This window comes from Bombina bombina, chromosome 6 (genome assembly GCF_027579735.1).
Source record: "Bombina bombina isolate aBomBom1 chromosome 6, aBomBom1.pri, whole genome shotgun sequence".
Taxonomy (NCBI): domain Eukaryota; kingdom Metazoa; phylum Chordata; class Amphibia; order Anura; family Bombinatoridae; genus Bombina; species Bombina bombina.
The window spans coordinates 599517911-599589999 of record NC_069504.1 but is presented as its reverse complement, the minus strand read 5'-3'; the positions used below and the strand labels follow the sequence as shown (position 1 = coordinate 599589999).

The window sequence follows — 72089 nt, the reverse complement described above, 5'->3', positions numbered from 1 at the left end:
TTAGGAGGGAAAATATTGTATAATGTTTAATTTTATGAACATGGACCCTATACTTCAAAGGTTTAAGGTGTGATGGGACTAATACTTACTTTTAAATGAGAGTTAATGTCGATGTTGAGTTATGAAGTTATTGTCGTTTGTGTACTGTTGAATTACTTTAATATGTTGAATTTAAATTTATTCTTGTACGTGGATATTGCTGTGACAACAATAGAACAGCAATTCTGAATTGTCTATCTGAGCCCAGATGAAACTGGGCATCTTTGACCCTAATTATACTAGATTTTTCTTTACTAAGTAGTTTGGATGTGGGGATACTGACCCCACATATTATTACCTGACACTTTACTTTGCCCTTAGCTGACCTGTCAGGTAAACTTACCCGTTAGGGTATTTCTAGTCTTTTTTCATCCCTTACTTATTACATACCAGAGGACACACAATTTTCTGAACTAAACTATAGATAAGTACTCCACGAGGTGTATTTAATCTTTCTATTGACTTTAGGTCCTTGTACTCCTTTTAATCTAAACTTCTTCTTCACTCTCTCTCTCTTATCTTCTATTTCCTTCCTCAATTTTTTCTTTGTTTTTTTTTTTTTCCCCCCAACTCACCCTCCCTAACCCTCACCACCAACATGCCTCCTCACGTGACACATAACCTGTCAATTCTGACGCTTAACACAAAGGGACTGAACATCCCAGAAAAAAGATCACATCTAATGAGAGATGCTCAAAGACTGAAATGTGATATACTATTCTTGCAGGAAACCCACTTTAAGCGAGGTAGAGAGCCGAGATGGCATTGCCCTAAATTCCCCACTACCTTTTTTGCCTCAGGTAACCAAAAAAAGAATGGAGTAGGGATAATGATTAAACACTCTTCCCCATGGGTTACTATTCACGAAGAGAGGGATCCGGAGGGCAGATTTTTAATTCTAATAGGCAGGCTATACAACAGAATGGTAACCTTGGTCAACGTGTACTCGCCAAACCTACATCAAAACAAATTTCTGAAGGCCCTTACCAATACCAATTTTGGAGATAAGTAAAGGAGCTCTAATAATAGCAGGAGACCTCAACATACCATTAGACCCCCAGTTAGACACGTCACAGACTACAATTTCTATCCCTAAGAGAGTGATTAAACAGTGTAGCAACCGGTTAGAAGGTCTGGCAGTACACGATGTGTGGCGAGTTTTACATCCCATGAAACAAGACTTCACTTTTTTTTCCCACCCCCATAACCTCTTTACAAGAATAGATTACATATTTACAGACCAAACCACGCTGGCACTAGTCACAGACGTACAGATACTCCCAATGACATGGTCAGACCATGCACCGGTAATTTGCAAATTAAACTGGCCCACGATACCTACACAGCCATACATATGGAGATTTGACTATTTTATGCTCAGTAACCAGGTCATTAAATCACAAATAGACAACACACTGAGAGAATACTTCCAGCACAACTCAACACCAGATCTGCAGACTAGCACTATTTGGGAAGCGCATAAGTGCGTTCTCAGAGGAGAGCTCATGAAACAAAAATCTCAACTGGCCAAACAAGCCAGAATAAAAACATAATTTATGCTTACCTGATAAATTCCTTTCTTCTGTAGTGTGATCAGTCCACGGGTCATCATTACTTGTGGGATATTAACTGCTCCCCTACAGGAAGTGCAAGAGGATTCACCCAGCAGAGTTGCTATATAGCTCCTCCCCTCTACGTCACCTCCAGTCATTCGACCAAGGACCAACGAGAAAGGAGAAGCCAAGGGTGTAGTGGTGACTGGAGTATAATTTAAAAAATATTTACCTGCCTTAAAAAACAGGGCGGGCCGTGGACTGATCACACTACAGAAGAAAGGAATTTATCAGGTAAGCATAAATTATGTTTTCTTCTGTTAAGTGTGATCAGTCCACGGGTCATCATTACTTGTGGGATACCAATACCAAAGCAAAAGTACACGGATGACGGGAGGGATAGGCAGGCTCTTTATACAGAAGGAACCACTGCCTGAAGAACCTTTCTCCCAAAAATAGCCTCCGAGGAAGCAAAAGTGTCAAATTTGTAAAATTTGGAAAAAGTATGAAGCGAAGACCAAGTTGCAGCCTTGCAAATCTGTTCAACAGAGGCCTCATTCTTAAAGGCCCAAGTGGAAGCCACAGCTCTAGCGGAATGAGCTGTAATTCTTTCAGGAGGCTGCTGTCCAGCAGTCTCATAAGCTAAACGAATTATGCTACGAAGCCAAAAAGAGAGAGAGGTAGCAGAAGCTTTTTGACCTCTCCTCTGACCAGAGTAAACGACAAACAGGGAAGACGTTTGTCGAAAATCTTTAGTTGCCTGTAAATAAAATTTAAGGGCACGAACTACATCCAGATTGTGCAAAAGACGTTCCTTCCTCGAAGAAGGATTTGGGCACAAGGATGGAACAGCAATCTCCTGATTGATATTCCTGTTAGTGACTACCTTAGGTAAGAACCCAGGTTTAGTACGCAGAACTACCTTATCCGAGTGAAAAATCAAATAAGGAGAATCACAATGTAAGGCTGATAATTCAGAGACTCTTCGAGCCGAGGAAATAGCCATTAAAAATAGAACTTTCCAAGATAACAACTTTATATCAATGGAATGAAGGGGTTCAAACGGAACACCCTGTAAAACGTTAACAAGGTTTAAACTCCATGGTGGAGCCACAGCTTTAAACACAGGTTTAATCCTGGCCAAAACCTGACAAAAAGCCTGAACGTCTGGAACTTCTGACAGACGCTTGTGTAACAGAATGGACAGAGCTGAGATCTGTCCCTTTAAGGAACTAGCGGATAACCCCTTTTCTAAACCTTCTTGTAGAAAAGACAATATCCTAGGAATCCTAACCTTACTCCAAGAGTAACCTTTGGATTCGCACCAATATAGGTAATTACGCCATATTTTATGGTAAATCTTTCTGGTAACAGGCTTCCTAGCCTGTATTAAGGTATCAATAACTGACTCAGAAAAACCACGCTTTGATAAGATCAAGCGTTCAATTTCCAAGCAGTCAGCTTCAGAGAAGTTAGATTTTGATGTTTGAAAGGACCCTGAATCAGAAGGTCCTGTTTCAGAGGTAACGACCAAGGTGGACAGAATGACATGTCCACCAGATCTGCATACCAAGTCCTGCGTGGCCATGCAGGCGCTATTAGAATCACTGATGCTTTCTCCTGTTTGATTCTGGCAATCAATCGAGGAAGCATCGGGAAAGGTGGAAACACATAAGCCATCCTGAAGGTCCATGGTGCTGTCAAGGCATCTATCAGGACCGCTCCCGGATCCCTGGATCTGGACCCGTAGCGCGGAAGCTTGGCGTTCTGTCGAGACGCCATGAGATCTATCTCTGGTTTGCCCCAACGTCGGAGTATTTGGGCAAAGACCTCTGGATGAAGTTCCCACTCCCCCGGATGAAAAGTCTGACGACTTAAGAAATCCGCCTCCCAGTTCTCCACTCCCGGGATGTGGATTGCAGACAGGTGGCAAGAGTGAGACTCTGCCCAGCGAATTATCTTCGATACTTCCATCATTGCTAGGGAGCTTCTTGTCCCTCCCTGATGGTTGATATAAGCTACAGTCGTGATGTTGTCCGACTGGAACCTGATGAACCCCCGAGTTGTTAACTGGGGCCAAGCCAGAAGAGCATTGAGGACTGCTCTCAATTCCAGAATGTTTATTGGAAGAAGACTCTCCTCCTGATTCCATAGTCCCTGAGCCTTCAGAGAATTCCAGACAGCGCCCCAACCTAGTAGGCTGGCGTCTGTTGTTACAATTGACCAGTCTGGCCTGCTGAATGGCATTCCCCTGGACAGATGTGGCCGATAAAGCCACCATAGAAGAGAATTTCTGGTCTCTTGATTCAGATTTAGAGTGGGGGACAAATCTGAGTAATCCCCATTCCACTGACTTAGCATGCCTTTTGAAGTTTTGTTAACCTGTCCTCTGTCAGGTAAATCTTCATTTCTACAGAATCTATCAGAGTCCCCAGGAAGGGAACTCTTGTGAGTGGAAAGAGAGAACTTTTCTCTTCGTTCACTTTCCATCCATGCGACCTTAGAAATGCCAGTACTATCTCTGTATGAGATTTGGCAGTTTGAAAGCTTGAAGCTTGTATCAGTATGTCGTCTAAGTACGGAGCTACTGAAATTCCTCGCGGTCTTAGTACCGCCAGAAGAGTGCCCAGAACCTTTGTGAAGATTCTTGGAGCCGTAGCCAGTCCGAATGGAAGAGCTACAAACTGGTAATGCCTGTCTAAAAAGGCAAACCTTAGATACCGGTAATGACTTCTGTGAATCGTTATGTGAAGGTAAGCATCCTTTAAATCCACTGTGGTCATGTACTGACCCTCTTGGATCATGGGCAAAATTGTTCGAATAGTTTCCATCTTGAACGATGGAACTCTTAGGAATTTGTTTAGGATCTTTAAATCCAAGATTGGCCTGAAGGTTCCCTCTTTTTTGGGAACTACAAACAGATTTGAGTAAAACCCTTGTCCTTGTTCCAACCGCGGAACTGGATGGATCACTCCCATTAATAAAAGATCTTGTACGCAGCGTAGAAACGCTTCCTTCTTTGTTAGGTTTGTTGACAACCTTGACAGATGAAATCTCCCTCTTGGGGGAGAGGATTTGAAGTCCAGAAGGTATCCCTGAGATATGATCTCTAACGCCCAGGGATCCTGAACATCTCTTGCCCAGGCCTGGGCGAAGAGGGAAAGTCTGCCCCCCACTAGATCCGGTCCCGGATCGGGGGCCCTCAATTCATGCTGTCTTAGGGGCAGCAGCAGGTTTTCTGGCCTGTTTGCCCCTGTTCCAGGACTGGTTAGGTTTCCAGCCTTGTCTGTAGCGAGCAACAGCTCCTTCCTGTTTTGGTGCAGAGGAAGTTGATGCTGCTCCTGCTTTGAAATTACGAAAGGAACGAAAATTGGACTGTCTAGCCTTGGCTTTGGCCTTGTCCTGAGGCAGGGCATGACCTTTACCTCCTGTAATGTCAGCAATAATCTCTTTCAAGCCGGGCCCGAATAAGGTCTGCCCTTTGAAAGGAATATTAAGCAATTTAGATTTAGACGTAACATCAGCTGACCAGGATTTCAGCCACAGAGCTCTGCGTGCCTGAATGGCGAATCCTGAATTTTTAGCCGCAAGTTTAGTTAAATGTACTACGGCATCTGAAATAAATGAATTAGCTAACTTAAGGAATTTAAGTTTGTGTGTGATGTCATCTAGTGTGGATGATTGAAGTGTCTCTTCCAGAGACTCAAACCAAAATGCTGCTGCAGCCGTGACAGGCGCAATACATGCAAGAGGTTGCAATATAAACCCTTGTTGAACAAACATTTTCTTAAGGTAACCCTCTAATTTTTTATCCATTGGATCTGAAAAAGCACAGCTATCCTCCACCGGGATAGTGGTACGCTTAGCTAAAGTAGAAACTGCTCCCTCCACCTTAGGGACCATTTGCCATAAGTCCCGTGTGGCGGCGTCTATTGGAAACATTTTTCTGAATATAGGAGGGGGTGAGAAAGGCACACCGGGTCTATCCCACTCCTTAGTAACAATGTCAGTAAGTCTCTTAGGTATAGGAAAAACGTCAGTACTCGTCGGTACCGCAAAATATTTATCCAACCTACACATTTTTTCTGGGATTGCAACTGTGTTACAATCATTCAGAGCCGCTAATACCTCCCCTAGTAACACACGGAGGTTCTCAAGCTTAAATTTAAAATTTGAAATGTCTGAGTCCAGTTTATTTGGATCAGAACCGTCACCCACAGAATGAAGCTCTCAGTCTTCACGTTCTGCAAACTGTGACGCAGTATCAGACATGGCCCTTGCATTATCAGCGCACTCTGTTCTCATCCCAGAGTGATCACGTTTACCTCTTAGTTCTGGTAGTTTAGCCAAAACTTCAGTCATAACAGTAGCCATATCTTGTAATGTGATTTGTAATGGCCGCCCAGATGCACTCGGCGCTACAATATCACGCACCTCCTGAGCGGGAGATGCAGGTACTGACACGTGAGGCGAGTTAGTCGGCATAACTCTCCCCTCGTTGTTTGGTGAAATATGTTCAATTTGTACAGATTGACTGTTTTTTAAAGTAGCATCAATACATTTAGTACATAAATTTCTATTGGGCTCCACTTTGGCATTAACACATATAGCACAGAGATATTCCTCTGAATCAGACATGTTTAACACACTAGCAAATAAACAGCAACTTGGAAATACTTTTCAAAGTAATTTACAAATAATATGAAAACGAACTGTGCCTTTAAGAAGCACAGAAAAATATTATAACAGTTAAAATAATTAAGTTATAGCATCAATCTTTGTCAGAATATACAGTTTTAGCAAAGGATTGTTCCCCTCAGCAAATGATAACTAACCCAGGCAGCAGAAAAAAATACACAAATAAACGTTTTTTATATCACAGTCAATACAATCAGCACAGCTCTGCTGTAATGATTACTTCCCTCAAAAAAGGCTTTGGAGATCCCTGAACTCTGTAGAGATGAACCGGATCATGCAGGAAGAAAATGAACCTCTGACTGAGTTTTTCTGATGCATAGTAAAAGCGCCAAAAATGGCCCCTCCCCCACACACATAACAGTGAGAGGGATCAGTGAACTGCTCTAATTTAAATCAAAACTATTGCCAAGTGGAAAATAGTGCCCAAAACATTATTTCACCCAGTACCTCAGAGAAAAAAAGTTTTTACATGCCAGCAAAAAAACGTTCTACCTCAATAATTAATTGTCATTTAAAACCTATTGCAAGTCCCTGCAAAATAGGTTAAGTCTATGTATACAGTTTAAAAACCAGAGAAGTACCATTTCCCAGAAAACTGAAGTGTAAAATATACATACATGACAGCCTGATATCAGCTACATCTACTGCATTCAAGGCTGAGTTTACATTATAACGGTATGGCAGGATTTTCTCATCAATTCCATGTCAGAAAATAATAAACTGCTACATACCTCTTTGCAGATTAATCTGCCTGCTGTCCCCTGATCTGAAGTTTACCTCTCCTCAGATGGCCGAGAAACAGCAATATGATCTTAACTACTCCGGCTAAAATCATAGAAAAACTCAGGTAGATTCTTCTTCAAATTCTACCAGAGAAGGAATAACACACTCCGGTGCTATTATAAAATAACAAACTTTTGATTGAAGATATAAAAACTAAATATATCACCATAGTCCTCTCACACATCCTATCTAGTCGTTGGGTGCAAGAGAATGACTGGGGGTGACGTAGAGGGGAGGAGCTATATAGCAACTCTGCTGGGTGAATCCTCTTGCACTTCCTGTAGGGGAGCAGTTAATATCCCACAAGTAATGATGACCCGTGGACTGATCACACTTAACAGAAGAAATATAGCTTTCTTTTGACTAAAATACAAGACTTGGAAAAGCACCATAAAAAATCCCCAGCTAATAGCTCCCTTAAAACAGAACTACTTCAAGCTAGGGAAGAGTTGCAAAACTTACATTCTATAGAACACCAAAAGGCTGCTTTAAAACTTCAACAGAGATTTTATGAATTCGGGGATAAACCTGGCAAACTTTTAGCAAGAGCGCTGAAGAGAGGGCAGCTAAAAACACACATACACACCATCCTAGATACAAAAGGGAAACCCTGCACAAACAGCCCTGCAATAGCGGATGTCCTAAAAACATATTACAACCAATTATATAATATACAAAATAAGGGAGAGACCCAGGAGGGCGGGAACAGCAAAGTCGACACACTAGAAATTGACACTTATCTTAACTCGGTCAAGTTACCCTCCCTCACAAGTGAGGAAGCAGGAGACTTGGAGGCACCTATTACCACTGAAGAAGTGGCTAGAACCATAGATGACTTGCCAGCAGGCAAGAGCCCAGGTCCTGACGGGTTTAGTGCTAAGTATTATAAATTGTACAAACACATCCTTGCACCACAACTGACGACCCTGTTCAACGAGATAGGACTGACACAAGAATTCCCACCAACTATGTTATTAGCCCACATCACCACAATCCCAAAACCAGGGAAGCCAGCGAACCGCCCTGAAAACTTTAGACCTATTTCGCTGCTGAACGTGGACTTAAAAATATTTGCTAAAGTTCTTTCCACTAGGTTGAACAGATTTTTACCAAAACTGGTGTCACCGGATCAAGTCGGCTTTGTCCCGGGCCGAGAGGCTAGGGACAACACCATAAAAGCATGTCTTCTAGTGAATTACGCCCAAAACAAAAACATACCATCAATCTTGGTGCCAAGACGCTGAGAAAGCCTTCGACAGGGTGAGCTGGCCTTTTCTTAAGGCCACCCTGTCGAAGATGAATTTTGGGCCCCATTTCATAAGCAAAGTTCTCTCACTTTACACAGTACCCATGGCACAAATTAAAATAAATAATGTATTGTCTGAACCCTTCCATATCAGCAACGGCACCCGACAGGGTTGCCCGTTGTCCCCTCTACCTTTCGCCTTGACAATTGAGGTATTGGCGCAGAAAATTAGGGAAAATCAGAAAATATCAGGGATCAAGATAGGTCAAAAGGACCATAAATTATCACTATATGCAGACAATGTTTTATTATCATTGTCCAATCCAATTATGTCCCTCCCAGAAACCCTACGGGAATTTGTGGAATACGGTAAGGTGTCCAACTTTCAGTTAAACCAAAGCAAATCAGAAATCTTAAACATAAATCTAACACAGATAGAGTTGCGCCATCTTACAGACAAATGCCCATTAAGGTTACAAACCAGAACACTTAAATATCTGGGAATTAATATCACAGCATTACCAGAATCACTATTCGAGGCCAACTACACTCATCTGCTACACTTAATCACATGTGACCTGTCCTCTTGGAAAAGTAAAAAAATATCCTGGTTAGGGCGTATCGGCGTAATCAAAATGAATGTGCTTCCGCGAATTCTGTACTACCTGCAGACGCTCCCAATCCCCCTCCAAAAGAATTACTTGCAGAAGTTACAGAACACACTAGAGGTCTATATATGGGGTGGAGGTAGACCAAGGGTAGCAAGAAATACATTATATCAGGCAAAAGAAAGGGGTGGTTTGGGAATTCCCAACCTACTACAATATAGAAAAGCAATAGCCCTACAACACCAAATTGAATGGAGCATTAATCAAAAGCAGAAAACATGGGTACAGATCGGAAGGGAGATATTAGGTGTTGACAATGTGGGCTCCCTGGGGTGGATCTCTCCCAAGGCTAGACCTGGGGCGATTCAATCCTACACTTTTACAAAAGAGTTCTTTACACAATGGGATAAGATCCTGCTGGAATTCCCCCACATTTCCACAAATCCCTCCTCCCCACTGACCACATACACACAAAACCCGGACTTTCCCTTCACGACCACACAGCGGTCCCAATCGAACAGAATGCAACTAGCCATGACAGTATTTCACAGACTATTCGCAAACAACAAGCTTAAGAGCTGGGAGGAACTAGCAGACTCAGGCCTAGACATCTCCTGGTATTTTTTTATGCAACTCCGTCATTTCATGGGGACATATAAACAAGCAAAACTCCTAACTAGGCAATTGACAATACTAGAGAAACTCAGCTTACTCCCTGAAAACCCGGGACATTTGAAAACCATAATGTACCGAACGCTAATGTCACACGAGAGGACACCCCTACCGACCTTTGCAGCTCAGTGGGGCAAGGAGCTGCGCTCGTGCCCCACGGACAGTGAATGGAAAAAAAATTTCATTAATCACACAAAGGCCTTTGTGTCTGCTAAAACAATTGAATCCAATTACAAGTACCTGTCGCGGTGGTACCTCACCCCCGCCAGACTACAAAAGATCTATAGACAAACTGATGGAAAATGCTGGAGAGGTTGTGGGGAACAGGGGACTCTTTCACACATATGGTGGAGCTGCCCACTGGTTGAGGCTTTCTGGAGGAATATTCTAGATAAGATAGATAATAACTTACAGATCAAACTAAACAGGAGCCCCAATATATTATTATTTCATAACCTCCCCAGGATTGCTGAAAAACCCAAGAGGCAACTCTTGTATATACTGCTCAATAGTGCTAAAGCTCTAATCCCTAAAAATTGGAAAACAACAAGCGTCCCCTCTATTTCTGATTGGTCGACCTGGGTAAACAGAAACCTACAGCTGGAACTTTATAGGTACTGGAGAGAGGATAGAATAGAAATACATGAATACATGCTGGAGCTATGGAACTCCATGAACACTTAAACGCATAGGCATAACGTGTATGGTCTATTACTGAAACCTGCCCCATACCACCTACACTCTCCTTGCTCCCCCTCATCCCCCTACCACTCCCCCTCCCCTTAGGGTTTTTTTTTTTTTTTTTTCTCTCTTCAACTTCTCTTCTTTCTCTCTTCCTTCTCTAATGATTCTAATCAATCAATTACTCATATCCCTGGGTGTGCACTATAACACCAGTAACTTGAAGAAAACTAATTCCTGTTGTTATTGACAATGTTTTGTAAAAGACTTGGAAATTATATTGGCAAAAATACAATAATATGTTAATTTTTGCTGCTGTACGAACAGTAGCGGGCTCACATTGTAACAAGAGCCAAGTCTGTTATATTTATATTTTTTGCGTTAATAAAGATTTATAGAATAAAAAAAAAAAAAAAAAAACACATCATCAGAGAAGGATAATTCAGTATGTTGTTGGTCATTTGAAACTTCATCAAAAAGAAATCTGAAAAAGACCTAAAAATTTATAATAGAAGGCGCAAAGTCAGACAAAGCCTTTAACCTAGAATCAGAAAAAACAGAATTTATGCTTACCTGATAAATTACTTTCTCCAACGGTGTGTCCGGTCCACAGCGTCATCCATAACTTGTGGGAAAATTCTCTTCCCCAACAGGAAATGGCAAAGAGCACAGCAAAAGCTGTCCATATAGTCCCTCCTAGGCACCGCCCACCCCAGTCATTCGACCGACGGACAGGAGAAAAAAACAGGAGAAACCATAAGGTGCCGTGGTGACTGTAGTTAAAGAAATTCATCAAACCTGATTAAAAAGCCAGGGCGGGCCGTGGACCGGACACACCGTTGGAGAAAGTAATTTATCAGGTAAGCATAAATTCTGTTTTCTCCAACATTGGTGTGTCCGGTCCACGGCGTCATCCATAACTTGTGGGAACCAATACCAAAGCTTTAGGACACGGATGAAGGGAGGGAGCCAATCAGGTTACCTAAACAGAAGGCACCACTGCTTGCAAAACCTTTCTCCCAAAAATAGCCTCCGAAGAAGCAAAAGAATCAAATTTGTAGAATTTGGCAAAATTGTGCAGGGAAGACCAAGTCGCTGCCTTACATATCTGATCAACAGAAGCCTCGTTCTTGAAGGCCCATGTGGAAGCCACAGCCCTAGTAGAGAGCTGTGATGCGCTCAGGAGGCTGCCGTCCGGCAGTCTCGTAAGCCAATCGGATGATGCTTTTAAGCCAAAAGGAAAGAGAGGTAGCAGTAGCTTTTTGACCTCTCCTCTTGCCAGAATAAACGACAAACTGAGAAGACGTTTGTCTGAAATCCTTTGTTGCTTCTAAATAGAACTTTAAAGCACGAACTACATCTAAATTGTGTAACAAACGTTCCTTCTTTGAAACTGGATTCGGACACAAAGAAGGCACAACTATTTCCTGGTTAATATTCTTGTTGGAAACAACCTTTGGAAGGAAACCAGGTTTAGTACGCAAAACAACCTTATCTGAATGGAACACCAGATAGGGCGGATTACACTGCAAAGCAGATAACTCAGAAACTCTTCTAGCAGAAGAAATAGCAACCAAAAACAGAACTTTCCAAGATAACATCTTGATATCTATGGAATGTAGAGGTTCAAACGGAACCCCTTGAAGAACTGAAAGAACTAAATTCAGACTCCAGGGAGGAGTCAAAGGTCTGTAAACAGGTTTGATCCTGACCAAAGCCTGAACAAAAGCTTGAACATCATGCACAGCTGCCAGTCGTTTGTGTAACAAGACAGATAAAGCAGAAATCTGTCCCTTTAGAGAACTCACTGATAATCCCTTATCCAAACCTTCTTGGAGAAAAGAAAGGATCCTAGGAATTTTGATCTTACTCCATGAGAATCCCTTGGATTCACCCCAACAGATATATCTTTTCCATATTTTATGGTAAATTTTTCTAGTTACAGGTTTCCTGGCTTGTACCAGAGTATCTATTACAGAATCCGAAAACCCACGCTTAGATAAAATCAAGCGTTCAATTTCCAAGCCGTCAGCTGGAGGGAAACTAGATTTGGATGTTCGAATGGACCTTGTACTAGAAGATCCTGTCTCAAAGGTAGCTTCCATGGTGGAGCCGATGACATATTCACCAGGTCTGCATACCAAGTCCTGCGTGGCCACGCAGGAGCTATCAAGATCACCGAGGCCCTCTCCTGCTTGATCCTGGCTACCAGCCTGGGAATGAGAGGAAACGGTGGAAACACATAAGCTAGGTTGAAGGTCCAAGGCGCTACTAATGCATCCACTAGAGTCGCCTTAGGATCCCTGGATCTGGACCCGTAGCAAGGAACCTTGAAGTTCTGACGAGACGCCATCAGATCCATGTCTGGAATGCCCCATAATTGAGTCAACTGGTCAAATATCTCCGGGTGGAGTTCCCACTGTCTGACGACTCAGATAATCCGCCTCCCAGTTTTCCACTCCTGGGATGTGGATCGCAGATAGGTGGCAGGAGTGATCCTCCGCCCATTTTATGATTTTGGTCACTTCTCTCATCGCCAGGGAACTCCTTGTTCCCCCCTGATGGTTGATGTAAGCAACAGTCGTCATGTTGTCTGATTGGAATCTTATGAATCTGGCCCTTGCTAGTTGAGGCCAAGCCCTGAGAGTATTGAATATCGCTCTCAGTTCCAGAATGTTTATCGGGAGAAGAGACTCTTCCCGAGACCATAGCCCCTGAGCTTTCAGGGAGTCCCAGACCGCACCCCAGCCCACTAGACTGGCGTCGGTCGGGACGATGACCCACTCTGGTCTGCGGAAGCTCATTCCCTGGGACAGGTGATCCTGGGTTAGCCACCAACAGAGTGAGTCTCTGGTCTTCTGATCTACTTGAATTACTGGAGACAAGTCTGTATAGTCCCCATTCCACTGTTTCAGCATGCACAGTTGTAATGGTCTTGGATGAATTTGCGCAAAAGGAACCATGTCCATTGCTGCAACCATCAACCCTACTACTTCCATGCACTGAGCTATGGAAGGTTGTGGAACAGAGTGAAGAACTTGACAAGCGTTTAGAAGCTTTGACTTTCTGACATCTGTCAGGAAAATCTTCATTTCTAAAGAATCTATTATTGTCCCCAAGAAAGGAACTCTTGTCGACGGAGACAGGGAACTTTTTTCTATGTTCACTTTCCATCCGTGAGATCTGAGAAAGGCCAGAACGATGTCTGTGTGAGCCTTTGCCTTTGAAAGAGACGACACTTGTATCAGAATGTCGTCCAAGTAAGGTGCCACTGCAATGCCCCTTGGTCTTAGAACCGCTAGAAGGGACCCGAGTACCTTTGTGAAAATCCTTGGAGCGGTGGCTAGCCCGAATGGGAGAGCCACAAACTGGTAATGTTTGTCTAGAAAGGCGAACCTTAGGAACTGATGATGATCTTTGTGGATAGGAATATGTAGATACGCATCCTTTAGATCCACGGTAGTCATAAATTGACCCTCCTGGATTGTAGGTAAAATCGTTCGAATGGTTTCCATTTTGAACGATGGCACTCTGAGAAATTTGTTTAGGAACTTTAAATCCAGAATTGGTCTGAAAGTTCCCTCTTTTTTGGGAACCACAAACAGATTTGAGTAAAACCCCATTCCTTGTTCCACGGTTGGAACTGGGTGTATCACTCCCATTTTTAACAGGTCTTCTACACAATGTAAGAATGCCTGTCTCTTTATTTGGTTTGAGGATAAGTGAGACATGTGGAACCTTCCCCTTGGGGGTAGTTCCTTGAATTCCAGAAGATAACCCTGAGAAACTATTTCTAGTGCCCAGGGATCCTGAACATCTCTTGCCCAAGCCTGAGCGAAGAGAGTCTGCCCCCTACTAGATCCAGTCCCGGATCGGGGGCTACTCCTTCATGCTGTCTTGTTAGCAGCAGCAGGTTTCTTGGCCTGCTTACCCTTGTTCCAGCCTTGCATCGGTTTCCAAGCTGGTTTGGTTTGCGAAGCATTACCCTCTTGTCTAGAGGCTGCAGAGTTGCGAAAGGAACGAAAATTAGACTTATTCTTGGCTTTGAAAGGCCTATCTTGTGGGAGGGCGTGGCCCTTACCCCCAGTGATGTCTGAGATAATCTCTTTCAATTCTGGCCCAAAAAGAGTTTTACCCTTGAAGGGGATATTAAGCAATTTTGTCTTGGAAGATACATCCGCTGACCAAGACTTTAGCCAGAGCGCTCTGCGCGCCACAATTGCAAACCCAGAATTTTTCGCCGCTAATCTAGCTAACTGCAAAGCGGCATCTAAAATAAAGGAATTAGCTAACTTAGGTGCGTGAACCCTGTCCATAACCTCCTCATACGGAGTCTCTCTACTGAGCGACTTTTCTAGTTCTTCGAACCAGAACCACGCTGCTGTAGTGACAGGAATAATGCACGAAATAGGTTGCAGGAGGTAACCTTGCTGTACAAATTTTTTTTTAAGCAAACCGTCCAATTTTTTATCCATAGGATCTTTGAAAGCACAATTATCCTTGATAGGAATAATAGTGCGCTTGGCTAGTGTAGAAACTGCCCCCTCGACCTTAGGGACTGTCTGCCATAAGTCCTTTCTGGGGTCGACCATAGGAAATAATTTCTTAAATATAGGAGGGGGAACAAAAGGTATGCCGGGCTTCTCCCACTCCTTATTCACTATGTCCGCCACCCGCTTGGGTATAGGAAAAGCGTCTGGGTGCACCGGAACCTCTAGGAACTTGTCCATCTTGCACAATTTTTCTGGAATGACCAGGTTGTCACAATCATCCAGAGTAGATAACACCTCCTTAAGCAGTGCGCGGAGATGCTCTAATTTAAATGTCACAACATCAGGTTCTGCCTGTTGAGAAATTCTACCTGAATCTGAAATTTCCCCATCTGACAAAACCTCCCTCACGGCCCCTTCAGATTGGTGTGAGGGTATGACAGAGCAATTATCATCAGCGCCCTCCTGCTCTACAGTGTTTAAAACAGAGCAATCGCGCTTTCTCTGATATGCAGGCATTTTGGATAAATGCTATGGAGTTATCCATTACTGCCGTCAGTTGTTGCAGAGTAATAAGCATTGGCGCGCTAGAAGTACTAGGGGCGTCCTGCGTGGGCAAAACTGGTGTAGACACAGAAGGAGATGATGTAGAACTATGTCTACTCCCTTCATCTGATGAATCATCTTGGGCAACTTTACTATCTGTGGCAGTACTGTCCTTACTTTGTTTGGACACTATGGCACAATTATCACACAATTTTGAAGGGCTTCCATACATACAGAACATAGCTTATCTGAAGGCACAGACATGTTAAACAGGGTTAAACTTGTCAATAAAGTACAAAAACCGTTTTTAAACAAAACCGTTACTGTCTCTTTAAATTTTAAACAGTGCACACTTTATTACTGAATATGTGAAAAACTATGAAGGAATTGTTCAAATTTAACCAAATTTTCAACAGTGTCTTAAAGCATTCAAAGCATTGCACCCCAAATTTGAGACCTTTAACCCTTAAAATGAAGAAACTGGCACCGGTTAAAGTTTTAACCTCTCTACTTTCCCAGCTACAGCCTTTGCTGCGACTTTACCAAATGAAGCCTTCTAGGAACCTTTTCAAATACTTTCAGACCCACACACATGCAGCTGCATGTCCTGCTCTCAAAAGAAACTGCGCAGTAATGGCGCGAAAATGAGGCTCAGCCTACTACAGGGAAGGCCCTTCCTGACTGAAAAGGTGTCTAAACCAGTGCCTGACGTTAAAAAAAAACGTTCCCCAAATTTTATAAGAGTGAATATCAACATCAATCTTTATAAAAAACCCAAATAAAGCAATCGATCTTGCCCATAAAAATGTCTACCAGTTTTATAGCCCACATTAAGCCCTTTATTCTGTTTGTTTTAGATTAAGAACTTGGCTTACCGGTCCCCATGAGGGGAAATGACAGCCTTCCAGCATTACACAGTCTTGTTAGAAAAAACATAATTTATGTAAGAACTTACCTGATAAATTCATTTCTTTCATATTAGCAAGAGTCCATGAGCTAGTGACGTATGGGATATACATTCCTACCAGGAGGGGCAAAGTTTCCCAAACCTCAAAATGCCTACAAATACACCCCTCACCACACCCACAAATCAGTTTAACGAATAGCCAAGAAGTGGGGTGATAAGAAAAAAGTGCGAAAGCATATAAAATAAGGAATTGGAATAATTGTGCTTTATACAAAAAAATCATAACCACCACAAAAAGGGTGGGCCTCATGGACTCTTGCTAATATGAAAGAAATGAATCAGGTAAGTTCTTACATAAATTATGTTTTCTTTCATGTAATTAGCAAGAGTCCATGAGCTAGTGACGTATGGGATAATGACTACCCAAGATGTGGATCTTTCCACGCAAGAGTCACTAGAGAAGGAGGGATAAAATAAAGACAGCCAATTCCTGCTGAAAATAATCCACACCCAAAATAAAGTTTAATGAAAAACATAAACAGAAGATTCAAACTGAAACCGCTGCCTGAAGTACTTTTCTACCAAAAACTGCTTCAGAAGAAGAAAATACATCAAAATGGTAGAATTTAGTAAAAGTATGCAAAGAGGACCAAGTTGCTGCTTTGCAAATCTGATCAACCGAAGCTTCATTCCTAAACGCCCAGGAAGTAGAAACTGACCTAGTAGAATGAGCTGTAATCCTTTGAGGCTGAGTTTTACCCGACTCGACATAGGCATGATGAATTAAAGATTTCAACCAAGATGCCAAAGAAATGGCAGAAGCTTTCTGGCCGTTTCTAGAACCGGAAAAGATAACAAATGGACTAGAAGTCTTTCGGAAAGACTTAGTAGCTTCAACATAATATTTCAAAGCTCTAACATCCAAAGAATGAAACGATTTCTCCTTAGAATTCTTAGGATTAGGACATAATGAGGGAACTACAATTTCTCTACTAATGTTGTTGGAATTCACAACCTTAGGTAAAAATTCAAAAGAAGTTCGCAACACCGCCTTATCCTGATGAAAAATCAGAAAAAGAGACTCGCAAGAAAGAGCAGATAATTCAGAGACTCTTCTGGCAGAAGAGATCGCCAAAAGGAACAAAACTTTCCAAGAAAGTAATTTAATGTCCAATGAATGCATGGGTTCAAAAGGAGGAGCTTGAAGAGCCCCCAGAACCAAATTCAAACTCCAAGGAGGAGAAATTGACTTAATGACAGGTTTTATACGAACCAAAGCTTGTACAAAACAATGAATATCAGGAAGATTAGCAATCTTTCTGTGGAAAAGAACAGAAAGAGCAGAGATTTGTCCTTTCAAGGAACTTGCAGACAAACCTTTATCCAAACCATCCTGAAGAAACTGTAAAATTCTAGGAATTCTAAAAGAATGCCAAGAAAAATGATGAGAAAGACACCAAGAAATATAAGTCTTCCAGACTCTATAATATATCTCTCTAGATACAGATTTACGAGCCTGTAACATAGTATTAATCACAGAGTCCGAGAAACCTCTTTGACCAAGAATCAAGCGTTCAATCTCCATACCTTTAAATTTAAGGATTTGAGATCCTGATGGAAAAAAGGACCTTGCGACAGAAGGTCTGGTCTTAGCGGAAGAGTCCACGGATGGCAAGAGGCCATCCGGACAAGATCCGCATACCAAAACCTGTGAGGCCATGCCGGAGCTACCAGCAGAACAAACGAGCATTCCTTCAGAATCTTGGAGATTACTCTTGGAAGAAGAACTAGAGGCGGAAAGATATAGGCAGGATGATACTTCCAAGGAAGTGATAATGCATCCACTGCTTCCGCCTGAGGATCCCGGGATCTGGACAGATACCTGGGAAGTTTCTTGTTTAGATGAGACGCCATCAGATCTATTACTGGAAGCTCCCACATTTGAACAATCTGAAGAAATACCTCTGGGTGAAGAGACCATTCGCCCGGATGCAACGTTTGGCGACTGAGATAATCCGCTTCCCAATTGTCTATACCTGGGATATGAACCGCAGAGATTAGACAGGAGCTGGATTCCGCCCAAACCAGAATTCGAGATACTTCTTTCATAGCCAGAGGACTGTGAGTCCCTCCTTGATGATTGATGTATGCCACAGTTGTGACATTGTCTGTCTGAAAACAAATGAACGATTCTCTCTTCAGAAGAGGCCAAGACTGAAGAGCTCTGAAAATTGCACGGAGTTCCAAAATATTGATCGGTAATCTCACCTCCTGAGATTCCCAAACTCCTTGTGCCGTCAGAGATCCCCACACAGCTCCCCAACCTGTAAGACTTGCATCTGTTGAAATTACAGTCCAGGTCGGAAGAACAAAAGAAGCCCCCTGAATTAAACGATGGTGATCTGTCCACCACGTTAGAGAATGTCGGACAATCGGTTTTAAAGATATTAGAGGTCGCATGTGAAAACGAGCAAAGGGGATCGCGTCCGATGCAGCAGTCATAAGACCTAGAATTTCCATGCATAAGGCTACCGAAGGGAATGATTGTGACTGAAGGTTTCGACAAGCTGAAAACAATTTTAGACGTCTCTTGTCTGTCAAAGACAGAGTCATGGACACTGAATCTATCTGGAAACCCAGAAAGGTTACCCTTGTCTGAGGAATCAATGAACTTTTTAGTGAATTGATCCTCCAACCATGATCTTGAAGAAACAACACAAGTCGATTCGTATGAGATTCTGCTAAATGTAAAGACTGAGCAAGTACCAAGATATCGTCCAAATAAGGAAATACCACAATACCCTGTTCTCTGATTACAGACAGAAGGGCACCGAGAACCTTTGTAAAAATTCTTGGAGCTGTAGCTAGGCCAAACGGCAGAGCCACAAACTGGCAATGCTTGTCCAGAAAAGAGAATCTCAGGAACTGATGATGATCTGGATGAATCGGAATATGCAGATATGCATCCTGTAAATCTATTGTGGTCATATAATGCCCTTGCTGAACAAAAGGCAAGATAGTCCTTACAGTTACCATTTTGAACCTTGGTATCCTTACATAACGATTCAATATTTTTAGATCCAGAACTGGTCTGAAGGAATTCTCCTTCTTTGGTACAATGAAGAGATTTGAATAAAACCCCAGCCCCTGTTCCAGAACTGGAACTGGCATAATTACTCCAGCTAACTCTAGATCTGAAACACATTTCAGAAATGCTTGAGCCTTCACTGGATTTACTGGGACACGGGAAAGAAAAAATCTCTTTGCAGGAGGTCTTATCTTGAAACCAATTCTGTACCCTTCTGAAACAATGTTCTGAATCCAAAGATTGTGAACAGAATTGATCCAAATTTCTTTGAAAAAAACGTAACCTGCCCCCTACCAGCTGAGCTGGAATGAGGGCCGCACTTTCATGTGGACTTAGAAGCTGGCTTTGCTTTTCTAGAAGGCTTGGATTTATTCCAGACTGGAGATTGTTTCCAAACTGAAACTGCTCCTGAGGATGAAGGATCAGGTTTTTGTTCTTTGTTGAAACGAAAGGAACGAAAACGATTAGCCCTGTTTTTACCCTTAGATTTTTTATCCTGTGGTAAAAAAGTTCCTTTCCCACCAGTAACAGTTGAGATAATAGAATCCAACTGAGAACCAAATAATTTGTTACCCTGGAAAGAAATGGAAAGTAGAGTCGATTTAGAAGACATATCAGCATTCCAAGTTTTAAGCCATAAAGCTCTTCTAGCTAAAATAGCTAGAGACATAAACCTGACATCAACTCTGATAATATAAAAAATGGCATCACAGATAAAATTATTAGCATGTTGAAGAAGAAGAATAATATTATGAGAATCATGATCTGTTACTTGTTGCGCTAAAGTTTCCAACCAAAAAGTTGAAGCTGCAGCAACATCAGCCAATGATATAGCAGGTCTAAGAAGATTACCTGAACACAGATAAGCTTTTCTTAGAAAGGATTCAATTTTCCTATCTAAAGGATCCTTAAACGAAGTACCATCTGACGTAGGAATAGTAGTACGTTTAGCAAGGGTAGAAATAGCCCCATCAACTTTAGGGATTTTGTCCCAAAATTCTAATCTGTCAGATGGCACAGGATATAATTGCTTAAAACGTTTAGAAGGAGTAAATGAATTACCCAAATTATTCCATTCTCTGGAAATTACTTCAGAAATAGCACCAGGAACAGGAAAAACTTCTGGAATAACCACAGGAGATTTAAAGACCTTATCTAAACGTTTATATTTAGTATCAAGAGGACCAGAATCCTCAATTTCTAAAGCAATTAGTACTTCTTTAAGTAAAGAACGAATACATTCCATTTTAAATAAATATGAAGATTTATCAGCATCAACCTCTGAGACAGAATCCTCTGAACCAGAAGAGTCATTAGAATCAGAATGATGATGTTCATTTAAAAATTCATCTGTATAAAGAGAAGTTTTAAAAGATTTTTTATGTTTACTAGAAGGAGGAATAACAGACATAGCCTTCTTAATGGATTCAGAAACAAAATCTCTTATGTTATCAGGAACATTCTGAACATTAGATGTTGATAGAACTGCAACAGATAATGGTACATTACTAAAGGAAATATTATCTGCATTAACAAGTTTGTCATGACAATTAATACAAACAACAGCTGGAGGAACAGCTACCAAAAGTTTACAGCAGATACACTTAGCTTTGGTAGTTCCAGCACCAGACAGCGATTTTCCTGAAGTATCTTCTGACTCAGATGCAACGTGAGACATCTTGCAATATGTAAGAGAAAAAACAACATATAAAGCAAAATTGATCAAATTCCTTAAATGACAGTTTCAGGAATGGGAAAAAATGCCAAGGAACAAGCTTCTAGCAACCAGAAGCAAAGAAAAAAAGAGACTTAAATAATGTGGAGACAAAAGCGACGCCCATATTTTTTTAGCGCCAAATAAGACGCCCACATTATTTGGCGCCAAAAATGGCGCCACGTCCGGAACGCCAACATTTTTGGCGCAAAAGAACGTAAAAAATGACGCAACTTCCGGCGACACGTATGACGCCGGAAACAGAAAAGATTTTTTGCACCAAAAAAGTCTGCGCCAAAAATGACGCAATAAAATGAAGCATTTTCAACCCCCGCGAGCCTAACAGCCCACAGGGAAAAAAGTCAAATTTTTAAGGTAAGAAAAATAATTGATTCAAGTGCATTATCCCAAATATGAAACTGACTGTCTGAAAATAAGGAATGTTGAACATCCTGAGTCAAGGCAAATAAATGTTTGAATACATATATTTAGAACTTTATTAAAAAAGTGCCCAACCATAGCTTAGAGTGTCACAGAAAATAAGACTTACTTACCCCAGGACACTCATCTACATGTTTGTAGAAAGCCAAACCAGTACTGAAACGAAAATCAGCAGAGGTAATGGTATATATATAAGAGTATATCGTCGATCTGAAAAGGGAGGTAAGAGATGAATCTCTACGACCGATAACAGAGAACCTATGAAATAGACCCCGTAGAAGGAGATCATTGAATTCAAACAGGCAATACTCTCCTCACATCCCTCTGACATTCACTGCACGCTGAGAGGAAAACCGGGCTCCAACCTGCTGCGGAGCGCATATCAACGTAGAATCTAGCACAAACTTACTTCACCACCTCCATAGGAGGCAAAGTTTGTAAAACTGATTTGTGGGTGTGGTGAGGGGTGTATTTGTAGGCATTTTGAGGTTTGGGAAACTTTGCCCCTCCTGGTAGGAATGTATATCCCATACGTCACTAGCTCATGGACTCTTGCTAATTACATGAAAGAAATGGCTAGTCATACCTTAAGCAGAAAAGTCTGCTAACTGTTTCCCCCAACTGAAGTTACTTCATCTCAACAGTCCTATGTGGAAAAAGCAAACGATTTTAGTTACTGCTGCTAAAATCATATTCCTCTCACAAACAGAACTCTTCATCTTTTTCTGTTTCAGAGAAAATAGTACATACCAGCACTATTTTAAAATAACAAACTCTTGATAGTAGAATAAAAAACTACAACTAATCACCACATACTCTTCACCATCTCCGTGGAGATGTTGCCTGTGCAACGGCAAAGAGAATGACTGGGGTGGGCGGAGCTTAGGAGGGACTATATGGACAGCTTTTGCTGTGCTCTTTGCCATTTCCTGTTGGGGAAGAGAATATTCCCACAAGTTATGGATGACGCCGTGGACCGGACACACCAATGTTGGAGAAATATTCTTATACATTTTTTAAGTATATCTTATACATAAGATGTAAAAAGAAAAGCAATACATAAAGCATAAATACTAATGGATTCTGCATGTAAAAGTTTATCATGATAACTTATTACAAACCATAGCTAAAGATAAAGATTCATAACATTTAAAATAAATGAACTTAGCTTTGGTAGGACTTCTTAGTCAACAGGAATCCCTCAGTATGTTCTGATCCAGGAATAATTTATGGAAAATCTTGCAATATGTAATAGAAAAAAACAACATATAAAGCAAAATTATCAAATTCCTTAAATGACAGTTTCAGGAATGGGGAAAAAATGCAAAACAAACAAGCCTCTAGCAACCAGAAGCAACAAAAAAGTGAGACTTAAATAATGTGGAAAAAAAGTGGCGCCAAGTATGACGCCCACATTTTTTGGCGCCAAGTATGACGCCCACATTTTTTGGCGCCAAGTATGACGCCCACATTTTTTGGCGCCAAGTAAAACGCCCACATTTTTTGGCGCCAAGTATGACGCCCACACTTTTTGGCGCAAAAAAACGTCTGTAACACACATGCGTCAAAAATGACGCAATCACGTGTAAACTTCTGGCGTCAACTATGGCGCCGGAAATGACAAATTTGCGCAAAAAAAGTTCGCGCCAAGAATGACGCAATAAATTGAAGCATTTTCTGCCCCCGCGAGCCCAACAGCCCGCAAGGAAAAAAGTCAATTAGAAAATTTCTTAAGGCAAGAAAAAAATATTTATTCATAAGCATTTTCCCAAATAATGAAACTGACAGTCTGAAAGAAGGAATACCGACTATCCTGAATCATGGCAAATATAAGTTTAAAGACATATATTTAGAACTTTACGTATAAAGTGCCCAACCATAGCTTAGAGTGTCACAAAAAATAAGACTTACTTACCCCAGGACACTCATCTACATATAGCAGATAGCCAAACCAGTACTGAAACGAGAATCAGTAGAGGTAATGGTATATAAGAGTATATTGTCGATCTGAAAAGGGAGGTAAGAGATGAATCTCCACTACCGATAACAGAGAACCTATGAAATAGATCCCGTAGAAGGAGACCATTGAATTCAAATAGGCAATACTCTCTTCACATCCCTCTGACATTCACTGCACGCTGAGAGGAAAACCGGGCTCCAGCCTGCTGCAAAGCGCATATCAACGAAGAATCTAGCACAAACTTACTTCACCACCTCCACGGGAGGCAAAGTTTGTAAAACTGAATTGTGGGTGTGGTGAGGGGTGTATTTATAGGCATTTTAAGGTTTGGGAAACTTTGCCCCTCCTGGTAGGAATGTATATCCCATACGTGACTAACTCATGGACTCTTGCTAATTACATGAAAGAAAAGGTAACCTCTGTAAAAACGATGTTTTAAGAGCTGAGGTTTTTCTCAACCTCCTCTCGCAAAGTTTTTGTTTATCTGAGTGCAACACTATGTCTCTATATTGTGTATTCTTTTTGCATTGCATAAGATGTATTATATATATATATATATATATATATATATATATATATATATATATATATATATATATATATATATATATATATATATATATATATATATATATATATATAGATAGATGTACAGGTATACCCCACTTTACAACGCTTCACTTTACAGCGCTTCGCGGAGCTGAAGCTCAACCTCCAAGGATTTTGAAACAGTGCTGTAATCATCGTGAGATTGCGAGAAAAGTGACTGGCACCATTTTGTTATGCAAAGTTTACTTTGTTTACAGCATTACAGTGCAATCTGTGCCTCAGTGTTATAGTCTGGCAAATTTTACTACAGTAATTGTCACTATTTTACAGGTACAGTATTTATTGAATACTGTGCTGTGCTAGTGTTAAACTAAACATAGCATTATTGTACCCCTAATATATGTTAGTTCAAACATGTTTTCAATTTTTTAAACACACTGGCAAGTGAAAGAAAGCTAAAACTGCCTTGTTTCACTTTAAGACGGTTTTCACTTTACAGCGGGGCTCCGGTCCCTAACCCGCTGTATGAGCGGGGTATACATCTATTTCCATCTATTTTGTTAACGTTTGTCAGTTTAAGTATTGTGAACTTTGAATACACTTCCCCTGCATACAGCTGGTGTAAAACCAGTGAGCACTACATGTGTAAAAGACTTAGACAATATGAGTTGCGAGTTTCAGACACACCTAGGGAACTCCCTTCCTACGTGTGTTGGATTCCTGAGTTGTGGTACGGTAATGAAGTAGCTTAGGTCTGCCTTTTGTTTAAAAAGGCAGTTTCATATACAATCCTACAAAACTTAACCGTATATAGAATACATAATTACTAATATTACAAAAGGGGACCTTTATTAGAATTAAATTTACAGTGGAACATTTACAATGGCAACACAGTCAAGTAATAAAACCTCAAAATTAAGTCATTTATTCATTTCTCTGTCACAATCCATTTGTAACTATGTCTTCTTCCATTTCTTCTTCAACGTCCTCAGATGTACCTTTATTGAAAGAAAAGAAAAAAAAATAGAAGTTAATACTCGCCTGTCATTACATCCCAACAATTGTATTCTCTACACTAATTGATCTAGCCGCTCTTCCTGTTCATTACATAATTGTTTCTCTCCTTATGGCCCACTCTATTGGTTTCATAACAGTAATGTTGTAAAGTTGCTTGGGTAAAGTCAATCAGTGGCTCAAAGCTTCAGATTAGGAAACTACATCAGTAGGTGTTTGTTTAGATAACACTTTTCTTATGCAACCATCACAGATTATAACTCCATGCATAACTTTACTTCAAATTGTTCACTAAAATAAAAATAATTATTTTGCATTACTACTATTGTAGAGCCCCAATCACTAAATGTAAACACACTGGCTCTGCATAACACACAATTTATATGCTAGGTACCACAACCTGATTGGACTATAAGGTTTATAAATTATAGGACAAACCACATATGAAGTCAAACAGCATTATACTTTTAAGATTGTGAGATGTTTCTAATTAACAGAAGTACAGTTAGAGCAGTACTATTACATTTTACTAGGACTACATATGCCTAATACTATGTAAAAAGGTTTTAAAATCAACATACATTAATAGATGCCGAATTAAAGTCAAAATGAATGCAGTATGTGGACATAAGAGGCGCAAATCTTACCAGTCACAACATCTGCTCCAGGAATCTGTCCAGACTGCAGCAATCCTTTGAGTCTTTCTACTTCTGCTAATGTGGTAGCATTGGCAATGGCATTCTGCAAGATATGTGACAAGATTAGCAACAAGGTGAAGGGTAAAATGCAAAGCCAGTATTAGGTATTGTGGTCTTACTATAAAAACTGTGAGAATAATTTATTTAAAGATACACCTATGACATTAAAACAAATGTAACATTTTATTCAAGCAGTTCAGTATGACATTTACACTTAGAAGCTGGATAGATCTTTAAATTAAACCAAACAACCTAACAATGAAAAGATAGGTTAAAATGGATATGAAACGCTTTTTTTTTCTTTCATGGTTGTCATTTTAAGCAACTAATTTACACCTATTATCAAATTTTTAAAAAAAGAAAAGAAAAAAAAAAGCAGGAATGTAAGCATAGGAGTCGGCCAGTTTTTGGTTCAGCCCCTGGGTAGCACTTGCTGATTGGTGGCTAACTGTAGCTACGGATCAGCAAATGCTACCCAGGTTCTGAACCAAAAATGGGCCTGCTCCTAAGCTTACATTCCTGCTTTTAAAAATTAAATTTATGTTTACCTGATAAGTTAATTTCCTTCTTGGCAGTGAGGGTCCACGAAAACATTCGTAACGTATGGGAAATACTTCACCTGGCTACCAGGAGGCGGCAGACACCCCAAACAATACTATAAAATTACCCTCCCACTTTCCTTATCCTCGTCTTGAAACACCGGAGAATAGGGGGAAGTAGAGAGATCAGGACAGGTTGGTGGGCCCTCACTGCCAAGAAGGCAATTAATTTGTTGGGTAAGCATAAATTTAATTTTCCTTCTAATGGCAGTGAGGGTCCACAAAAACAGTCATAACCTATGGGAAACCAATACCAAAGCTGAGGAGTACATTAATGTTAGGGAGGGAAAGTAGAGAAGGCAATCCAACTACTAGGCACCACCTCTATAGAAAACTTCTCCCAAACGATGCCTTTGCAGAGGCAAAAACAACAAATCTATAGAGTAAAGAAGACCATGTAAAAAACAGGACAAATTGGAGATCAGATAAATCTGACACAACGAGAAGCAGGAAAAAGATCACATCCCAAGTAATCAACAAGATTAACAGAATGCAGAGACTCAAACGGAGCCTGACGAAGAACACATATAAAGCTCCATGGAGGAGCAACAAGAAAGAAAAGGCAGGTCTTATCCTAGCAATAGCCTGAACTACCTGACAAAACAAGCCAACCCTTGCGAAATAGAACAGAAAATGGCAAAATCTCTGACCCTTAAAGGATGAAGCCGACAGAGCCTTCTCCAGACCATCCTGAAAGAAACTCCAGGATACATGGAATCCTCACTCTATGCCAGGAAATTCCATGTTATTCACACTAACAATAAAAAATCCTCCAGACTTTATGAAACATATGTCTAGAAACAGGGTAGCATCCCTCCTGAGAGTAAGGGTCAATTTCTCAGAGATCCTCTCTGAGACAAGACTAGTCGTACGACCTCTTAGTACACAGTCTCAAAGAATGTAGGTCTTGCTTAAAAAAAAAAAAAAAAAAAAAAAAAAAAAAAAAGACAGCCTCAGGCGGTAACTGCCACAGCAGAACAGATGACGTGCACTAGATCTGCAAACCAAGCCCTGCACGGACATGCAAGAACTCGAAGAATCGAGAACATTTTCTCCAGATTGATCCTAACTACAAATTCTAGGCAGCAGCACAAACAGAATACTAGAGCGTCCACCAACTCTGCCTGAGGGTCTATAGATCTCAACCCAACCTCAGAAATGGGCAGACGGGAGGCCATGGTCTATCTCCAGACACCCTCACCTGTGAAGAATCTCTCAGAACAGAAGAGAGTCTGTCTGCACAGAAAACCCTCTTCCCAGTTCTCCACACCTGTATGTGTAAGGCTTATATCTGCCAATGGCCTGTCTCCCCATTGAAAAAGCTACCTCCTGCATTGCCAGAGAGCTATGCGGTCCACCCAGAAGAAGAACATAAGTCACGGAAGAAAAGTTGACAGAATGGAATCAATATAACAGATGGAACAAAGCTGAGGCCACAACAGAAACATTGAAGATGGACCCCAAATCCAGATAATGGGCAGAATCTCTTCCTGCAGGCGCTAGGATCCCTGAAACCATCACACAGCACCTCATCCTCACAAGCTCACATTCGTGGGGGAAAAAAAACCCATCCAGGGCGGACATAGAAACAGTTCTTAAAGAACAGGATTCCATGACTGTAGAAAATTAGTGGCGTAGTCAACTACAAAAGTGTGTACATAACGGCACTCATCACCATCATTACCACTGTATAGGTAGGGTAAGTTAATTCTATTTACGAAACAAAGATTATTAGATCCCTTAAATGTAGGAGTATATTATAATAAAACCACAACTTTATTAGTTATTAAAATGGGAAAAACAAATAAAAACAGCGTGAGAACATGAAGATTAGCACAAAATTATTATAGTGCTGTACTGTATATAAATTGAGATGAGCAGGGTATAGGTAGTCCACATGTGCATATATAATGACCTTTAATAAATGGCTATTATGCACAGAGTAGGGGATTTACCTAACAGAGCGAATGTAAGTGGGTTTTACGAGTTAAATTGTCATTGCTGGTGCATTTCATAAAAAGAGAATCCTTCTCAGAAAGTGAACAGTACTAACCAATAATAGGTAGTGTTGGATATAATTATGTACACTTTACATGTAGTCAGTTATCAGATTGGTTAGTTGTTTCGCTCTATATTCAACCAAATACTGTCTTTACAACAGTAGCAGTATAATGTTGTCAACAATTGGATAAGCAGTATTAAGTAACTAACCATTGTGTTGTAGGTGTTACAAAATAAGATGAATTAAGCCAGATATATTATGTAGATATCAGACTACAATAGAACCATCCAGATAGCGGACAGTAAATAGACTATAATGTCTCTGATATTAGTGATTTTGCCAGCAATGCTATGCCGTCACGTTATTAAGTGAGAGACTAATCGGGTATCCACTAAGATATTGTGATACGTATTAGCCCACAGCAGAGTATAGGTACTTGTGCTATCTATATTGTTCCACAAATAAAAAAATAAATAAAAAAAAGAGAGGGTCCCAAACCCGCTGGCTAGCTCCCTGACAAGTTTAGCGTGTTAACGCTATTTCAAAGGCGGAGCCGCCGCCTTGCGTCCCCTCATTTAAAGGGCCATGACACCCACATTTTTTCTTTAATGATTTAGAAAGAGAATGCATTTTTAAACATCTTTCTAATTTACTTCTATTATCTAATTTGTTTTATTCTCTTGATATTCTTTGCTGAAAAGCATATCTAGATATGCTCAGTAGCTGCTGATTGGTTGCTGCACATAGAAGTCTCATGTAATTGGGTCACCAATGTGCATTGCTTTTTCTTCAAATAAGGATATCTCAAAAATTAAGCAAAATAAATAATAGAAGTAAATTGTAATGTTTAAATTTGTATGTTCTATCTGAATCATGAAAGAAAGATTTTGGGTTTAGTGGCCCTTTAAAGGGAAGAGAGTTCACTGGGCAGATACTAAAGAGTATCAAAGAATCCAGAAAGAGTGGCAGCACCATATGGAAATATTTATTTAGCACCCAAACAAAGCAACGTTTCGGGAACCACCTTAATCATGCCACTCTTTCTGGATTCTTTGATACTGTAACTGAGGGTTTAAGTTGTGACCCTTGAGTGGAGTGCAGTGCCCTGAAGTGCTGGACTTGACTCTGTCTTACAAGGCTACGGAGTATGTCTGCCACGTTCTTGTTTGTAGCCGTATAAATTTTGTTCTGGCTAAATCTTATGTCAGAATGAATGGAAGATAATTTTACAAGTGTCTATTTGTTGTAGGTATTGAAACATATCTCCTAATATCTTATGATATTAAATAATAAGATTCTATGTTTTTATATTGGTTTGTATGACAAGTTCCCAGAATATTATGGTAATGGACACCACTATTGTTTATATAACCAGAAGTGAGGTAGAATGTGACTCGAAAATAATGAGTGGGAAAAATAAAATGAAGGGGAAAACACACACAATATAATATTAAAATGGGATTAAATTATAAATAAAAATGTCTGATTCAATGCCGTGATTGGAGGAAGCCGGATTCCTCATTTTAGACCCGGGAAGAGGCTTTGCGACGGGTGGGGGAAGTGATGCAGCGGCAAAGGGACACTAAACCCAAATTTTTTCTTTCATGATTCAGATAGATCATGCAATTTTAAGCAACTTTGAAATTGACTCCTATTATCAATTTTTCTTCGTTCTCTTGATATCTTTATTTAAAAAGCAGGAGCCGGCCCATTTCTGGTTGAGAACCTGGGTTATGCTTGCTTATTGGTGGGTAAATGTAAGCATCCAAAAAGCAAGCGCTATCCATGGTGCTGAACCTAAAATGGGCTGGTTGCTAAGATTTACATTCCTGCTTTTAAAATAAAGATAGCAAGAGAACGAATAAAAATTAATAGAAATAAAATTAGAAAGTTGCTTAAAATTTCATGCTATCTGAATCATGAAAGAAAAAAAATTGGGTTTAGTGTCCCTTTAAAAGGCAAGTATTCTCACAACACGAGTGAAATGTAAATTTTGATGAATTAAAGTGCCCCTGTTTTTAATCAGATTTTTAAAAACTGCGCACTTTATCATCTAAATTTACATTCACTTTAAGAATCCACAAATTTTCACAAAGGGCTATCTTACTTCTTATTTATTTTTATACTAGTACTCTGAGATGAACTGTTTCCTCCTTCACATTATATAATGACAGTGCACTATTTCATCACACACAGATTCAAAATATTTACAAATATTTCAATAGTGACACAAAAAAATCACAATAATCAATTTTGGAATCCTGTTCACTTTAATATTTTAATCACAATTTGTTCCTTTTATTTATAATTTTATCCAATTTTAATATTATATTGTGTGTGTTTTTCCCCCTTCATTTTATTTTTCCCACTCATTTTCGAGTCACATTCTACCTCACTTTGGTTATATAAACAATAGTTGTGCACATTACCATAATATTCTGGGAACTTGTTGTCATACAAACCAAGATAGAAATATAGAAGGCCAAGGAAGAAAGAGGAGAAACTATAAGGTGCAGAGGTGACTGAAGTTTTTAATAAAAAATATCATCTGTCTTGAATAGACCGGGCGGGCCGTGGACTCGGAACATCGCAAAAGAAAGAAATTGATCAGGTAAGCATAAATTTTGTTTTCTTTTGCATGATGTACTGAGTCCACGGTTTCATCCTTACTTGTGGGATACCAATACCAAAGCTTTAGGACACGGATGAAGGGAGGGACAAGACAGGAAACAAAATGGAAGGCACCACTGCTTGCAAAACCTCTCTCCCAAAAATAGCCTCCGAAGAAGCAAAAGTATCAAATTTGTAAAATTTTGAAAAGGTATGGAGCGAAGACCAAGTCGCAGCCTTACAAATCTGTTCAACAGAAGCATCATTTTTAAAGGCCCATGTGGAAGCTACCGCTCTAGTAGAATGAGCTGAAATCCTTTCAGGAGGCTGCTGTCCAGCAGTCTCATAAGCCAAACGGATGATGCTTTTCAGCCAAAAGGAAAGAGAAGTAGCCGTAGCCTTTTGGACCCCTACGCTTTCCAGAATAGACAACAAAGAAAAGGTTTGACGAAAATCTTTGGTTGCCTGCAAATAAAATTTCAAAGCACGAACCACGTCCAAGTTATGCAACAGACGTTCCTTCTTAGAAGGATTAGGACACAGAAGGAACAACGATCTCCTGATTGATATTCCGGTTAGAAACAACCTTAGGTAGGAACCCAGGTTTGGTACGCAAAACCACCTTATCAGCATGGAAAACAAGATAAGGCAAGTCACATTGTAATGCAGATAGTTCAGAAACTCTTCTAGCTGAAGAGATAGCAACTAGGAACAAAACTTTCCAAGATAAAAGCTTAATATCTATGGAATGCATGGGTTCAAACAGAACCCCTTGAAGAACTCTAAGAATTAAATTTAGACTCCATAGCGGAGTAACAGGTTTAAACAGAGGCTTAATTCTAGCTAAAGCCCGACAAAAAGCCCGAACGTCTGGGACATCTGCCAGACGCTTGTGCAACAGGACAGAGCAGATATCTGTCCTTTTAGGGAACTAGCTGACAATCCTTTCTCCAATCCCTCTTGGAGAAAAGACAAAATCCTAGGAATCCTGATTTTACTCCAGGAGAAGCCTTTGGATTCGCACCAGAAAAGATATTTACGACATATCTTATGATAGATTTTCCTGGTAACAGGCTTTCGAGCCTGAATCAAGGTATCTATGACCGACTCAGAGAAACCCCGCTTCGATAGAATCAGGCGCTCAATCTCCAAGCAGTCAGTTGCAGAGAAATTAGATTTGGATACTTGAATGGACCTTGAATGAGAAGGTCCTGTCTCAGTGGCAGAGATGACATGTCCACCAGGTCTGCATACCAAGTCCTGCGTGGCCACGCAGGAGCTATCAAAATCACCGAAGCTCTCTCCTGTTTGATTCTGGCAATCAAACGAGGAAGGAGAGGAAATGGTGGAAACACATAAGCCAGGTTGAATGACCAGGGTACTGCTAGAGCATCTATAAGTACTGCCTGAGGATCCCTTGACCTGGATCTGAAGCGAGGAAGTTTGGCGTTCTGACGAGACGCCATCAGATCCAATTCTGGTGTGCCCCATAGCCGAACCAGTTGGGCAAACACCTCTAGATGGAGTTCCCACTCCCCCGGATGAAAATTCTGAGGACTTAGAAAATCTGCCTCCCAGTTCTCTACTTCTGGGATATAAAATCGCTGAGTGAGCCTCTGCCCATCGTATTATCCTTGAAACTTCTATCATTGCTAAGGAACTCTTTGTTCCCCCCTGATGATTGATATAAGCCACAGTCGTGATGTTGTCTGACTGAAACCTGATGAATCTGGCCGAAGCCATCTGAGGCCATGCCTGGAGAGCATTGAATATCGCTCTTAATTCCAGAATATTTATCGGTAGGGAATTCCAGACTGCACCCCAACCCAGAAGGCTGGCGTCTGTCGTCACTATGACCCAAGCTGGCCTGCGGAAACACATTCCCTGGGACAGATGATCCTGCGACAACCACCAAAGAGGAGAGTCTCTTGGTCTCTTGATCCAGATTTATCCGAGGAGATAAATCCGCATAATCCCCATTCCACTGATTGAGCATGCATAGTTGCAGTGGTCTGAGATGCAAGCGAGCAAAGGGAACTATGTCCATTGCCGCTACCATTAGACCGATTACCTCCATACACTGAGCCACTGACGGCCAAGGAATGGAACGAAGAGCTCGGCAGGTGGACAAAATCTTTGATTTCCTGACCTCCGTCAGAAATATTTTCATGTCCACCGAGTCTATCAGAGTCCCTAGAAATGAAACTCTTGTGAGGGGGGAATGAACTCTTTTACGTTCACCTTCCACCCGTGAGATCTAAGAAAGGCCAACACTAAGTCCGTGTGAGACTTGGCTAGTTGGAAAGTCGACGCTTGAATTAGAATGTCGTCTAGATAAGGCGCCACTGCTATGCCCCGTGGCCTTAGAACCACCAGAAGGGACCCTAGCACCTTTGTGAAGATTCCACAAACTGGTAATGCTTGTCCAGAAAGGCAAACCTGAGGAATTGGTGATGATCTTTGTGGATAGGAATGTGTAGATACGCATCCTTTAAGTCCACGGTGGTCATATATTGACCCTCCTGGATCAATGGTAAAATAGTCCGAATGGTCTCCATCTTGAAAGATGGAACTCTTAGGAATTGGTTTAGAATCTCGAGATCTAGAATTGGTCTGAAAGTTCCCTCTTTTTTGGGAACCACAAACAGATTGGAGTAGAACCCCTGCCCCTGTTCTGCTTTCGGAACTGGACATTTCACTCCCATGGTAAAAAAATCTTCTACACAGCGTAAGAACGCCTCTCTTTTTGTCGGGTTTACAGACAATTAAGATGGAACCTCCCCCTTGGAGGAGAATCCTTGAAATCTAGAAGATACCCCTGTGTTACGATTTCTACTGCCCAGGAATCCTGAAGTCTCTTGCCCAGGCCTGAGCAAAGAGAGAGAGAGAGAGAGAGTCTGCCCCTACTAGATCCGGTACCGGATTGGGGGCTATCCCTTCATGCTGTCTTAGGGGCAGCAGCAAGCTTTTTGGCCTGTTTACCCTTGTTCCAAGCCTGATTAGGTCTCCATGTTGGCTTGGATTGAGCAAAGCTCCGCTCTTGCTTTGCAGCAGAGGAAGAGGAACCACTCTTGAAGTTTCGAAAGGAACGAAAATTATTCTGTTTGGTCCTTGTCTTATTTGACTTATCTTGAGGGAGGGCATGACCCTTCCCCCCAGTAATGTCTGAAATGATCTTTCAGTGCAGGCCCGAATAGGGTCTTACCCTTGAAAGGGATGGTCAAAAGCTTAGATTTAGATGACATCAGCCGACCAGGACTTAAGCCATAACACTCTACGCGCTAAAATGGCAAAACCTGAATTATTTGCTGCTAACTTCGCAAGATGAAAAGCTGCGTCTGTAATAAAAGAATTAGCTAACTTAAGAGCCTTAATTCTGTCCAGAATATCATCTAGTGGGGTCTCCATCTGAAGAGCCTCTTCTAGAGCCTCAAACCAAAAGGCAGCTGCAGTAGTTACAGGAACAATGCACGCTATAGGTTGAAGAAAACCTTGATGAACAAAAATTTTCTTTAGGCGACCCTCTAATTTTTTATCCATAGGATCAATGAAAGCACAACTGTCTTCAATAGGTATAGTTGTACGCTTAGCCAGAGTAGAAATAGCTCCCTCCACGTCTGCCATGAGTCCTTTATGGTGTCAGATATGGGAAACATTTTCTTTAGAACAGGAGGGGGAGCGAACGGAATACCTGGTCTATCCCACTCCTTAGTAACAATGTCCAAAATCCTCTTAGGGACTGGAAAAACATCAGTGTAAAACGGGAACCTCTAAATATTTATCCATTTTACACAATTTCTCTGGAACCACAATAGGGTCACAATCATCCAGAGTCGCTAAAACCTCCCTGAGCAATAAGCAGAGGTGTTCTAGCTTAAATTTAAATGCCATCATATCTGAATCTGTCTGAGGGAACATCCTTCCTAATATCAGAAATCTCACCCTCGGACAGCAAATCCCTCATCCCTACCTCAGAACATTGTGAGGGAATATCGGATACGGCTACCAAAGCGTCAGAAGGCTCAGCATTTGATCTTAACCCAGAGCTACTGCGCTTCCCTTGCAATTTAGATAAAACCTCTGAGGGTAGTATTCATAACTGAAGCCGTATCTTGCAAGGTGAAAGAATTAGACGCACTAGAAGTACTTGGCATCGCTTGTGCGGGCGTTACTAGTTGTGACACTTGGGGAGAACTAGATGGAAAACCTGATTTCCTTCTGAGAATCATCCAATGCCAAATTTTTATAAGTCAAAATATGCTGTTTGCAATTTATAGACATATCAGTACAAGTGGGACACATTCTAAGAGGGGGGTTCCACAATGGCTAACAAACAAGTTGAGCAATGAGTTTCCTCAATGTCAGACATGTTTAACAGGTTAAGACAAGCAAGCTTGGAAAACACTTTATTTAATGAAAAAAAACACAATTTTCAAAAACTGTACTGTGCCTTTAAGTGAAAAAAAGGCATACACAAACTGAAAAACTGGTTAAAATTGCTTCAAATTTTCTGAAATTTTAAGAGTGTACCCACAAAGCTTTAGAAAGATTGCACCACAAGTAAATAAGCAATAAACCCCAAAATGAGAAAACCGGATTGATGCCCAAAAACCGGTAAAAACCCCTGTCAGCACCTTGCCACAGCTCTGCTGTGGCGCCTACCTGCCCTTAGGGAACGAAAATATGAGGATAAAGCTTTGTTTAGGCTCCAGAAGAGTACCAGGACCTCTGGAAATGCTGCTTGTCAGCATAAACTAAATGCGCAAGGCGTGAAAATAGGCCCCGCCCATCTCACTCGATGTTGCTGGGCCTACACCAAATCCATCAAACCCCGTTTGTAAACCATGTGGGTTATAAAAACCCCTAAATAAGCCAAATGAACCCTCAAACAGATGTCCCATCAGCAAAAATATAAACTTTTACTCCCAGACACACAAACGTTTGCCCAATATATCAAACTGAGTGCCCATAAAATTAGCCCTTAATGCAAGCTAATAATGCCCCTTAAAAACTAGGATTACTGCTTCCCCTTCCCCTAATGGGGATACTGTCAGCCTTTCCGAGTTAACACAATCTCTGCAGAAAATATGACTGAACATACCTCATTGCTGTATAGCAAGAAACCGTTACTCACACTGAAGTTTTCCTGTACTCAGCTTCTGTGGGAACAGCAGTGGACCTTAGTTACAAATGCTAAGATCATCCTCCTCCAGGCAGAAATCTTCATCTATGTCCTGCCTGAGAGTAAATAGTACAACACCGGTACCATTTAAAAATAAACTCTTGATTGAAGATAAAATAAAACTAACAGTTTAACACCTCTTTCACTTTACCCTTCCTGCTTAGAGCCGGCAAAGAGAATGACTGGGGGGTGGAGTTAAGGGGGGAGCTATATAGACAGCTCTGCTGTGGGTGCTCTTTGCCACTTCCTGTTGGGAAGGATAATATCCCACAAGTAAGGATGAAACCGTGGACTCGGTAAATCATGCAAAAGAAATGCGAACCTTAAACTTGTGATGGTCCTTGTGGATGGGAACATGCAGGTACGCGTCCTTAAATCTACAGTTGTCATAAATTGACCCTCTTGAACCAAGGGAAGAAATTAATGAATAGTTTCCATCTTGAAGGACGGTACTCTGAGGAACTTGTTTAGACTTTTGAGATCTAAAATTGGTCTAAAGGTTCCCTCTTTTTTGGGAAGCACGAACAGATTGGAGTAGAAACCCAGACCCTGTTCCTGCAATGGGACAGGAAATATCACTCTCAGATCGGAAAGGTCCCGAACACAGTGTAAGAAAGCAGAAAACTGCCCCTGGGAGGAAAGGTCTTGAACTCTAGCTTGTATCCCTGGGACACGATGTCCACCGCCCAGGGATCCTGAACATCCCAAACCCAAGCCTGAGCGAAGAATTAAAGTCCCTTCTGCTTATTCCTCTTATACTGAGAGAGGAAATGGCCCTTTCCTCCCGTAATGTCAGAGATTATTTCTGTCAATCCCAGCCCAAACAAGGTCTTTCCCTTGTAAGGGATCGGCAAAAGCTTAGACAACACATCCGCAGACCAAAATTTCAACCATAAACTCTGCGGGCCAGCACAGCAAAACCGGAAATCTTTGCTCCCAGTTTAATAACCTGTAGGGAAGCATCCGTAATAAAGGAATTGGCCAACTTAAGGGCCTTGATCCTATCCTGGATCTCTTCAGGGGGAGTGTATCTGAATAAAATCAGACGACGCATCAAACCAGTATGCAGCCGCACTAGTGACGGTAGCAATACACACCGCAGGTTGCCATTGTAAACCCTGGTGTACATACATTTTCTTGAGTAACCCCTCTAATTTCTAGTCCACAGGATCTTTAAAAGGAACAACTATCTTCTATGGGAATAGTGGTCCTCTTAGCCAGCATGGAAATTGCCCCTTCCATCTTGGGTACCGTCTGCCAAGACTCCTTGATATGAAGTGGAAATGCTTCCACTTCAAAATACAGTTGTGGCAGATCTAGTAGGGCAGACCTAGATTATTTCATCCATTCTGCGCAGGACAAGAAGGCACTAGAGTGTGCAAACAGTGGCAGTGTAGAATAAAGAAATGTAAAGGGGACTTCAAACCCTGTCTACCGGTCCCCAACTTGCCTCAGCACAACAGGCTTTTAAAATTGACGATAACTAAAGTTAAAACATGACTGTGCCCATGGATTAAAAGAATCTCAGTGGAGTTTGAAAATCTGCAATTTTAAGAGGTAAGGGACTTTGAACTGATACAAAGAAGCTGATAAGAGTTCATTGTATTCAAAACTGAGTAGTTTCAAACATGGTTGGCTTGATGCTTTCCCACACCTGATTGGAGACTGATTTCTGCTGCTGCTTTTTGTTTACCTGTTTTTCTACAGCCAATACCCCTACATTGAAATTTTCAATATAGGTGGCGGCTTCAACCATTATAACTTTTCTCCATTTTATATATTTTTTTTTTTTTTTTTTTTTTTTAAGTGTCGACTTTATTATCAAAATAAGAAGTACAAAATTGGAAGACGCAGCTTCCCAAAGCAAAGATCGACAAAGTTTTACGAGATAAACTGTAATTAACAATGAAGAGAAATATTAGTATACAAGCGTTATTTATGTGACCAAAAATGTAGTTACTTCATATTTGCTTGTAAAGGGTTAAAAGTAAGAGAGAAATGAAAGGAGTGAAGGAGAGGGAGAGAGATGAAAAGGGAAAGAATGATTACACTGTCTAATAGTGAGGAGAAGAAATAAAGTGGAAGATTTGGGATAACCGGAGCCGACAAAATTGTAAGAATTATTGAAAGCTTAGTAAACCATGTAGTTAAGCCCAAAGGCTACCATTTTATATTTATTTTATGTCCCTTAAAGGACTATTTGTAGAAACTGCACTGGTGATAAGTGATGCAATCATTTACATTAGGTAGGCTACCATAAAAATGTAAAATAGACGTACAATTACTATAAAGCAAGCATACATTTACTATAGGATTGTGACAGGAGCTGGAAGTTAAACTGCAGAACCTCACTTGGACACGACTTTTCTGAATGTGTGTTTTATCTCCAGAATCCAAAATTAATTGTAAGCATCTTTAAAGTAGCATGGTTCATAAAATAGAAGTATTTCAGAACTGTTTTCCAAAGTTTACCTTGATAGCTTCAACGTCACCTGGGGAAGGACCTAATTTCTTCTTTTCAACTGGTAAACCAGCACCAGGTGTGAATCTAAGTCCAGAGAAAACAAAAAGGACAGCAATAGAATTAAATGCAAATTTCCCATTTCAGCTGCTTCCCACATCCTTCATAGTTAAAACCATGAAAGATTTAAAACCAGTGTAGTATCTTATCTTTGTTAATAACCGATACAAAAGAATAAACCTCTTCAGAAGCACTTTGATTTTATTTCCCTAGGTGGGAGGTTCTATACATTAATATTTTACCATGAATAACTAGTACACCAAAATAAAAAAGCCTCAACACATATTTGAGCTTAATAGAAAAAAAAAAAAAAAAAAAAAAAAGGATAAAAAAAGGGGACAGGGAGAAAATCGTGTAAGTAGAATCCTATATAATAAATGGCCAAGTATGTTTGTCAGATGCATAGAGACTGCACGTGACAAACATACCTGGCCATTTGGATCCTGACACTCAGCACAGAGGAAGGCTGAAGCTGAGTGTCAGGGAACGTGGCCGACGGGAGCGTTGCGATGGGGGCGTGGCCAGGCGTCGCAAGGGCATGGCCGGGAGCGGCAAGGGACGTGACCAGAGGGTGTCGCCGTAATGGGGCGTGGCCAGGGAGGCAAAGGCTTTCAATTAAGACAGAGCCAGAGAGGAAGCAGGAGAGGGGGGGGGGGGGGGGGAGAGAGAGAGACAAAGGGGGGGGGGGGGGGAGAGAACAAAGGAGAGGGGGGGGGGGGAGAGAAAGCAAAAGAGGGGGGGGAAGAGAAAGCAAAAGAGAGGGGGGAAAGCAAAAGAGAGGGGGGGGGGGAGAGAGCAAAAGAGAGGGGGGGGGGGGGAGAGAGCAAAAGAGAGGGGGGGGGGAGAGAGCAAAAGAGAGGGGGGGGGGGGAGAGAGCAAAAGAGAGGGGGGGGGGGAGAGAGCAAAAGAGAGGGGGGGAGAGAGAGCAAAAGAGAGGGGGGGAGAGAGAGCAAAAGAGAGGGGAGAGAGAGAGCAAAAGAGAGGGGAGAGAGAGAGCAAAAGAGAGGGGGGAGAGAGAGCAAAAGAGAGGGGGGAGAGAGAGCAAAAGAGAGCGGAGAGAGAGAGCAAAAGAGAGGGGGGAGAGAGAGCAAAAGAGAGGGGGGAGAGAGAGCAAAAGAGAGGGGGGAGAGAGAGCAAAAGAGAGGGGGGAGAGAGAGCAAAAGAGAGGGGGGAGAGAGAGCAAAAGAGAGGGGGGAGAGAGAGCAAAAGAGAGGGGGGAGAGAGAGCAAAAGAGAGGGGGGAGAGAGAGCAAAAGAGAGGGGGGAGAGAGAGCAAAAGAGAGGGGGGAGAGAGCAAGGGGTGGGACCGCTGTACTGCAAAAAATGGCCCATGTACACGGGCTTTAGTACTAGTCTTTAATAAAGAATCTAAAAAAAAAACAAAAGCTGTCACAAACCTCCTGATAAGGATATGGTATATTATATATGTTTCAGGTGCCTATACAAAGTGCTTGAGAAGAAAGGCTTTGATTTCAACAGAAATTCTTATCTTACGTTTTTGATCTCTTGGCAATATCCTTTGCAAGCTGTGCACCCCGCTTGCCCTTGAACAAATTCGCTGCCTCCTCTCGCTCCTGAAGCGATACCATAGACAGAGTTAAACAAAAACCAGCAAAAAAGAATGCAGCATTGGGAACAACTGAACTGTGAGCTCTTGTTTGAAATGAACTGAATAGTTGATTTGATGATCAAAAAAATAAATAAAAATTATATATAATTTATAATTATATAATTAAATAATATAAATATATATATTTTGACTTGAGACAGTAAAATTAGGTTTACAAATTCATGGGTCACAGATGGCGTGGAACGTAAAAGAAAAAGCTGTCTTGCATCTTTAATTGTGGAGAGGCAAAGCAATCTCAACCAGTCAACAATCCCATCTAATAACATTAAAATAAAGGAAACAGACCATAGAGGTTGACAAAAACCATCTTGGGTGCAAATATGTTCCCAGTTGATGGGGGATTTTTTTTTTATGGTAAAAATTAGGTATAACATAAGGCCAAGGCACGAAAAACGTTTTTACTTGGTCAGTACATTATATATTCTCAATACCATGTATAATATGAGACATGAAATTCTGTGTGTTCCCTACTCAAAAGTATCTGTTTAAGTATGGATCTTTTCTTTTGTGAAGAAAAAAAAAACCCCACATACAAAAAAAACAAAACCACCCCATATATTACAAAGGTTAAAAAGAAAATACAGAATTCTATATACAAGCATGTGAAACCCAAAGTAGAGCAATTTCAATAAACCAAATTCCATCACATCATTCATAAGACAGACATGCAATGAGAAAAAAAAAAACAAAAACAAAAAAAAAACACACACATACCGCTAGCTTGATCTTTTGAAAGTCCAGGATCCGAACCTGTGGTAATTTGTAAACCACATAAAGCCTGTAATGTCTTTTATTGATGACTGGATTTTTTAATAAACTGTTCCAAAACAAAAAAAAATAAAAAAGTTCTTAATTGTACAGGTAACTTGTTTGTTTATAACATTGCACATATTCATAAAAAGGTATTCATAAAGTTTTTTTATTTTTAAGGAGTCAAAAATTGAGAGGAAAGGCTTAGAAAATAGATTAACATTTACCCAAGCAAGTGGGTGAACAAGATTCACTTATGGTCAATGTAATATAAGTAGTGGAAGAATATATTAGCAGGGCAAAGAATGTTATGGTTTTTGTGCCACTTCAGTAAAAATAAGTGGAGAGGTTTTAGAAGGGGAATCTAAAGAAACAAGAGAATTTGAAGATGAACCAAACACTTAATTAGAATATGCTGCATGGTAGACTAGAAGGCTGAACTCTATAGATGTTAACAGAATGCAGTAGTGACAGTGGGAGAGCATAATTAGGTTGAATAGTGAAATAAGAAAAGTTTGTGGAATAGGCATTTAAAAACTGAGGGGAAATAGAGGAGAATCTATTCATTAAAGGGACAGTTTACTCAAAAATTTTCTCCCCTTTAATTTGTTCCCAATGATCCACTTTACCTGCTGGAGTGTATTAAATTGTTTACAAGTAGCTCATTTACCCTTATATTGGCATTTGAAATTGTTGATTTAGCATGTGGTATCCCCACCTATTCTGAAAGTTTGTGGCCGCGCGTACCAGCTATAGATAAGCTTTGTAAACACAGCCAGCAGAAGAAATGACACTCCCAGTCAGATATAGCAGACATAAGGTAATACGTTGATTTTCCATTGTTCTCTCAAAGTACTGGTGATTGTTTTAAGGACAGATATAAGATAAAGAAGCAGGTATATGTGCACAATGTGATACAGTAATGAGATCTGATTATACCTACAAGCTCAACCCATTTTATTAGGTTGTGGCTTCAAAACACAAAATCAGAGCTTTAATATACACAAATAAGCCTTAAAAAGCTAATTTTCATAAATTTTTTACTCTGCAGTTGGTAAAAAAAGCAATTGTAAACACATTAAGGGAAAAACTATTTTACAGTATACTGTCCCTTTAATTTACTTGAACTGTTTTATCACTTTACATGTACTGATGTTAGATGTTACAGTGAAAGTATCTATTACTAGTGAATGTACACATTCACTAAAGTAATCAGTGAATATTGAAGAAATGGTTTGAAAATCATAAATCCATATTCACTAGTGAGAGTGTATACCCTCTCTGGTGTTCGTTAATCTTTACTAATAAAGGTTGGGAAAAGTACATTTAAAATAAAAAGAGATTAAAAAAAACAAAAACAAAAAACAGACCTTGTAAAAAGTTTTTGAAAAACAGTAACAGTTTTGTGTGAGGGAAATCGGTGACCAATTTTTCTGGCCAAGCTGAAAATTGAGAACTTGTCAAAAGTTTTTGCAAAATGCTGTCCCTATCTAGTGTTTACTACCTGGGAAAAAGTAAATGTAAAATAAAACTATAAAAAATGTTTAATAAAAGTTTTAAATTTATTGCAGCAAGTGAAATAGTTACATTTTGGATGTACATAAAGTGCCATTCTTCTTCTTGCAATTACACTTCAGAGTCCCAAATTTCAAAGTGCGAGAAATCCTGCGTACAGTGAATTGAAGAACAACCTGCTGCATTCTAGAACATTCACTAATGACAAGCAGCGGAAGTACACTTTCACTAGCGATTGGGAACAGATAGCACTAGTACTCACTGATTACTTTACACATTTAACATGCCATGTCAGCTTAACTCACATCACAAGGATACAATACACACGCAACTTACGAAAGATAAGCGAGATGTTTTACTGGCGCCAGATTATCTAGATCACCCTATGGAAATAAAATTCAATATGATAGTTAAGTATAAATCAGATATTAAAAAAGATATGCAAAACATTACAGACAGGTTAAGAGAAAGAAAGGGTATGTGTTACGTGGATAAAGGCGAGTTAGTTTAGGTGTTTCTGGGACATTGCTGGCCATAACTATCAATTTATATTAATAACTGCCATTTATACTGAAATGACCAACATAATTGGAAGAACCCTTTGCTCCAAAGAACAAACATTTTTTGAACAACCCTTTAAGTGATGTACAGCATAGATATGAGCTATGCAGAACTCCTGTAGCCACATTCAAAGCAGTGAGTGACTCCCAGAGGCAGAACTTTTTTTCACTTTCTGCAATAAATTTTTTTTAGTTAAAAAGGGACAGTCAACACCAGAATTTTTGCTATTTTAAAAGATAATCCCTTAATTACCAATTACCCAGTTTTGTATAACCAACACAGTTATAATAAACTTTTTACCTCTGTGATTACCTTGTATCTAAGCCTCAGCAGACTGCCCCCTTATTTTTTGACCGACTTGCATTTTAGACAATCAGAGCTGTCTCCATGGTAAATTCATGTGCATGAACTCAATGTTATCTATATGAAACACGTGAACTAATGCCCTCTAGTGGTGAAAAACTATCAAAATGCATTTAGATTAGAGGCAGCCTCCAAGGTCCAAGAAATTAGCATACGAACCTCCTAGGTTTAGCTTTCAACTAAGAATACCAAGAGAACAAAACAAAATTGGTGATAAAAGAAAATTAGAAAGTTGTTTAAAATTACATGCCTTATTTGAAACACGAAAGTTTTTTTGGACTTGACTGTCCCTTTAAACTTTTTCTGCAGGTTTTTTAAATAAAAATCAATTTCAAATTAGGCAGTTACATTAAAGCACCAGTTCAAAAGCAATGTGTTTATTAACTGGAAAATAATTCCATTTTTAAAGTTTAATAATATATTTCAGCAGCTGAAAATTGAATTGCAAATTAGCTGCAGACAAAAAAAAATTGTAAAAAGTCTCTTGAATGAATTGGTTTCCTTTTCTCTTGGTCTAACATAGAAATGAAATAATACAAAAGGTGCATTGCTCATAAGAATGACTTATATTCAGAAAAAAACAGTAGTGTGGGAAAGGCTAGGGGCTGGGATTGAAAACAATCAGAGCCAGTCAACAATCAATGGGCACCTGCTTTGCAGCTATACTGCATATTTGACTGTTCACTTTAAACTGCACTTTGCTGTGGATGCGCTGTGTTAAAGGGACAGTCTAGGCCAAAATAAACTCTCATGATTCAGATAGAGCATGTAATTTTAAACAATTTTCCAATTTACTTTTATCCCCAATTTTGCTTTGTTCTCTTGGTATTCTTAGTTGAAAGCTTAACCCAGGAGCCCACCTCTTTCAGATTGCATTTTAACAGTTTTTCACCACTAGAGGGTGTTAGTTAACGTATTTCATATAGATAACACTGTGCTCGTGCATGAGAAGTTATCTGGGAGCAGGCACTGATTGGCTAGACTGCAAGTCTGTCAAAAGAACTGAAATAAAGGGGCAGTTTGCAGAGGCTTAGATACAAGATAATCACAGAGGTTAAAAGTATATTATTATAACTGTGTTAGTTATGCAAAACTGGGAAATGGGTAATAAAGGGATTATCTATCTTTTAAAACAATAAAAATTCTGGTGTAGACTGTCCCTTTAAGGAAAACAGAGTGCAGCACTGTTTGAAGACAACAGCCTGATGTAAAGCAGTGCTGCAAAGTTAAAGCACTAACAGTTCCTGCATGTGTCCTGTTCTTTCTGCAGACATGATGCATTTTCTGCGATGACATCTCAGATAACTATATCTTCTGCCTTGGAGGTGTCACAAGGTCTCTCCTTATTAATGCTGTAAAAACAGTACACTAGTTGCTCCAAGAGAACATGGCATGGTCCTCCATATTAAAAAAGGGTTAAAAGAATCATACGTGTACGTACAGGTTTATCAGAATTTTTACAATAATGAAACACAAAAACTACTTGAAACATGAAATATCTATTTTTACCCTCCAACTTTACAGCTCTGGTACATCCGCTGTGAAATCCCTGCACGCCCTCAGAAAAGGGCTAAGCAAAGCTCCCATATTAACACCCCTCCCCAATTGTAAGCAATATGTAAATCCCAATGTCTCTACCCACAATTTTAAAGAGAAAGTAAGAGACACAGATAATCTAAAAAAAAATTAAATGCCTTACTCTAACCCTGTTGAATGGTTCTTGCCCCAGGATCCGTCAGCATCTGTTAACTTGCCTCTATGCAGCAGCCCCTTAGAACTAAACAGCTTTAAGCCAGGCACCCTTTTTACATCTTGCAGCCACCATTCATCCGGTCGTAGACACCTACCCGCCTGTCTTAGTGTAACATTGATTGGGAGCAGGTACGGCTACAGGAGCGGCTAGGATTGGGAAGATTTGGCTCTGTGTACCACATTACAAGGGCAAACTGTGGCTATCAAGAAGGTGAAACAATGTTCTAAGAATAGCCAAGCTTCCAGACAAAGCCGATTGTTGCCTTCCTCCAGCATCTGCATGTAGTGCAGGTCCTAAGCTGCCAACACTTCCTGTTCAGGAGACCCAGATATCTCTGGCACCATCATTGAGTATGTTGGCGGCAGCAGCACTCTGCACCACTGCATCTACAAAAGAAACCTGCACTGGGCATGGAATGCTGCCTGGGGTACGCGAGACAAGTTGCAGATGGACTGTGCTTCATGCACCGGGGCAGAGTGGTGCACTTAGAGACAGCCAATGTGCTACTGGCAAAGAGAGGCATGTGCAAGATTGGAGACACTGGCTGCTCGCAGCTCTTGCAGAATGGAGAAGACAGCCTGTGCTGCACCCAACTCCGTCACCAGAATAGCATGGATCATGTTAAGAGATCATCGCTTGAGAATGGCCACATAGACCCTGTGCAGGGATAAGCGTTAATATACAGCTGCAGGGACCCACTGGTGCAGGCATATTCACAGGGATAGATTTCAGTGGTGTAACTATGTATGAAGACTATTGCTTTCCATTCCGTGTGCTCCTTTCACAGACCGGCCCATTGCATCAGTGCACAGCATTTTGTCTTGTTTATGAAGGACTACTATACTTATTTCTGGAAAATATTAGCTGCTGAAATAAACATAAGATCTGAGATAAATTACCAAATGTCATCTACATGTTTAATATCTAGTTACAGCAGTGTTGGGGCTTATATTCAGCCTGGCACAACTCTTGACACTAGCAACGACATCACCCCTCCCCACGGGAAAGTGCACACAGGAGCAGGGAGCTGTACCGAACGTACGTTTGATTCTTACTAACTAGGGCTTGGCTGGGGGAGTTTAAATAGCATGAAAGAAGAAAAAAGAGATACAAATATAAAATAAATAAATATATATATATATATATATATATATATATATATATATATATATATATATATATATATATATATATATATATATATATATATATATATACACATATATACACATATATACATACACATAATTTATGTAAGAACTTACCTGATAAATTCATTTCTTTCATATTAGCCAGAGTCCATGAACTAGTGACGTATGGGATATACATTCCTACCAGGAGGGGCAAAGTTTCCCAAACCTCAAAATGCCTATAAATACACCCCTCACCACACCCACAATTCAGTTTAACGCATAGCCAAGAAGTGGTGTGATAATAAAAAAGTGCGAAAGCATAAAAAAAATAAGGAATTGGAATAATTCTGCTTTATACAAAAAAAAATCATAACCACCACAAAAAAGGGTGGGCCTCATGCTAATATGAAAGAAATGAATTTATCAGGTAAGTTCTTACATAAATTATGTTTTCTTTCATGTAATTAGCAAGAGTCCATGAGCTAGTGACGTATGGGATAATGAATACCCAAGATGTGGATCTTCCACGCAAGAGTCACTAGAGAGGGAGGGATAAAATAAAGACAGCCAATTCCGCTGAAAATAATCCACATCCAAAACAAAGTTAAAATCTTATAATGAAAAAAAACTGAAATTATAAGCATAAGAATCAAACTGAAACAGCTGCCTGAAGTACTTTTCTACCAAAAACTGCTTCAGAAGAAGAAAACACATCAAAATGGTAGAATTTAGTAAAAGTATGCAAAGACCACCAAGTTGCTGCTTTGCAAATCTGATCAACCGAAGCTTCATTCCTAAACGCCCAGGAAGTAGAAACTGACATAGTAGAATGAGCTGTAATCCTTTGAGGTGGAGTTTTACCCGACTCAACATAAGCATGGTGAATCAAAGACTTTAACCAAGATGCCAAAGAAATGGCAGAGGCCTTCTGACCTTTCCTAGAACCGGAAAAGATAACAAATAGACTAGAAGTCTTTCGGAAATTCTTAGTAGCTTCAACATAATATTTCAAAGCTCTAACTACATCCAAAGAATGCAACAATCTTTCTTCAGAAAAGGAGACTCACAAGAAAGAGCAGATAATTCAGAAACTCTTCTAGCAGAAGAGATGGCCAAAAGAAACAAAAACTTTCCAAGAAAGTAATTTAATGTCCAGCGAATGCATAGGTTCAAACGGAGGAGCTTGAAGAGCTCCCAGAACCAAATTCAAACTCCAAGGAGGAGAAATTGACTTAATAACAGGTTTTATACAAACCAAAGCTTGTACAAAACAATGAATATCAGGAAGACTACCAATCTTTCTGTGGAAAAGAACAGAAAGAGCAGAGATTTGTCCTTTCAAGGAACTTGCAGACAAACCTTTATCCAAACCATCCTGAAGAAACTGTAAAATTCTAGGAATTCTAAAAGAATGCCAAGAAAAATGATAAGAAAAACACCAAGAAATGTAAATCTTCCAGACTCGATAATATATCTTCCTAGATACAGATTTACGAGCCTGTAACATAGTATTAATCACAGAGTCAGAGAAACCTCTTTGACCAAGAATCAAGCGTTCAATCTCCATACCTTTAAATTTAAGGATTTGAGATCCTGATGGAAAAAAGGACCTTGCGATAGAAGGTCTGGTCTTAATGGAAGTCCACGGTTGGCAAGTGGCCATCCGGACAAGATCTGCATACCAAAACCTGTGAGGCCATGCTGGAGCCACCAGCAGAACAAACAAGCACTCCTTTAGAATCTTGGAAATCACTCTTGGAAGAAGAACTAGAGGCGGAAAGATATAGGCAGGATGATACTTCCAAGGAAGTGACAATGCATCCACTGCCTCCGCCTGAGAATCCCTGGATCTGGACAGATACCTGGGAAGTTTCTTGTTTAGATGAGAAGCCATCAGATCTATTTCTGGAAGTCCCCACATTTGAACAATCTGAAGAAATACCTCTGGGTGAAGAGACCATTCGCCCGGATGTAACGTTTGGCGACTGAGATAATCCGCTTCCCAATTGTCTATACCTGGGATATGAACCGCAGAAACTAGACAGGAGCTGGATTCCGCCCATACCAGTATTCGAGATACTTCTTTCATAGCCAGAGGACTGTGAGTCCCTCCTTGATGATTGATGTATGCCACAGTTGTGACATTGTCCGTCTGAAAACAAATGAACGACTCTCTCTTTAGAAGAGGCCATGACTGAAGAGCTCTGAAAATTGCACGGAGTTCCAAAATGTTGATTGGTAATCTCACCTCCTGAGATTCCCAAACCCCTTGTGCTGTCAGAGACCCCCAAACAGCTCCCCAACCTATCAGACTTGCATCTGTTGAAATCACAGTCCAGGTCGGAAGAACAAAAGAAGCCCCCTGAACTAAACGATGCGGTCTGTCCACCACGTCAGAAAGTGTTGTACAATTGGTTTTAAAGATATTAATTGAGATATCTTTGTATAATCCCTGCACCACTAGTTCAGCATACAGAGCTGAAGAGGTCGCATGTGAAAACGAAAAGGGGATCGCGTCCGATGCAGCAGTCATAAGACCTAGAATTTCCATGCATAAGGCTACCGAAGGGAATGATTGAGACTGAAGGTTTCGACAAGCTGAAACCAATTTTAGACGTCTCTTGTCTGTCAGAGACAGAGTCATGGACACTGAATCTATCTGGAAACCTAAAAAGGTTACCCTTGTCTGAGGAATCAATGAACTTTTTGGTAAATTGATCCTCCAACCATGTTCTCGAAGAAACAATACAAGTCGATTCGTATGAGATTCTGCTAAATGTGAAGACTGAGCAAGTACCAAGATATCGTCCAAATAAGGAAATACCACAATACCCTGTTCTCTGATTACAGACAGAAGGGCACCGAGAACCTTTGTAAAAATCCTTGGAGCTGTTGCTAGGCCAAACAGCAGAGCCACAGACTGGTAATGCTTGTCTAGGAAAGAGAATCTCAGAAACGGATAGTGATCTGGATGAATCGGAATATGCAGATATGCATCCTGTAAATCTATTGTGGACATATAATGCCCTTGCTGAACAAAAGGCAGAATAGTCCTTATAGTTACCATTTTGAATGTTGGTATCCTTACATAATGATTCAATATTTTTAAATCCAGAACTGGTCTGAAGGAATTCTCCTTCTTTGGTACAATGAAGAGATTTGAGTAAAACCCCAGCCCCTGTTCCAGAACTGGAACTGGCATAATTACTCCAGCCAATTCTAGATCTGAAACACATTTCAGAAATGCTTGAGCCTTCACTGGATTTACTGGGACACGGGAAAGAAAAAATCTTCTTGCAGGAGGCCTTATCTTGAAGCCTATTCTGTACCCTTGTGAAACAATGTTCTGAATCCAAAGATTGTGAATCGAATTGATCCAAATTTCTTTGAAAAATCGTAATCTGCCCCCTACCAGCTGGGCTGGAATGAGGGCCGCACCTTCATGTTGACTTGGGAGCTGGCTTTGGCTTTCTAAAAGGCTTGGATTTATTCCAGACTGGAGATGGTTTCCAAACTGATACCGCTCCTGTAGGGGAAGGATCAGGCTTTTGTTCCTTATTGTGACGAAAGGAACGAAAACGATTAGTAGACCTAAATTTACCTTTAGATTTTTTATCCTGTGGTAAAAAAGTTCCTTTCCCCCAGTAACAGTTGAAATAGAATCCAACTGTGAACCAAATAATGTATTACCCTGGAAAGAAAGGGAAAGCAAAGTTGACTTAGAAGACATATCAGCATTCCAAGTTTTAAGCCATAAAGCTCTTCTAGCTAAAATAGCTAGAGACATATACCTGACATCAACCCTAATGATATCAAAGATGGCATCACAAATAAAATTAGCATGTTGAAGAATATTAACAATGCTATGATAATTATGATCTGTTACTTGTTGCGCTAAAGCTTCCAACCAAAAAGTTGAAGCTGCAGCAACATCCGCTAAAGATATAGCAGGTCTAAGAAGATTACCTGAACACAAGTAAGCTTTTCTTAGAAAGGATTCAATTTTCCTATCTAAAGGATCCTTAAAGGAAGTACTATCTGCCGTAGGAATAGTAGTACGTTTAGCAAGAGTAGAGATAGCCCCATCAACCTTAGGGATTTTGTCCCAAAACTCTAATCTGTCAGATGGCACAGGATATAATTGCTTAAAACGTTTAGAAGGAGTAAATGAATTACCCAAATTATTCCATTCCCTGGAAATTACTTCAGAAATAGCATCAGGGACAGGAAAAACTTCTGGAATAACTACAGGAGATTTAAAAACCTTATTTAAACGTTTAGATTTAGTATCAAGAGGACCAGATTCCTCTATTTCTAATGCAATTAAGACTTCTTTAAGTAAAGAACGAATAAATTCCATTTTGAATAAATATGAAGATTTATCAGCATCAACCTCTCAAACAGAGTCCTCTGAACCAGAGGAATCATTATCAGAATGATGATGTTCATTTAAAAATTCATCTGAAAAATGAGAAGTTTTAAAAGACCTTTTACGTTTACTAGAAGGAGGAATAACAGACATAGCCTTCTTAATGGATTTAGAAACAAAATATCTTATGTTAACAGGAACACTCTGAGTATTAGATGTTGATGGAACAGCAACAGGTAATGTAACATTACTAAAGGAAATATTATCTGCATTAACAAGTTTGTCATGACATTCATTACAAACAACAGCTGGAGGAACAGATACCACAAGTTTACAGCAAATACACTTAACTTTGGTAGATCCAGCATCAGGCAGCGACTTTCCAGAAGTATCTTCTGATTCAGGGTCAATCTGAGACATCTTGCAATATGTAATAGAAAAAACAACATATAAAGCAAAATTGATCAAATTCCTTAAATGACAGTTTCTGGAATGGGAAAAAATGCCAGTGAACAAGCTTCTAGCAACCAGAAGCAAATAAACAATGAGACTTAAATAATGTGGAGACAATAATGACGCCCATATTTTTTAGCGCCAAAAAAGACGCCCACATTATTTGGCGACTAAATGCTTTTAGCGCCAAAAATGACGCCACATCCGGTAACGCTGACACTTTTGGCGCAAAAACGTCAAAAATGACGCAACTTCTGGTGACAAGTATGACGCCAGAAATAACAAAGAAATTTTTTGCGCCAAAAAAGTCTGCGCCAAGAATGACGAAATAAAATGAAGCATTTTCAGCCCCCGCGAGCCTAACAGCCCACAGGGAAAAAAGTCAAATTTTAAGGTAAGAAAAAAATAGAATATTCAAATGCATTATCCCAAATAATGAAACTGACTGTCTGAAATAAGGAATATTGAACATCCTGAATCAAGGCAAATAAATGTTTGAACACATATTTAGAACTTTATACAAAAGTGCCCAACCATAGCTTAGTGTCACAGAAAATAAGACTTACTTACCCCAGGACACTCATCTACATGTAGTAGAAAGCCAAACCAGTACTGAAACGAGAATCAGTAGAGGTAATGGTATATATAAGAGTATATCGTCGATCTGAAAAGGGAGGTAAGAGATGAATCTCTACGACCGATAACAGAGAACCTATGAAATAGACCCCGTAGAAGGAGATCATTGAATTCAAATAGGCCATACTCTCCTCACATCCCTCTGACATTCACTGCATGCTGAGAGGAAAACCGGGCTCCAACCTGCTGCGGAGCGCATATCAACGTAGAATCTAGCACAAACTTACTTCACCACCTCCATAGGAGGCAAAGTTTGTAAAACTGATTTGTGGGTGTGGTGAGGGGTGTATTTATAGGCATTTTGAGGTTTGGGAAACTTTGCCCCTCCTGGTAGGAATGTATATCCCATACGTCACTAGCTCATGGACTCTTGCTAATTACATGAAAGAAATATATACTGCTGACAAAGTGATCTATATAGACAACAGTAGTTAGGCATGTAGAATGTACTTAAACTATTTTAGTGTACAATGCCCCTTTAAATGGAGAGACTATTGTAATCATATAAGAAACATGTAGCTCATTTTCTAAGTAGCTATACTTACCAATTCCATAATACTGTTATTTGTAAGAATCAATTCTGTAAGGTTAGGTAAAACATGTTCCAGTCCTTCAGCTATACGACTAAACACAAAATAAAAAGTAAGCATTAAAATAATTGCAAATGCGGAACATAAAAATGCAATGCAGAGACTCTAGTGGAACATACAGATTTTGAAAAGGAAAACCGGATCCAGTCCCTCATCTGTACGCATTTTAAACATGTAGTACTAAAAGATCTTGTACATGGAAGCAAGAGATAAAAAAAATAAACTGGTTTTGCTTTTATTGCATTAAAACATTTTATTGGGTGCAACATAAAAGTTAAAGATTCAAACTTTTAAAATATATCAAAGCCATTATATATTTTAGTGTTTGAGAGGCCAGCCTAAATCTATAGAATCAATTAAATGGGCCTTAATTCCTGACTTGAAAGTGAATATGCGCTGAAACAAAATTATTTTGTTCATTGTACTATTAAAATACCTGCCCAGCGCAAAACAATTTTTTCCCCAGCTAAGGTGGCGCTTCCACCTCTTATCCAATAGCCGTGTTAGCCATACGGCACTCAACTGTTGAATGATGTATGGCTAGCACAGATTTTGGATAAGATAGGATCCAAAAATTATTAATATAGTATAATCATACAGACTTGGTAACTGTGCATTGGGCTATTTAGCTAAAATTTACCAACATAAATGTTATCTCATTGATGTACTTAAAGTGAAGGTAAATCCAAGTGTATAACAAACGCTAGAATTTAACAGCACTAAAAATAAAGTTTCTGTCATCGTTTCCTAAAAAAACTATGTTAAAGTCAAGCCACATCGCTTTCTCTAGACCATTTGCCATGCTAGGATGTCAACTGACATGCTGAGTTTGCGATATACTTGTCATACAGATAGGGTGGGTTTAACAGTTTTTTTTTTAGAAAATGACAGAAACAACTTTTTATTTTTAGTGATGGTAAGTCTTAGCATTTGTTATACACTTGGGTTTACCATCACTAAGTACCTGTATTAGTCTCTTTAAAACAAATGTAATTTAACCAATTTTTAACGAGATTTGTGATAAAATAAACAAATTAATTTATAGTAGTTTTAACCTTCCATAGTTATTACATTGGTAGTCTGTAGTTGCATCTAATCTTCTACTGGCACTAGTTACACTGGATATACTAATTTGTTTGTTTTTGTTACCAATTTGTAGATTCTATGTTATTATATTCTAAAATATCACCATTGAGTCTTTGTGCTGTAAGAAAGTCAGGGTGTATATCACAAATACACTATCTAAAAGAACTCAGGAATCATTACTCTTAATACTGAACAATTGTAGTCACCACTAAATTCAGTGGCTATTTTGGGTCAATATTAATAAATAATTATTAAAAGGGACAGTCTACTCAATTTTTTTATTGTTAAAAAAAAAAAAAAAAAAAAAAATAGATCTCTTTATTACCCAATCCCCAGTTTTGCATAACAAAACACATTAAAAAGGTTCAGTTTACACCTTAGACATCTTAAAGTCTTACATTAAATTAAACTACAAATGGCTTCTTGCACATTTTCTATATCATGCCAAAATAGTAAAAAACAAAACAAACAAAAAAAATAAAAAAAATATTTTAAAATGAATATTGTTGCTGGACACGTTGAAATGGCTACCAAGCTCCAACCACTGATGTGCTGCATCTAGGTACTCTGCTGAATAGCACTGACAGTCTGTTGAATCCAACTTAGTGAGCCTTTTGTGATTGGACGTCATATGCAACCCAGATTGTGATGTCATCAGTGGACAGAGCTTGAGGAAGAAAAAATAAAATAAAAAATATCTTCCTTTCTTACATAGTTTTACAGATATGCTTAGCACATGGGTAAAATGTCCCTCTAATCTACTTACATTCAAAAGCTAATGAATAAATACAATTGGTGACTAACCATATTCTGTTATTATTCAACAAAAGAGTTTTAAGTCTTTTCAGCAAAGGGAAACCATCCAACTTTCTGATCTCATTGTCAGAGAAATCGATTGTGTCAAATTGGTCCAAGGTAGCACCCAAGTTTTCAATTACTGGAATTTTATAACCTGTATAAAGAAAAATTGAGCAAGAATAAGCTATTTTTACACTAGTTTACAATGCTAGCAAGTCAATGTGTCTAACAATATCTTAAAAACATAAAACACTACTACACACAGTACAATAATAGCATAATAAAAAGCTTGAGCCCCAATCTGTCCAGAATTGAACGTGAAATATAGTTACTACAAATCTGTGTTGCATCATTAGTAAAGAGGCTTTGCATGTGGTAGAAGAGGGAGCACTTGGCCAAAGATGCATTTGTATTTCACAGTTGCGCAAGGCTAAATTTTAAAAACAGCTGGTGGTGGTTGCTGGGGGGGGGGGACACCAATGGGTATTTTGGGGGCTCAAAAACAGGGCACTTTGACCCAATTTTAAAAAGGTACCAATGGCTCCCTGGTGCTTTGGAACCATTGAGTTCCAAATCCCTTTAAATTACAATAATTGTGTGAAAACCAAGTTTTTTCTATAAATAAGGGTTGTACAATTTCTCTATTAGCCCTGAGGCAAAACTTTAAGTTTCTGAAGTGAGATTATTTTTTTTAAGTGACAATTTTATGCAGGTAAATTTTTAAATTAAAGGGACACTGAACCCAAATTTTTTTCTTTCATGATTCAGATAGAGCATGCAATGTTAAGCAACTTTCTAATTTACTCCTATTATCAATTTTTATTCATTCTCTTTCTATCTTTATTTGAAAAGCAAGAAAGTTAGTTTAGAATCTGGCCCATTTTTGGTTCACAACCTGGGTTGTGCTTGCCGATTGGTGAATAAATGCACTCACCAAACAAACAAGTGCTGTCCAGTGTTCTGAACCAAAAATTGGCTGGCTCCTTGGCTTAGATGCCTTCTTTTTCAACTAAAGATGTGCAGCCAGATCACAACATTGTTCAAAGACAACAGCATGATGTGGAGCAGCTCTGCAAATGAAAAGAATCAACAGTTCCTGCTTGTGTCCAGTTCTTTCTGCAACATGCTGCATTTTCTGCAATGACATCTCAAATAACAGCACGTTTTGCCTTGGGGTTATGCGTAATAGATAAAGCAGCACTTCATAACTTTTTTTTAGGTTTACCTTAATGTATTTTTTTTTTATATACATTTATACATTCTGCTTTGTAGTTCCTGTTTGATCACAAGACAACCTGAACCGACCAAGTCTCTGCAAAGAGGGTACAACTTATTTTATGAAAGGCACAACAACCTTCTTAATACATGCAATTCAGGAGCTTCTGAGAGCTTATAATGGTATTTGTATCCTACATTAAATTGACCATAGCAAATGTGTTAAAGAAAAACTTCCTTTGGAAAAAATAGACTTTTGACCAAATAATTTTACTATAAACCAGACATCCTCAAACTTGGCCCTCCGGGTTTTGGAACTACATTTCACATGATGCTCAGCCAGCATATCAGCTGGCTGAGCATCATAGGAAATGTAGTTCCAAAACCTCTGGAGGGCCAAGTTTGAGGATGTCTGGTATAAACGTTTCCCGTACCTGATAAAAAAGGGCAGCAGTTTTGAAGCGTTCGCCACACTGAGCAGCTCAGTGCAGTGAACGCTTCCAACAAATAAAGGAGCTTTCAACATGAAGTATTTTATACTTCATGACTGAAAGTGCCCTTTCTTTGTTCCAATTGTAAATCCTAGTGTTTCACAAATGCTAGTATTTACAATCCCTTTAACATCTGAGTTTAGCATACGGAGTTATTTTCTTCAGCAATAATGCATTATTATACTTCACTAACTGATATGGAGGTTCAAATGAGAGCTACAGTGTTTGTGCCTCCAGGAACAAAACAGGAAGACATATTTGGGGTGTAAAATCCCTGTTTTCCCCACAGACTTCCCTATGCCAGCACTTCCACATGAGCTCTGCTCACCTACATGGATACATTATATGAACCCTCAGACTACATATTTGTATAAATTAAAGAATGTTTTTATGCATGTGTATGCACTGTGCTAAACAAAGAAACTTAAAGGGGCCCTGCCAACAAACTGTACAGGCACAAACTGCAATGTTCACACAGCAACGCCTTAAAGGGACAGTTCACTGTGCCTAAAGGGACAGGCATGCACAACCCACACCACACGCAGTCTTAAATGGATAAATCACAGTATGCAGACAATGCCTTGTATATGTTCATAGTCTTGAGAGGTACACAAATCAGATAGCCTTTAAAAGGCACAAATCAACAGTACAGCAGTCATAAAAGTACAGATAATACACAGAGAGAAGCGCACTCTCTGGAACGAAAAGCCAGCTCAATAACCCATTAGCTTGTTCCACGGAGAGTAATGCTTTTTACAGAGAAGAACTTTCCTGTAGCATATCAGTCTGATCCCGTCTATTAGTCAGTCCAGCGCTGAAATACCAGGCAATTCCTCTCTGAAGGAGGAACACGGCAACCTCAAGACAGATCATAGTATGCACGCAAACCTTAAAGAGACAACCATGCACACACACAAAACTCACAGCAATTTAACGGAACAACTTACACCACACACAAAGTCTTAAAGGTACAGGCAGTACCTTAAAGGAGCAGTTCACACCATTCACAGAAGGGACAGGTGTGCAGTCATATAAGTACACAGTGGTGTGAGTTGCCCTTTAAAGGCTATTGGCATTTGTGTGTGCTTGCCTTTAAGACACTGTCCCTTTATAGCTCTAGTCACATGGATGAGCTTATAAGACTGCGTACCTGTCACCTAAAGACTGTATATAGTGTGAGGTGCTATTTTACCACTGTGTGCCTTGGGTGTTTATGTGCCAGTACCATGAAGACAGTGTGCATGTGGAACAAGTTAATCCTTTAAAGTCTGAGTTTTCTGTGTATGGGCCTGTCCCTTTAAGACTGAACATTGCTTTAAAGTGATGGTAAATCCAAAATGTGTTTAACAAATGCTAGGATTTACCATCACTAAAAATAGTGGAGTTTTAGTGATCAGTTAATTAAAAGTGTTCAATATGAACATCACCCCGGTACAACGCTACTACCAATGAGGTGACGCTTGTACCTCTAAACCAATAGCTGAGCTAGCATACAGAACACCGTCACCTGAAACACACTGCTATTGATTTAGAGGTGCAAGCATCACCAACCTCATCGGTAGCAGAGCAATGTGCTATGGGCGACCAAAGCCGTTCAGTTTAACGTTGTGCTGCAGCACAGTCAGTGTATATTTAGCACCACTTTTAAAATAACTGATCACTTAAACTCCACTTTATTTTTAGTGATGGTAAATCCTAGAGTTTGTTAAATACTCGGACTTGCCATCCCTTTAAAGTTGTGTGTGCATACTGCAGACATCCCAACCTGCAAAAACTCATTTCAGGGAGGTGGCTTCACCCGCTACTGTGTCGCCACCCGCCCCCTTGAAACCCTAAATAAGATGGAAACTTATCATTAAAGTAGCTTCCCACTAAAGTCACATTAAAAAAAAGTAAAGTCATTCCAAACAAAAGGTTAGAAGAAATGCAGGCTGCACTTTAAGGAGTTGCAGTAAAAATCAAGATTTTATTTCATCCTTTAAAAGTTAATTCCAAGCACACAGGGGAAAATGCTGCTTTCTGACGCGTTTCCTGCTCAAACAGAGCACTTCATCAGGGATAGCAGCCGATTCCCTTACAAACTATTCATGTTGGAGTGTTAACCCTTAGGTGGCCAAAACCTAGGCCTATTTCAAATCTACAACAATTGATTTAATTAATTAAGGGTATAGCACTTTCAGCAAGATAAATATTACAAAAATTTGATCATAATGATACAACAGTTATTTAAACAATTAAAACAATGTACACTATTTTCAATTTGGGGAAAGCGCAACTAATAATTTGATAGTGATTTATTATTAATGTAAATGGTTTAACGAATAATTTTTATCCATAATGAATCATGACTTTGTGTCTGTGTATTTTATCAAATGTCATTTGCAAGTTTATGGATCTTATATCCCCCGCCGTTTTTGAAACTTAATCTCTGTTTAAAATGTTTTTGCGCTTTCCCCAAATTGAAAATAGTGTACATTGTTTTAATTGTTTACCTAAGGGTTAACACTCCAACATGAATAAATAGCTTGTAAGGGAATTAACTGCTATCCCTGATGAAGTGCTCTGTTTGAGCAGGAAACGTGTCGGAAAGCAACCTTTTCCCCTGTGTGCGCTTGGGTAACTACTATGAAGTGTGCTTGGAATTAACTTTTAAAGGATGAAATAAAATCTTGATTTTTACGGAAACTCCTTAAAGTGCAGCCTGCATTTCCTCTAATCTTTTGTTTGGAATGACTTTACAATTTATCAGCGTATGGGAATCACTGTTTGGAAGAATTTGCAACCTAACACTTTTTTTCTGAGGGATAGCTGCCTGTGCAGCGTGCAATCAACGAGCTGACAAGCCGGTGTGCACAGCGTTTGGAGTCGGAAGACGAGTGACACGGGTCTGACCAACATCCACCCTACCTGCGATGAGTAGGACAGGTTGCATGACAGACATATGTACATGTAGATTTACCGGTTGTGGGGACACCATCAGTGAAAGTTATCAAGGTACAGCCCTTGGGTGTTGTAGATGGTAGACTGATGTGTAATTTTCCTGTGACAACAAAGCGATAGCTATACCTGTGTTTTTGCATAATTGGATTTATGTGTATGGTGCTAAATCTTTTCATACTACCGTTATAAATATTGATTACACAATCTTGGTAACTTATGCACCAAAGAATTACTTATGCACAGGTAGCGACTTATGCACACTTGACTTAAAGTACAGAAAAATGGTGATATTTAAAACCAGCCAAGCCTATGTTGGTGCAATATGGAGTCTTGTGTATGAATGTTGGAAAATTAAAAAAAAAAAGTAGCTTTATTGTACAACCACATACAACAAACCTTTTTTCCAGCGATCGTACGCTTGTTGAATGCTCAAATATTTTAGAATACGAAGTTTACTTACGTGCAGTAAATAAGGTAGTGTTTGTGTTTTATTTCATTAAAATCAGGGGGGGGGGGGCTTTTTGGTTACTGGTGCATGCTTTGAGGGTTCTATAACGTCCCAGCAACTAAAGGCATTCCTTAAAGAAGCACTTTTCCATATTTGGGCAACATTGGATCATGGTACTTGGAGTTTCAGGGACATTGCATTCCATTTGCAGGCATCAGGGAGCCGCTATTACAATCAGGGAGACTCCCTGATCTTCAGGGAGAGTTGGGATGTCTGATACTGTGACTTGTCTCTAAAACTATATACTGTTGAAAATGCCTTTAAAGGCTGTGTGGTTTGTGTTTGCCTGTCCCTTTAAAACTTTGAAAGCACGCATAACTGCATGTGGAGGTGTGAGCTGCCCCTTGAAAGGAGTGGGTTAGAGAGCTTCTCAAACGTTCTCAGTAGTTTGTGCCTATACAGTTTCAATTCGCAGTGTCCCTTTAAAGTGATGGTAACTTAAAGCCAATCGATAAATCTATTAATTTTCTATATTATTTTATCTGCAAATGTTGCAAACTTTAGCGCCGTTATCATATTTCTATAGTCCTAGGCTTACCAGAAGTCCCACTTTTACTGGGATTGTCCCGGTTTGGAGGAGCTGTCCCAGTGTCCCACCCAGTTGTTCATTCTGTCCCAGTAGGGTTGCCACCTCCAGGTTTCAAATCATGTGTCCGGTTCTCAGACCATCTGAAACCCAGACACATTATTCAAAATGACGGGACTGTGGCTCTCCAGCATAGTTGGATGCTGGTACTTTGTTACATACAACCCTGCTTAGCTTAACGTTCGTGTCCTTCAAAGTTTACATTTAGTAATACAGGCTGAGTGAGCAGCATAGGGTTTTTTTTTTATTTTGTAGTACCACTTGGTTTATTTTTCTAAACATTTAACAACCCCCCCGACCCCTGGTGACATTGCCGGTAATACACCTTTAGGGGAATCATATGGGTATGACTAGGAAGTACAGACAGGTAGGATTTTTGGCCTGGATCTTGCTTTACTTCATGCAGGATAGCATTTTGGCTATAATCTTCCTGCATTATGGTATAGAGTAGCCTCTTAAACAGCTTTAGCAGGTACATGTTTCTTTTTTACTTTCATTCAATGTTGTATTTATGCCTTATCAGTATTTGGCTCTGTTCCTTAATTAGACACATAAAACACATATTACACTGCAGATATTAAATTGTGAAATTGATAATTATGAAAGTGATAATTATGCTTGATGTTTGGCATTATTTAGAATCTGAGATTTAGATTAATGATTTATTTGCGATGACAACGTAATGGTGCCTTTTTCACTAGGGGGTGGTGTTATGGTCTATTTAAACTGTGTGATTCACTTGTTTGACTGAGGAAGGGTAGAGTATCCACAAAACAGTACACACATAAAAGCTACTACTTTAAAAGGACCGGTAATTGCCACGCCCCCTTGACCACACCCCCACTAGCACCGCACCAGGTGGTCCCAGTTTAACCTCTAAAAATTATGGTAAGCCTATATAGTCCCCTCCGCCCGCCTGCAGCATGCCCATGCGACTACAAAACCTGCGTTGCCTACAATGTAAACTATTCTGACGTTCTATGGCACGGTATCTCAAATACTCACCCCGCAGATCCAATTCCCGGTCTCGCACAGCATTTGTATATTGCGCAGCCTGCTCAATAAGATCTGCTGTAAGTTTCACCATGGTATCGTTGTCTGCACAATGTATTCCAAAACGCGCGGCTTCACACACGCATTACACTAGGCCTCAAACCCGTCACTTCCTCTTCCGACCCTCCACCAATAACAACGATACATTAATGTCCAATAGCAAACTCGGAGCCACGCAGCACGTTCGCCGGGGGTTAGTCAGACTAGCAAACAACACGTGTGAGTTCTAAAATTTTGAGAAGGGTCCAACTGCAGAGTGGAGCTCCACTCTAGACAGGAAGCATGTGACCTCCACTCAAAGCTTTGTTTTTTTGTTTTTTTTTTAATCAACCTTAATGTAACAAACAAGCTATATATTGTGACAATGATTATGAAAACGAAACATTTTGTAGCTTTCTTGTTCTTCTTGATGTTCATTCACAGTGTTTTATGCAGATTGCGATTTATAAGGTAACCACTGTGAATGAACATTAACCCCTTAGTGACCAGACCATTGTTACATTTTCTTACCCTTAAAGGGACACTAAACCCAACAATTTTATTTCAGGATTCAAGTAGATAATACAATTTTAAACAACACTCCTATTTACTTTTATTATCTAATTTGCTTCATTCTTCAGATATCCTTTGTTGAAGAAACAGCAATGCACATGGGTGAGCCAATAACAGGAGGCATCAATGTGCAGCAACCAATCAGCAGCTACTGAGCCTATCTAGATATGCTTTTCAGCAAAGTATACCAAGAAAGTGAAGCAAATTAGATAATACAAGTAAATTAGAAAGTTGTTTAAAATTGCATGCTCTTTCTAAATCATGAAATAAAAAATTTGGGTTTCATGTCCCTTTAAGGACCAGGGCTATATTTTCCTCTTACTCATTTACTGTACCCACACATATTATATACCATTTTTCTCACCACTAAATGGACGTTCTAAAGATACCATTATTTTCATCATATCTTATAATTTACTATAAATTTTTTAATAAAATATGAGGAAAAAATGAAAAAAACACACTTTTTCTTACTTTGACCCCCAAAATCTGTAACTCACCTACAACCACCAAAAAACACCCATGCTAAATAGTTTCTAAATTTTGTCCTGAGTTCTTTGCTTTTTTTTGCAAGTTATAGGGAAATAAATACAAGTAGCACTTTGCTATTTCCAAACCACTTTTTTTTTTTTTTAAATTAACGCTAGTTACATTGGGACACTGATATCTGTCAGGAATACCTGAATATCCCTTCACATGTATATTTTTTTGTTTGAAGACACCCCAAAGTATTGATCTAGGCCCATTTTGGTATATTTCATGCCACCATTTCACCGCCAAATGCGATCAAATAAAAAAAAATTGTTCACTTTTTCACAAACTTTAGGTTTCTCACAGAAATTATTTACAAACAACTTATGCAATTATGGCATAAATGGTTGTAAATGCTTCTCTGGGAACCCCTTTGTTCAGAAATAGCAGATTTATATGGCTTTGGCGTTGCTTTTTGGTAATTAGAAGGCTGCTAAATGCCACTGCGCACCACATGTGTTTTATGCCCAGCAGTGAAGGGGGTTAATTAGGGAGCATGTAGGGAGCTTTTAGAGTTAATTTTAGCTTAAGTGTAGTGTAGTAGACAACAAACAGCTTATGCAATTATGGCACAAATGGTTGTAAATGCTTCTCTGGGATCCCCTTTGTTCAGAAATAGCAGACATTTATGGCTTTGGGATTGCTTTTTGGTAATTAGAAGGCCGCTAAATGCTGCTGCGCACCACACTTGTATTATGCCCAGCAGTTAAGGTGTTAATTCATTAGCTTGTAGGGAGCTTGTACATTTAATTTTCACTTTAGTGTAGTAGACAACCCAAAGTATTGATCTAGGCCCATTTTGCTATATTTCATGCTACCATTTCACCGCCAAATGCGATCAAATAAAAAAAATGTTTTACTTTTTCACAAACTTTGGGTTTATCACTGAACAAACAGCTTGTGCAATTATAGCACAAATGGTTGTAAATGGTTCTCTGGGATCTCCTTTGTTCAGACCCCCCCCCCCCCCCCTTCTACCTTTTAGCGTACATGTTATGTACTTTCAGCTGTCTGCCAGTAGCTAATATTTATTTGCTTTTATTTTTTATATACAGTAGATATATAAAATAAAATCTGTAGTGTATTTGCCCACCCTCATTCCCCTACCACTCTACCCTCTCCCAGTTTATTTTACTAATCTATTATCCCCCTCTCCCTCCTTCCAGTTTCCAACTTTTTCCGTAGTATAAGCGTTCCCACCCGCTCCTGCCCCTCTCACACACCCTACTGCCTTCTTCCTCCTACTGCCAGTGATGGGCAACCCACCTGCCTCCCTCCTATCCTTCGCATGCCACCAACGATCGGCACCATCACTGGCCCTCTCTGCAACGGTTGCTTAGAAAATGGTAATGCACTATGCCTCAATATTGAGGCATTTCTGCAATCTGTGTCCCTTTCTGTATTGTGCAGCGGTGGTGCCAAACGGTGGCGTGGGAGGGTAAGGAGTGAGGCAGGTGGGAGCCCCATCGCTGGAGGGGCTGGAGAGGCTGGGACCACTGTGCTGCATAAAAAAAATATGTTAAGATAGGGATAGAAGGATAGTGATATATGGATAGAGATACATGGATATAGGTATAGGGAGATAGGGATAGAGATAGAGGAATAGAGATAGAGGGATAGATGGATAGGGATAGATGGACACAGCAATAGAGGGATATATGGATAGTGATAGAGATAGAGGGATTGGTGATAGATATAGACGGGAGCGGGTGGTACCTCTGCACTGCAGAAAATTAGATGTTGAAAGTGGCAGGGAGGGTGAAGGAGGGAGGGGGGATAAGAGAGAGGAGATCTGAGTGGATGGGGGGGTCAGATGGTAGGCAAAGGTTCTTGGAGGGAGAGGTGGGTAAATAAGGGAGTGGTTAGTAAGTTGGACACATTTTTGACCGTCTACACAGACTTTAACACTAGTATTGCAATAAACAGATAGCAAATGTGGAACAAATTTGGTTATGTTTTCAAAAAGTAACTGTTATTTTAAAAAGAGTTAAAATCCTTTGAGCCACTTATTTATTTGTGGATATATACACGGCATGAATCCCATCATATGACAGACATGTTATCAGACTTGCCCAACGCTCTTTATGGAAAACATTGGTGACAACCTTGCTACTTCATATATTTTACCTTTTATGAATAATAAACAGTTATTTTAAAAGGGTTAAAATCCTTTTGGGTCACTCATTTCTGTGATGATAAATACTCGGCATGAACTTCATCATAGAATAGACAAATATTTTCAGCATGGCCCAATGCAAACAATCTGGTGCCAACTTTGCAACTTCATATATTTTATCTTATCAAGTAAAGGTATTTAAAAAGGGTTAAAATCATTTGGCCCACTAATTTATGTGTGGATATATACAGGGCATGAACCCCATTATAGAATAGACATGTTATCAACCTGGCCCAACGCTTTTTAGAGCAAAAAAATTGCAGGCAACCTTGCCATTTCATATATTTTACCTTTTCTAAATAAGTAATTGGTATTTAATAACTTTTAAAATCCTTTGGAACGCTCATTAATGTGTGCTTATATACATGGCATAAGCCTCTCTATAGGACATACATGTTTTCAGCCTGTCACAATGCTTTTTATATCAAACAATCTGGTGCCAACCTTGCCACTTCATATATTTTACCTTTTCTGAATAAGTAACTGGTATTTTAAGTGTTAAAATCCTTTTGGTCACTTATTTCTGTGATGATATATACTCGGCATGAACATCTTCATAGAATATACATATTTTCAGCCGTGCCCAATGCTTTTTATAGCAATTTTTTTGTGCCAACCTGGCCACTTCATATATTTTACCTTTTCTGAATAAGTAACTGGTATTTAAACTGGTATTTAAAAAGGGTTGAAATCCGATGAGTCACTCATTTCTGTGTGCATTTATACAGGGCATGAACCACTTCATATTTTTAAGTTCTAAGCCTGACCCAATGCTTTATATGGCAAACAAACTTGTGCCAACCTTGCCACTGAATATATTTTACCTTTTTTAAAAGTAACTTGTATTTAAAAAGGTTTTGCGACACTCATTTCTGTGTGGATATATGTTCTAAGCCTGAACCAACGCTTTATATGGCAAACAAACTTGTGCCAAACTGGAGCTCCACTCAAGATAGGAAACATTTGACCTCCACTCAATATTTTTTTTTTTAAATGGACTTTAACGTAACAATCAATAGACACAATAATTCAGAAAACTAAATATTTTGCTTTCCTGTTCTTAATGTTCATTGACAGTGGTTTATGCTGATTGTTATTAATAAAGTTAAATAAGCACATTCTTTACATTAACTTATGTTCTGTTAGGGCAAAAGTATAAGCAAAAGTAATGATAATTGTAAGTTATAAATACATCATCTCCGTAAATCACAGCTGGCTGCCATCAGGGGGTTACAGGGGTGACTCCTGTCAGGGGCCAAATGGGCCAGGGTGCCCCATGAGGCAAGAACAACTATTATTTTCTTTAAACAATTTTGGCAGCCACCAGAGGGTATTACAGCAGAGTGCTACTGAGTGTGGTCAATTTTATTAAAATGAGTAAAGCATTAGCATTTGAGAGGATTTTTGAGTGTGCACTAAACCACTATGCGTAGTGAGACAGACTTGGCACTTAAAAGGACACTAAACACAATTTTTTTTCATTCTAGATTCAGATAGAGCATGCAATTTTAAGCAGCTTTTTAATTTACTTCTATTATCAAATTTTCTTCGTTCTCTTCCTATATTTATCTGAAAAAGAAGAAATAAAAGCGTTTGAGCCGGCCCATGTTAGTTTGAGAACCTGGGTTACGCTTGCTTATTGGATGGCTAAATGCAGGCACCTATTAGCAAACTCTATCCAGGGTACTGAACAAAAAATAGTCATGCTCCAAAGCTTTCATTCCTAACTTTTCAAATAAAGATAGCAAGAGAACGAATAAAAAATTATAATAGGAATAAATGATAAAGCTGCTTAAAATTGCATGCTCTATCTGAATCATGAAAGAAAAAATGTGGGTCCAGTAGCCCTTTAAGTTTGTACAGTGTGTGTCTGAGTCAGATGGCAGAGCACTTTCATTTGCAGAGGAGGTAGGACTTACATAGTAATTTTTTTATTTCTTTGTGCAATTTTGGATTGTAACTTCAGTGTGGTAGTAGTATGGTGGGGCCAGGGGTCCATAAAAAACATTTATTTTTTTTAGCAATCTGCAGCAGTGTATTTATGATTATTTGACAATGCTGTAGAAATTCTATATTTAAAGCCATGCATAAAGGTTTCCTCCTTAATACACAAATGGTAGTTGCCCTTTTGAAAGATATTTTTTTTGTAATATATACATTTTAACTACATTTCAGTTTACTGCCCCTTTATGCAAGGACTTTACAGATGCAAGGAGGCATTTTATCTATGATTTTTACATATGCATAAAAAGTTATACTTTCAAACTAAGATTTCTCAGTGTTTCAAATGATACAGGTTAACTTAACACTGTTCAGTTTACAATACAGCTGACTTAATTTTGAAATACATACAAACAAGCCTAAATCATGCATTTAACCATATCTAATGGTATGAGACCTAGTGCCACAGCTTATGGTTCCACCAAGACCATATAGAGTACAGCATTTTCAAAATCCATAAGTACAGCTGACAGATGGGAACATGTTTACACCATAATTGAAGTGTTGATCTTGTTTGGGGGAAAAAACACAAACATATGTCAACCTTTTAAAAGTACTTTTCTTCATCTAACCATCTACTGATAACATTAATCTACAATTTTGAATTCATAGAGTTTAATTTTTGTTTGCACATTTGCAAATCTGATTGTTTAAAAAGTGATCTCTTAATTTCTGCAATTTTTTTTATCATGCATGTCACACACTGTTTTGTTGTTGTTGTTGGTCTCTCTGTGAGAGTGGGTGTATATGTCTTTGTGCATTATCTGTGTATGTCTGTGAGGGTGTGTGAGTATGTCTTTGTGCTTTTTCTATTTGTGTCCCTGTGAGGGTGTGTGTATGTATGTCTTTGTGTATTTCCTCTTGATGCCTCTGTGAGGGTGGATGCGTATGACTTTTTTTTTAAATGTGGATGTCTCTTTGAGGGTGGGTGAGTATGTCTGTGTGTTTTCTTTGGTTGTCTCTGTGAGGGTGTGTGTATGTATATGTAGTTTCTGTGGGTGTCTCTCTGAGAGTGTATGTCTCTCTGTTTTCTCTGGATGTCTCAGTGAGGGTGTGTGTGTGTCTCTATGTCTTTGTGTGTTTTATGTGTCTGTGTGTTGATGGGTATATTATGTTAGTGGGTGACTTGTAACCGACACATGAGGGCATTTTGAAACTCATATGATTGTAATACAGCAAACAACACCCACAACTTCCTTTAACATGTTTCTTAGATAGACATATATGGACATTTTATTTTACTCCTCTAACTGCATTTCCTGTAGCCTCATGATGCGAGACTGCTATATAACTGCTGTGTATACTTACAGTAAATGGAACTAGTGAGAAACACTCTCTGTGCTTGTGTGCTTTCTTGCTGTTCCCTGGAGCTCTGGAGAATCGTGTTCAATCAAGGTCAGAAACCATTTGAACTTATAACCCTAACCTTATACTATGAAAGCAGAAGCAACAATAGGCTACTGCTATATATATATATATATATATATATATATATATATATATATATATATATATATATACACACTGTTACCTATAATTATCTTGTACCTTCATACTTGTGGTAGTGTGTTATTAAAGCACTGACTCAGAAATGGTGTTAATTATCTTATTTTTTTATTATTATCAATAATTTAAACAGAAACACACCACCACCCCTTGTCCATCAGTCATTTGTTGAATATGGCATTAACTTGGAGGCCCTGTTGGTCAAGACATGCCTGCAAAAACAACTCCATATCTTCTCTGTGCTGAAATACAAAGAGGAATGGCTCCCTTGCTTCTGGTTCTTCTCTTTGCATCACGTTATCTATGGGCTTCTGGCGGTCATCTTCATTCATTGACACATAACTTGGCATGGTTATGCGCCCACAGAACAGTGCCTCATTCTTGACAACCCATTGTATAGCAATGTGTAGATCTTTAATGATTGCTGGCTCCTGTGTCAAGCACATGGGAGGAAACTTAGTCATAGTCAGAATCAAAATTGTTATTTTCATAATAAAAAAAAAAATCATTTAAGGGACACTCAAGTCAAAAACAGACTTTTATAAATCAGAAAGAACATGCAGTTTCCAATTTACTTCCATTATAAAATATGCTTCGTTCTCTTGTTATCCTTTGCTGAAGGTACAACATTGCACTACTGGCAGCAAGATGAACACATATAGGTCGCGTTCGGGCAGCGCTCAGGAGCTAGTGGAGGCGCTTCACTTCCAGCGATGACGTGGCGCTAGGTGACGTCACAAGCAAGGGAGCTTAGAGAAAACGATTGCATGCGCAAAGGGATCTGCTGCACAATAATGAACGTTTTTAAATAAGCTCCCTTGTAGCTGACTGTAAAAATGTTTAAATTGTGTCTCTCTTTATTAGTGGAGGATTATTTTTATTTAAGCTGTTTACACAACACCGTTGTTCGAGAATGGTTTCCCCTGCCTCTCGGCAAACATTGGAACTCTGACCCACCTTCATTCAGCTGTTCTCAGCTCAGCCCCTGTAGCTTATCCTGCCCCATTCAGCTAATAATACTACAGGTGCTGAGCTGAGAGCAGCTGAATGGAGGTGGGTCAGAGTTCCGATGTTTGCCGAGAGGCAGGGGAAACCAGAGACACTGGGGAAACAATTCTCAGCATAACACCGGATAAGCATGACAGCAGCATTTAGTACAGGGCAAATTGGAGATAGGTTACTTAGCCTATCTCCAATTTGCCCTGTACTAAATGCTGCTGTCAGACTTATCCGCCTCACCTGTCCCTCCTCTGCTGCTTATAAAAACATGGCAGCCTCCACAGCAAAACGTGTGTGGAGGCTGCCATGTTGCCAAGCGTCTGAGCTTGCTCTCAAAAGTGACAGCTTTTCCAGTACGATGGAAGCGCTGGGACTTATATCATCAGAGCACTCAAAAACGCCAGGCATCTCACTTGCAAATGTGAGGAAAACGCTACAAGCGAGTCCCAGTTTGCTTGGAGCGCTGCCCGAACGGAGCCATAGTCATCCAATCGCAAAAGACAAATGTGTGCAGGCAAAAATCAGCAGCTAGCTCCCACTAGTGTTGAATATGTGTGTATTCTCTTTCAGCAAGGGATAACAAGAGAACAAAGCACATTTAAAAATAGATGTGAATTTATAAGTGTCTTAAAATGACATGTTCTATCTGAATCATGCAAGTTAAATTTTGAATTTACTATCCCTTTATCTCCTTAAGGACCGCAGTTGTAACAGATGAAAAAAAATTAAATAGTAAAAATAATAAAAATAAATAGTTATGTAGGGTTAGGGTTAGATCTAGGCTTAGTGGTAGATCTAGGGGAAGGGTTAGATCTAGGGGAAGGGTTAAATCTAGGGGGAGGGTTAGATCTAGGGGGAGGGTTAGATCTAGGGGAAGGGTTAGATCTAGAGGTAGGGTTAGATCTAGGCTTAGTGGTAGATCTAGGGGAAGGGTTAGATCTAGGGGGAGGGTTAGATCTAGGGGGAGGGTTAGATCTAGGGGGAGGGTTAGATCTAGGGGGAGGGTTGGGGTTAAAAGGTCACTGAAGGAGAAAAAGGTTAATCGTAAAAATTGAAAATTGGGTATTTCAAAACTCAGGACAAAATGAAGAAACTGTTTAGCCATCTTGTTTTCTTGCGGGTTGTAGATGCGTAACAGATTTTGGGGGTAAAAGTAAAAAAAAAAAAAGGGTGGTTTTTAATATTTTTTAATCATAATTTATAAAAATATTTATTAAAAATTATAAGATATGATGAAAATAATGGTATCTGTAGAAAGTCAATCTTATGGCGAGAAAAACGGTATATAATATGTGTGGGTACAGTAATGAGTATATAATATGTGTGGGTACAGTAATGAGTATATAATATGTGTGAGTACAGTAATGAGTATATAATATGTGTGGGTACAGTAATGAGTATATAATATGTGTGAGTACAGTAATGAGTATATAATATGTGTGGGTACAGTAATGAGTATATAATATGTGTGAGTACAGTAATGAGTATATAATATGTGTGGGTACAGTAATGAGTATATAATATGTGTGAGTACAGTAATGAGTATATAATATGTGTGGGTACAGTAATGAGTATATAATATGTGTGAGTACAGTAAAGGAGTAAGAGGAAAATTACAGCTAAACGCAAACACCGCAGCAATGTAAAAACAGCCTTGGTCGCTAACGCTAAAAAATTGGTACAACAGTCAGGTCACTAAGGGGTTAAATATGGTAAAAAAAAAAAAAGAAAGCAGCAAACCTTCTTCTTGTTTAAAGAGAACTGGAGGTTGTGGATGTCACATTTTTGTTGTGTAGAGTGGAGCTTTAAATAGTTCAGTATTGTTCATATAAAACAGTAGATAATACATAAAAAACTAAAGAATTACTCCTGTGATTTCCTGAGATGATCTATTTATAACTTAGAATAATCATTATATTTGCTTATACTTTGCCTTAACCTTATAAATGTCACTCGCCATAAACCAAAATAATGCAATTTTGTTTTCAGAATTGTGCCTATTGGTTGTTTGATACATTAAAGTTTATTTAAAAAAAAAAACGTTTTCTGAATGATTGTGCATATTGGTTGTTTGATACATTAAAGTTTTATTGAAATAGAAAAAAAAATTGCAGTTTTGTTATACGGCTCTTGTTTTTCCTAAGAAGTACTAATATTTTTTTTGTCATCTTATTTGTCGTCACTGCAGATAATATACAGGTACATTGATTTTAGTATAGTATGCAGACATCCCAACCTGCAAAAACTCATTTCAGGGAGGTGGCTTCACCCACTACTGTGCCGCCACAATCTCCCTCTCCCCCCCCCTGTTATATATTGGACACATTGAAACCCTAAATAAGATAGGGACTTATCATTAAAGTAGCTTCCCACTAAAGTCACATTAAAAAAAAGTAGCTTAATTGCACAACCACATACAACAAACCTATTTTCCACTTACCGAATGTTTAAATATTTTAGAATACAAAGTTTAATTACGTGCAGTAAATAAGGTAGTATTTGTGTTTTATTACAATCATTGGGGGTGGGGGCTTTTTTTGTTACTGATGCATGCTTTGAGGGTTCTATAACGTCCCAGCAACTAAAGGCATTCCTTAAAGAAACACTTTTCAGGATTTTGGCAACATTGGATCATAGTACTGTACTTGGAGTTTCAGGGAGATTGTATTCCATTTGCTGGCATCAGGGAGCCGCTATTACAATCAGGGAGACTCCCTGAACTTCAGGGAGAGTTGGGATGTCTGAGTATGTATGTTAGAAAATGAAAATAATTTTTAGTTATATGTCGTTTTCTACGTCATGGTAGAAGCATGAATCGTATTATTTTGTAAGTTCCATGTGTAGCGTCAGTTCGCTTTCTCAAAAAAAAAAAAATTAAATATATATATATATATATATATATATATATCTATATATATATCTATGAAATAGCAGAGCAACCACATTCAAACACATTTCCTTCTTAACCAGTGTGTGGATGCGGAGTAATTGCTGACAAAACATTTCACAGCTGACTCAGAAGACACGGTACATGGCTATTTAATGTGGGTCCCTGGTCAAATGCATCATATATTAATTATATACATATGCCAAATCATATAAGTTACGCACACAGACAAACCCACTAGAAGTTAGACACTTTTTCGTTATTCAAGCCAATTGGGGATTTCCATGTTAAAAGAAAACAAAAGAAGAATATAAAAATAATATTTGTTTCAGTGATTACTACCCTAACATACCCTTGACTGAAACGACAAGGAAGTTGGTTTCTTATTCAAGCTCTTATTCATGGAA

General features: G+C 39.4%; 1 protein-coding gene and 1 long non-coding RNA gene across 2 annotated transcripts; both read right to left on the bottom strand.

Moving 5' to 3' along the window:
- Window positions 1-24802: 24802 nt before the first annotated feature.
- Window positions 24803-61129, bottom strand: SNRPA1 (small nuclear ribonucleoprotein polypeptide A'). The gene is made up of 9 exons (XM_053717590.1): window positions 60983-61129; window positions 54244-54391; window positions 52309-52387; window positions 42832-42878; window positions 40945-41047; window positions 40095-40174; window positions 38553-38628; window positions 25637-25730; window positions 24803-24973 (listed from the first exon to the last, which is right to left on the bottom strand). Exons 1-9 carry the CDS (start codon window positions 61062-61064, stop codon window positions 24915-24917), a joined length of 768 nt encoding a protein of 255 aa, XP_053573565.1. The 5' UTR covers window positions 61065-61129; the 3' UTR covers window positions 24803-24914.
- A 6753-nt stretch (window positions 61130-67882) lies between these two features.
- Window positions 67883-70574, bottom strand: LOC128665192 (uncharacterized). The gene is made up of 2 exons (XR_008403026.1): window positions 70536-70574; window positions 67883-68227 (listed from the first exon to the last, which is right to left on the bottom strand). It is a non-coding gene; the product is annotated as an uncharacterized LOC128665192 (long non-coding RNA).
- Between the last annotated feature and the right edge of the window lie 1515 nt (window positions 70575-72089).

What these genes read in the sequence shown, in the direction of transcription:
- SNRPA1 (XM_053717590.1), bottom strand. Translation starts at nt 61,064, where the DNA reads ATGGTGAAACTTACAGCAGATCTTATTGAGCAGGCTGCGCAATATACA. An exon ending in AAACATCTCGCTTATCTTTC is followed by an intron (nt 41,048 to 42,831) that starts GTAAGTTGCGTG and finishes GTTTTGGAACAG; the next exon opens with TTTATTAAAAAATCCAGTCA. An exon ending in TTCAAAAGATCAAGCTAGCG is followed by an intron (nt 40,175 to 40,944) that starts GTATGTGTGTGT and finishes GTATCGCTTCAG; the next exon opens with GAGCGAGAGGAGGCAGCGAA.